This window comes from Diospyros lotus, chromosome 2, assembly GCF_014633365.1.
Source record: "Diospyros lotus cultivar Yz01 chromosome 2, ASM1463336v1, whole genome shotgun sequence".
NCBI lineage: Eukaryota > Viridiplantae > Streptophyta > Magnoliopsida > Ericales > Ebenaceae > Diospyros > Diospyros lotus.
This window is the reverse complement of record NC_068339.1, coordinates 45,878,084-45,950,172: the sequence shown is the minus strand read 5'-3', so window position 1 is coordinate 45,950,172 and position 72,089 is coordinate 45,878,084. Positions and strand designations below refer to the sequence as shown.

The 72,089-nt window shown below is 35.2% G+C and overlaps 6 protein-coding genes and 1 pseudogene across 6 annotated transcripts; 4 read left to right on the top strand and 3 right to left on the bottom strand.

The window, feature by feature from the left end:
• Positions 1 to 405: 405 nt before the first annotated feature.
• On the top strand, positions 406 to 2,662 carry LOC127795273 (trimethyltridecatetraene synthase-like). Its single transcript, XM_052326849.1, has 2 exons — positions 406 to 1,416; positions 1,918 to 2,662. Exons 1-2 carry the CDS (start codon positions 511 to 513, stop codon positions 2,542 to 2,544), a joined length of 1,533 nt encoding a protein of 510 aa, XP_052182809.1. The 5' UTR covers positions 406 to 510; the 3' UTR covers positions 2,545 to 2,662.
• A 6,686-nt stretch (positions 2,663 to 9,348) lies between these two features.
• On the bottom strand, positions 9,349 to 11,669 carry LOC127795177 (serine/threonine-protein kinase RIPK-like). The gene is made up of 5 exons (XM_052326688.1): positions 11,071 to 11,669; positions 10,657 to 10,792; positions 10,437 to 10,573; positions 10,216 to 10,339; positions 9,349 to 10,140 (listed from the first exon to the last, which is right to left on the bottom strand). The coding sequence occupies exons 1-5, from the start codon at positions 11,461 to 11,463 to the stop codon at positions 9,641 to 9,643; spliced, it is 1,290 nt and encodes a 429-aa protein (XP_052182648.1). The 5' UTR covers positions 11,464 to 11,669; the 3' UTR covers positions 9,349 to 9,640.
• A 19,177-nt stretch (positions 11,670 to 30,846) lies between these two features.
• Positions 30,847 to 35,636, top strand: LOC127794968 (probable GTP diphosphokinase RSH2, chloroplastic). Its single transcript, XM_052326314.1, has 7 exons — positions 30,847 to 31,010; positions 31,085 to 31,902; positions 32,017 to 32,202; positions 33,264 to 33,724; positions 34,285 to 34,443; positions 34,516 to 34,867; positions 35,122 to 35,636. The coding sequence occupies exons 2-7, from the start codon at positions 31,216 to 31,218 to the stop codon at positions 35,434 to 35,436; spliced, it is 2,160 nt and encodes a 719-aa protein (XP_052182274.1). The 5' UTR covers positions 30,847 to 31,010; positions 31,085 to 31,215; the 3' UTR covers positions 35,437 to 35,636.
• Positions 35,637 to 48,996: 13,360 nt separating this feature from the next.
• Positions 48,997 to 51,457, top strand: LOC127795299 (transcription initiation factor TFIID subunit 9-like; annotated as a pseudogene).
• Positions 51,458 to 54,695: 3,238 nt separating this feature from the next.
• On the bottom strand, positions 54,696 to 56,746 carry LOC127793712 (protein NODULATION SIGNALING PATHWAY 1). The gene is made up of 2 exons (XM_052324402.1): positions 56,174 to 56,746; positions 54,696 to 56,050 (listed from the first exon to the last, which is right to left on the bottom strand). Exons 1-2 carry the CDS (start codon positions 56,548 to 56,550, stop codon positions 54,832 to 54,834), a joined length of 1,596 nt encoding a protein of 531 aa, XP_052180362.1. The 5' UTR covers positions 56,551 to 56,746; the 3' UTR covers positions 54,696 to 54,831.
• A 3,444-nt stretch (positions 56,747 to 60,190) lies between these two features.
• Positions 60,191 to 61,971, top strand: LOC127795858 (growth-regulating factor 6-like). The gene is made up of 4 exons (XM_052327788.1): positions 60,191 to 60,548; positions 60,643 to 60,937; positions 61,140 to 61,576; positions 61,663 to 61,971. The coding sequence occupies exons 1-4, from the start codon at positions 60,332 to 60,334 to the stop codon at positions 61,668 to 61,670; spliced, it is 957 nt and encodes a 318-aa protein (XP_052183748.1). The 5' UTR covers positions 60,191 to 60,331; the 3' UTR covers positions 61,671 to 61,971.
• A 2,301-nt stretch (positions 61,972 to 64,272) lies between these two features.
• Positions 64,273 to 65,665, bottom strand: LOC127795859 (sulfated surface glycoprotein 185-like). Its single transcript, XM_052327790.1, has one exon. The coding sequence runs from the start codon at positions 65,177 to 65,179 to the stop codon at positions 64,664 to 64,666; it is 516 nt and encodes a 171-aa protein (XP_052183750.1). The 5' UTR covers positions 65,180 to 65,665; the 3' UTR covers positions 64,273 to 64,663.
• Positions 65,666 to 72,089: the final 6,424 nt, after the last annotated feature.

Below are 72,089 nucleotides of genomic sequence, written 5' to 3'. Positions count from 1 at the left end.
TTTATTAAATTTATTTGACAACTTTTAAAAAAGAATCACATGATTTTTTATTTTGAACTTTATAGATAAATTTATCTCTTTCTGTTCAAATAAATTTATTTTAAACCTTATAAATAAGAAAAAATAATACATATGTGTCTCATAAAAGTCTTAGAATAATTTTCAATTTTATTTTAATCATTCATATCTTAGTTTGAAAAGTATTTCAATTTTATTTTGATACAATGAATAAACATTACCTTAAGAGCATTCATATTTATATGTAAAGAATGTGATTTATAAAATAAAAAAAAGTGTGTTTAAATAATATTATTTATGGAATATTAGTATTAATAAATTATACTATCTTTCCTATTTTTGAAAAGGGGAAACATAAGGGTCCGCAAGCACAATTGCTTGAGAAGAGAGGCCACTCGACTATATAAATAGGGATTCGCAGGCTTCAACATTCATCAACATTCCGACCTTCAGAAGTGCCCTACGGCCACCACTTCAACCTCCGCCGCAGCAATGGAAACGCTATCATGGACATCCTTTGCCGCCGCATGGCTGGCGACGGCAGCTCTCCTCCTTCTCTCAACACATCTCCGCCGCCGCCGCAAGATCAACCTGCCGCCAGGTCCCAGGCCGTGGCCCATCATCGGCAACCTCAACCTCATCGGATCACTCCCGCACCGCTCAATCCACAACCTGTCGCAGAAGTACGGCCACATCATGCATCTCCGCTTCGGCTCCTTCCCCGTTGTCGTCGGCTCCTCCGTGGAGATGGCCAAGGTCTTCCTCAAAACCATGGACGTTACCTTCGCTTGCCGCCCCAAAACGGCAGCCGGAAAATACACCACCTACAACTACTCCGACATCACGTGGTCGCCGTACGGGGCTTACTGGCGGCAAGCTCGGAGAATGTGCCTGATGGAGCTGTTTAGCGCGAAGCGGCTCGAATCGTTCGAGTACATTCGGGTGGAAGAGCTGACCTCTTTGCTGAAGGAGCTGTACAAGTGTTCCGGCAAGCCCATCTTGCTGAAGGACCAAATGTCGACGGTAAGCCTGAACGTGATCAGCCGGATGGTGCTAGGGAAGAGGTACCTGGACCAGGAGGAGGAGTCGCCGGTGACGCCTGAGGAGTTCAAGAAGATGCTGGACGAGCTGTTCTTGCTGAACGGCGTGTTCAACATCGGAGACTCGATCCCTTGGATCGATTTCCTGGACTTGCAGGGGTACGTGAAGAGGATGAAGGCTTTGGCGAAGAAGTTCGATGTGTTCTTGGAGCATGTACTGGACGAACACAACGACAGGAGACAAGCGGAGGGGGAGAACTTCGTGGCCAGGGACATGGTCGACGTTCTTCTGCAACTCGCCGATGACCCCAATAACGAGGTCAAGCTAGAAAGGCATGGAGTCAAGGCTTTTACCCAGGTATTTATCTTTAGATATATTGGTCTCAATATATCGGGAGAATGTAGAGTCGTCCAACTGTTTATCAATATATCTTTTCTTATTTATAGAATTATCAAAAGATGAAATCCTTCCCCTCAAGGTCCCCACACCCTGCACATGGTCCCCACACTCTGCACCACGCACGCACGCACGTGAGATAGAATTATCCTTATCTTTATATAAACAATCGGTGTCACTCAAATACGTTCATCTGTTGCACACGCACCACGCTTACTGGATAGTAACACCAAAGTTTGGATTTTTCTTTTAATATTATGATAGATGCATTATGCATCATAAAGTTTGTCCCCACTTTCTTATCCTTGCAATTATTAACATGATTTCACCAAAAGATGTTTCGTCTGCGGACCCAGAGGGCTGCTATCTAGCTAGCTTGCTTTATTAGGGATTGCTATATTATTATTTTGAGTCTTAAGAGTGACTTACTTACTTAGGTGATTATGATTGATTTGCCCATAGGACCTACTCGCCGGTGGAACCGAGAGCTCGGCCGTGACCACAGAATGGGCAATCTCCGAGATAATAAAGAGACCAGAGGTTTTTGACAAGGCAGTCGAAGAGTTGGACCGAGTCATCGGTAGAGATAGATGGGTCGAAGAGAAAGACATCCCGAAGCTGCCTTACATAGAGGCTATTGTCAAAGAGACGATGAGAATGCACCCTGTAGCACCGATGTTGGTCCCTCGGTTCTCTCGCGAGGATTGCCAGGTGGCCGGCTACGACATTCCCAAGGGAACTCGAGTGCTCGTCAATGTCTGGACAATCGGAAGGGACCCTTCGTTGTGGGATGAGCCGGAGGAGTTTCGACCGGAGCGGTTCATCGGAAAGGCAATCGACGTCAAGGGGCAAGATTACGAATTGCTGCCATTTGGGTCCGGGCGCAGGATGTGCCCTGGATACAGTCTCGGTTTGAAGGTGATCCAGGCCAGCTTGGCCAATCTTCTCCATGGATTTACATGGAGTTTGCCCGACAACACGAAGCTAGGTGATCTAAACATGGAGGAAACATTTGGACTCTCCACACCTAAGAAGATCCCTCTGGTTGCACTGGTCCAGCCTAGGCTTTCCCCAGAACTTTACAAGTAATCTCTGAATATGGTCTTCTGGTTTTGTATGTCTCAATAAGTATTACCATTACAAAGGAACTTGTGTGTAACAGGGTTACCAATTAAAACTAGTTTTAATCTATCTGTATTAGTCGCCATTCCTCCCTGTTCTCAAGTTATGTGTAAGCGAGTACTTCAATACTATATTATTTAGGCGAGAAGTTGCTTTGAGCTCATATTGGTGGCGAGTTGATAACGAAAATTTAACTCTATGTAAACGTGTTGTTAATGAGTTAATAAAATAGTTATAATTTTGTGAATGTCAAAATACAACAATATATCTAGCATTTATCCATTATGTGGGGTCGTGTATATAAATTCTAGATAGATTTTCATGCATTTTTATCTTTTATCATATTTTCATGTCAATGTCAAAGTGTCATCTAAAAATAGTAGTATTATAGGAGGTCAAGCTAGTGAGACTAATGAACTGGCCATTCTCACCTTTGCAAATGCGAAAAGGTCTCATTTTGGCCGTTGGGCTTATCTTTGGTTGTAGGGGGTTTTTGAACATTTAACCATTTCATTCATACAATGGTAACAAGGGGGAAGTTGCTCCAAGTTAATTATAACTTCGCTGGCAAAGGGAGTTAGGTGTGGAAAGTCTGATTGTTTCCGCCATGTCCAGATCCTCCGACTTCGTATCATCTGGTAAACTCCATCTAAATCCATGGAGAAGATTGGCCAAACTGGCCTGGAACACCTTCAATCCAAGGTTGTATCCCAGACACATTCTACGCCCAGACTCAAACGGTAACAACTGAAAAGCCTGCCCCTTGATGTCGATCGCCTTCTCAATGAACCTCTCTGGTTGAAACTCCCTTGTCTCATCCCACAAAGCAGGAGAATTGAAGATGAAGATAAGGAGAGAAGCTGGAGAAGAAATTGGAAAATTGAAGAAGTAGGGTTAAAAAGAAGTGGGCAGGACAAGAGGGGGAGTGTGCGGCGGAAAACGAGAAGAACAGAGGAGAACAGGGGCGGCGGAAGAAGACGTTCAGAACGGCAGTGAGGCAGAGAGAGATCGGCGAAAGCTCGGGCGAAGCAGGGCGGCAGGCGGGACCCACGGAGCTGAAGCAAGGACCAGATCTGGGTCTCAGATCTGAAGCAGGGGAGAATTCTTATTTAATTTAATTTAATTTCTTTATGCTCTCACTGTTGATTTGAGTTCTAATTTATTTCTCTGTAATTTTATTAAACTAAGAGCATGTTATGATCGAAATTATGACGGTTGTTAGTTTTATATTTAACGTAGTGGTCAAGTGATTAGTTATCACCACCTTTTTATTTTGGTATCTGTTAATTATTGATTTAGTCTTACTGCCACGATACAACAGTTGTAAACGTGGCCTATATTTACTCATTTCAGTTTCTTTTGTAAGGCTATTTAACAGCCAAGTTGGTTATTCAATTTAGATAGTCTTGTGCGTGTGATTTTCTCCATCTTCTCTGTTTTATATTTCCTAACAATTGGTATCAGAGCCCCATAACAGGGGTCTGGTTAAACAGAAGCAACAGTCTTCTACGAGCGATTTACAAATGGCGACAGAGAGTTCATTTGTACAGCCAGCCGTTCCGAAGTTTGATGGGTATTATGATCATTGGGCGATGCTCATGGAGAACTTCTTGCGATCAAATGAGAATTGGGGGTTGGTGGAAAATGGCGTTCATGCGGTTCCTACAGCAACAGAAGGTGTTGTTCTCACTGATGCACAGAGAAAGCATATTAATGACCAGCAGTTGAAGGATTTGAAAGCAAAGAACTATTTATTTCAGGCATTAGATCGTTCTATCCTAGAGACAATTCTTAACAAGAAGACTTCGAAGGATATATGGGATTCTATGAAGCAGAAATATCAAGGTACATCACAAGTAAGACGTGGAAATCTGCAAGCTCTTCGAAAGGAGTTTGAAGTTCTTCATATGAAGACTGGAGAAACTGTGAACGAGTATTTTTCTCGCACTCTTACCATCGCCAACAAGATGAAAGCAAATGGTGAGGATAAGGGTAATACTGCTATTGTTGAGAAAATTTTAAGATCCATGAAGCCTAAGTTTGATAATGTTGTGTGTTCCATTGAGGAATCTAAAGATATTGATACTCTAACCATTGATGAACTGCAAAGTAGCCTAATTGTGTATGAACAACGCATGAGTTCCCATGTTGAGGAAGATTAATTCTTGAAGATTACTCATGGTGATCACTCAGGTCGTGGTCGTGGCAATTATAAAGGAAGGGGAAGAGGTCGAAATAGGAGGTTTTTTGATAAGGCTATAGTGGAATGTTATAATTGTCACAAGTTAGGACATTTTGCATGGGAATGTCCAAGCAAAGAAACAGAGGCAAATTATGTAGAGAATCAAGAAGAGATGCTGTTAATGACATATATGGATCTGAACAAAGCTAGTAGAGAAGATGTATGGTTTCTAGACTCTGGATGCAGCAATCATATGTGTAGAAAGAAGGAATATTTCTCAAATCTTGATGGGAATTTTCGAGACTCTGTGAAGCTTGGCAACAACACAAGTATGGCTGTTCTAGGAAAAGGAAATGTTAGGCTGCAAATGAATGGCATAACTCAAATCATTACAAGTGTATTCTATGTACCCGAGCTGAAAAGTAATCTGCTAAGTATTGGACAGTTGCAAGAAAAAGGTCTTACTATTTTATTTCAACATGGCAAATGTAAGGTGTTCCATTCACAGAAAGGTTTGATTATGGAATCGAAAATGTCCTCAAATCGGATGTTTGTCTTGCGTGCTTTATCTCAGCCTATAGTATCCACTTGTTTCAACACAATCACAGAAGATATTGTGCAGCTTTGGCATTGTCGGTATGGACATTTGAGTTTTAAAGGTTTAAAGACTCTTCAGCAAAAGCAAATGGTAAATGGATTACCACAACTTCAACCTCCCTCCAAGTTATGCAAGGATTGCTTGGTAGGGAAACAACACAGGGATTCATTTCCAAAGAGAAGTACCTAGCGAGCTGCAGAGATTCTTCAGTTAGTACATGCGGATATTTGTGGACCCATTACTCCCATGTCTAACTGCAACAAAAGGTACCTGCTTACTTTCACTGATGATTTTAGTAGAAAAACATGGGTTTATTTTTTGGTAGAAAAATCAGAAGCCTTTACTGTTTTCAAGAATTTTAAGACTCGTGTTGAGAAGGAAACCAGTTCTTTTCTGAAAAGCCTGCGAACTGATCGTGGAGGTGAGTTCACATCCCAGGAATTTGTAACCTTCTGTGATGTAAATGGCATACAACGATAGCTAACAGCTGCATATACACCCCAACAGAATGGTGTTGCGGAACGCAAGAATAGAACTATCATGAATATGGTTCGAAGTATGCTGGCAGCGAAGAAACTTCCCAAGACTTTTTGGCCTGAAGCAGTAAATTGGACAATGCATGTTCTAAATAGAAGTCCAACTTTCGCAGTTCAAAACAAGACCCCAGAAGAAGCTTGGAGTAAAGTTCAGCCTTTAGTTGATTATTTTAGAGTTTTTGGATGCATTTCTCATGTTCATATTCCTAACAATAAGAGAACTAAGTTAGATGACAAGAGTTTCAGTTGTGTTTTGTTGGGAGTTAGTGAAGAATCAAAGACTTACAGACTTTATGATCCAGTTTCACAAAAGATTATTATCAGTAGAGATGTTATATTCAAAGAAGACAAGCACTGGGATTGGGAGAAGAAGTATGAACCAGGTATTATATGTGATTTGGAATGGGGTGATTCTGAAGAAGCAGTCATTGTAAATGAAGAAGAAAATGAATCAAATGTTGATGCTGATGTAGAAGAAAATGCAGCAGTAAATGCAGATGATGATGCTATTGAAACAGATTCTCAACTTACCACAAGAAGTCGCAGACCACCTGTCTGGATGAGTAATTATGAAATTGGAGAAGGTTTTTCCGAGGAAGAAAATGAAGTTCACCTTGCCATGTTTGCAGTTGTTGATCCTATTTATTTTGACGAAGCAATTAAAAGTGACAAATGGAGGACAGCTATGGATGTGGAAATGGAAGCAATAAAGAAAAATGGTACTTGGGAATTAACAGAATTACCTAAGGGAGGAAAGACAATTGGAGTAAAGTGGGTTTATAAGACCAAGCTAAATGAAAATGGAGAAATAGAAAAGCACAAAGCTCAGCTTGTAGCAAAAGGTTATACACAGCAATATGGGGTGGACTATACTGAAGTTTTTGCACCTGTGGCACGTATGGAGACAATCCGTTTGGTGATTGCACTTGCAGCTCAAAGATGGTGGTCCATTTATCAATTGGATGTAAAATCTGCATTCTTACATGGTGAGTTGAATGAAGAGGTCTTTGTGGAGCAGCCTTATGGTTATGTGCAAAAAGGAAATGAGCACAAAGTTTATAAGCTAAAGAAGGCACTTTATGGGCTTAAGCAAGCACCCTGTGCTTGGTACAGTTGCATAGAAGCATATTTTATGAAGGAAATGTTTGAAAAGTGTGACTATGAGCATACTCTATTCATCAAGACTAACAAGGAAGGTAAAATTTTGATCGTAAGTTTATATGTTGATGATCTAATCTTTATTGGAAATGATGAATCAATGTTTACAGAATTTAAACATTCAATGAAGCATGAGTTTGATATGACTGATCTTGGTAAGATGAGGTACTTCCTTGGTCTTGAAGTCTTGCAAAAGTCTGATGGAATTTTTGTTAACCAGAAGAAATATGCCTCTGAGGTACTGTACAGGTTTGGAATGGATAAAAGTAATTCTGTTTTTAATCCCATTGTTCTTGGTTGCAAGCTTGTGAAGGATGAAGGAGGAGTTAAAGTAGACAAGACTTACTATAAGCAAATTGTAGGAAGCCTCATGTACCTCACAGCCACTCGACCAGATTTAATGTTTGTAGTAAGCATCATTAGTAGGTATATGGAGAATCCTACTGAACTACATCTACAGATAACAAAAAAGGTGTTGCGTTATCTAAAAGGAACAACTGATTTTGGGATTTTTTTACAGAAAGAGAGGAGATGATGAACTAGTTGCTTACACTGATAGTGACTATGCTGGAAATTTAGAAGATAGAAAGAGTACATCAGGCTATGTTTTTCTATTGAGTTCAGGGGCAATCTCTTGGTCATCAAAAAAAACAACCAGTGGTGAGTCTATCTACCACAGAGGCAAAGTTCATTGCTGCAACTTCATGTGCATGTCGAGCAATATGGCTAAAAAGAGTTCTGGGAAAACTGGATCAAAATCAAAGCAAGTCATGTGTAATTCAATGTGATAGTAGCTCTGCAATCAAGCTTTCCAAGAATCCTGTAATGCATGGTCGAAGCAAGCACATAGATGTTCGTTTTCATTTTCTTTGAAATATTACAAAGGATGGTATTGTTGAGTTGGTGCACTGTGATACACAAGATCAATTGGCTGATATAATGACTAAGCCACTCAAGTTGAACACCTTTGTCAAGCTGCGAGAACAATTGGGAGTCTGTTCTGGGAATGATATAAACTGAAGTTCATAGCATTCAGTTTAAGGGAGGAAATGTTAGTTTTATATTTAACGTAGTGGTCAAGTGATTAGTTATCACCACCCTTTTATTTTGGTATCTGTTAATTGTTGATTTAGTCTTACTGCCACGATCCAACAGTTGTAAACGTGGCCTATATTTACTTATTTCAGTTTCTTTTGTAAGGCTATTTAACAGCCAAGTTGGTTATTCAATTTAGATAGTCTTGTGCGTGTGATTTCCTCCATCTTCTATGTTCTATATTTCCTAACAACGGTATAATTTTTATAATTTCATGTGATTGAATGATTTAAATTATGTTAAGTTGTGTGGTATTAATTGTAATATTTGTAAATATTTGATCACTATTTACATGATTTGATGCCTAACTTTGAGATCGAGAGGAGATAGATTAAAGAATAGATCGTATGTACCATGCATCATAAAGTAAAATTGAGTGAAAACAAAATTTAATTTTTTTGTATAGCTTTAAGCGATAAAGTGGCTCACAAGTCATACCATAATCTAGGAATTTTACAAATTCTAATATATTTTTATTTAATTAAATTTTTATAGAGATATAAGGAGTTATTAAATAAGAGTAAAATCATCGTAAACTACAGATAAGATAACGAATACATTAAGAGATTTCGCCGTGACATACTTAATTCACTAATTTATTCACATAAAATCTATAAATTGCATTGCATAACTAGGTTGATATATGTGTCTTAATTATCAAAATTAATTGATTTTTCTTGTTTGGGTCACCATTTGAATCATTTTATTTTTTAGATTAATTAATTTAATTAAGTTCTTAAGATTTAATAGGTTTAACTTAAGATAGATAATTCTATAATTTCGATACTTAAATAAGTTAGTTCTTGAGGAATTAATACTTAGATTCATATCCATTATCTTAGTCAGTACAAACTAATATACGATTATTAGAGCCCTTCCCTCTCGTTCATATGTTGACAAAAACTCTAGTTCCCTTGAGAATTAATGTCATAGCCAGCCACCTCGAGTTCCCTAATGTCATAGACAATAGGGCTCGTGTGATGACCATATGATGTTGGAGTAGTTGCTGGTAAGGGAGGGCAAAACTCTCTCATGTCACACACATGCCCTCCCCCAAATTCGCCCATGTGTGATTTATATATAGAGAGAGAGAACAAAACATGAGAGAATAAGTAAAACTCTCACGTCTACCGCTGTCATTCATATACCGTTTCTGGTATTACCATTTTGAGTTTTGGACAGAAAAATGGTGGACAGAAAAAATAAAACTTTTATAGTTTTCTTCGTGAAGGGTTGTTAGATAGATCGTGAATCGACTTTTATAGTTTTTTTCACGAAGAGTTGTTAGACAAATCGTGAATCGATTCTTCCACTCTGATTTGGTTTAAGTAGATATATATACATATCCTGAATGCTACGATCAAGAGTTTTATAGGTACAGAGCTTCACAGGATCCAAGCACCAAACTTTACAAAATGTAATCAACTGTTGTATATGAAAGCTGTGATTTCAAAATTTTTCATGCTAGCTAGTTCATGATGAAGCAGCCATTAATTATTCCTTGAGAGTTTTGTACAGAGCGGTGTCTGAGTGGACGGCTCGCAATTTCGTCGACCTTAGCCTGTCCCTGTGCCTGTGCCTGTGGCCTTTGCGATTCTCAGTCTTTTTCAACCCTTCTTTCCCCAAAACGCTTGTTTTATCAGTTGCATTGGGAGCAATGTACAGAAAGGATTCCAATGGAAGGTCGTCCAAGTCCATGAGAGGCTCCAAGATCTGCACCACATTACTCATTGTGGGTCTACACTTGGCATGGTGGCTCAAGCACTGGTGAGCCAGGGCTGCCGCCTTCTTGGCCCCTTGTGTCGAGTACTGCCCTTCGAGGCTCGGGTCCATCAGCCGATCAACCTTCTGGGGATCCTTGAGAAGAGGCTTTGCCCATTCCACCAGGCACTGCTCTCTGCTCGGCCGGCTCTTTTCCATGGCTCTTCTCCCTGTTAGCAGTTCCAGCAATACGACGCCGAAGCTGTACACGTCGCTCATGGTCGTCAAATGACCTACAAAGAAATTAAGGGACACTTAGGATCGCCTTCAGGCTTCATTAATAAGATAGCGAGGATTCGTGATGTTACCTGTCATGATGTATTCAGGAGCAGCATACCCCTCTGTGCCCATCACCCGCGTCGTGACATGGGTTTGGTCGCCTTGAGGGCCATCCTTTGCCAACCCAAAATCAGAGAGCTTGGCCGTGTAATCCTGGAAGAATAACAGTGGATTGCTTTAGAATTCCTCTTTAACACTCTAAATGCTTAACGTGAAACCAACATCAAGAGAGAGATTAATTAATTCATACCGAGCTTAACAATATGTTGGACGCCTTAAAATCCCTATAAATCACCGGTTTCTCTTCGCCGTGGAGGAAAGCAAGACATTTTGCGGCGCCAACTGCTATTTTTAACCTCGTCTTCCACGGCAACGAAATGGAAAACCCTGGATTAATAATTTGTTCATTAGAATTAATGAACGAATTATGCATCAATGGCGAAACGTGCATTGGTTACAGAGACATTTACTTCTGAACAGTTGGTTCTCGAGGTTGCCTCGAGCCATATATTCGTAAACAAGAAGCCTTTGCTCATCCTCGCAGCAGTAGCCGAGTAGCTTCACCAGATGGGGATGCCTCAGTTGCCCCAGAAAGATCACTTCCGCCTGATCAAAAACCAAAATGAATTCAAATGGTAAGTATATATATGTATTCAAAATCAAAATCAACTCAAGGGTAGACCAACATTAAGGCCGAGTGGGCCGGATTGATTGTTCCCCTCAAAGACTTTTCTATTATAATGCCATGAATTGGGAATTTGCTCAACAAATGGTGCAAACAAGCATAATTTATCTTTTAGAGTTTTTGCATGTAAAGTTGACAATATTAATGTGATTGATCGGTAGCCAAAAAAAAGGGAAAAAACGGAGTTTTTGATGCTCACCAGCCATTCCCGGTGGCCTTGACGGCCGTCCAAGTCCAGGAGCTTCACAGCGACGGGCTGAGCCTCCAAGCCGGGCCTCATCTTGTCATCGACGAATCCCTTGTGAACCGGACCGAACCCACCCTCGCCGAGGTAATTGCTCGACGAGAAGTTGTTGGTGATCGTTTTCAGTTCTGCGTGTGTGAAAACATGAAGGTTTGATCCGGCGAGGGAATTGGATAGGTCGCTGATGAGAGACAGCGGCGAGCCGGGGCTGCTCAAATCCACAAGCGAAAGCCTGTGAAACAAGTCCTGCTTCGAGACTCCATTGTTTCCTGCCGGCTCCAGCGCTGCTCCTTTGGGCTTGAAGCAACCCGGAAAGATGCTCCTGAGCAATTTTTTCTTCAGAACCATAGCTTATAATTATTCAGGAAGACGATGGATTTGGAGCAAATTAAGAGAAGATACATACATATATATACATATATGATGATGATGATGATGATGAAAAAAACCGGTTATCTTTGCAGGAAGATAACGCGTTGACGCCGTTACTCATAATAAATCCAAGATTTGAAAGTTGGGGTTGCATTCACTTCAGCTTGATGAAGAGATTATGGTAATAGGTGAAGCATTCAGCACTCTTAAAGGGTTCCCATTACTCCAACATTTCAGGCAGGCTGGTCCGGGACGATGACTTCTTAGTAATCTTAGAAACTGTTCATTCGAAGGTTACAGTCTACCTAGCTAGCACTGTGGGTAAGATTGGAATATTTTTTGAATTATGAAATGTTTAAAATAAGATTGAAATATATTTTAAGATTTTTATTAAATTTTTTAAAATGTATTGGATGAATCAAAATAAATAAAAACTCATATAAAAACTATTTGTTATCAATCAATTTGTTAGGTGCTATATATATCATTTTTTCTTATCTATAAAAACTAAAATAAATTTATCTTTTATCTAGGTAGAAAAAGATAAATTTATTTAAAAAAATTCAGATAAAAAGTCACATGATTTTTTTTCAAAAATTATCAGAAAAATTTAATAAATACAATAAAAATTATTTTTATATAAAATATTTTTCATATCTTATTTTTTTCAAGGATAATGCTATTTGTACATAAGGTAGTTTAAAGAACGCTTTATAGAATGATGAAATGACCAATTTGCCCCTCTGATAAATGACCCAAACCCCATTCTCTCTCTATCCCTTTGTCTCTCTCTTGCTCTCGTCCTCATCACTCGCCGACCACCGCCATCCGCTGCATCCTCGCCTGGCCGCCTACCACCCACTGCATCTTCTCCCTTGCCACTACCCAACGGCCTCGCCCTCACCCTCGTCGCCACTGCTTGATGCATCCTGGCCGGGCCGACCACCGCACACCTCGCCTTCGCCCTCACCGCTCGCTGCCCGCTACATCGTCACCTTGCCAACCGCCGCCCACCTAGCCCTCACCACGCACTGCATCCTCAGTTGATTTGGGTGGCCGCCATTGTCTCCCTCTTTTCATTTAGATCCAATTTATCGGCAATATGTCACGATAAATTGTTTCAATTTATATTCTAAATATCATAAATTTCTTGCGATATATCACCCTGTAAATCAATCTGTAAAAGTGATTATGTACGAATAACACAACTTTTTTTTTCAATCAATATTTTAGGTGGGAGAGGTCATCAAATTTGGGTCCATGTCTTTGTAGTTTTCTTGGATATAGTACATATTTATACAATTTTAATTTTAAAAGTGCTCAAGACTTTAATTGAGTTTGAGTATGAACGCAATGCAACGGCTACTTAAAATCACCACTGAGTGGGTACCAATTAATTAATTTTACTTAGATTAATGATTTTAATGCTATTTTTGTATAAACATAACCCCAAAAAAATATTATTTTCTTTCTGAGGTGACGACTTGTCTTTTCTACAAGCCAAAGTGACTGCAGCTCAGCCAGTGGGAAACGGCGTTAACACGTTCACTTTTCCAGGAAAATATTTCCAAATTTTCCTGCTTGCCAACCACATCAAGATCCATTCCCATCCATTGCACTTGCGGCAATCAACCCTAAGTCCTCTATTGTACGAGAAAAAAAGCGATTGAATACTTGCTTTCTTCAACCCATTATCAGAACATGTGGGGTAGCACCGACAGTCTATTCGTACATTTTTTAAAATTTAGAATATTGTAATCATGATTTTAAATTTCTTCCAGTAGAAATGTATAATTTTCTACATCCATTATGTATAATTTTCTACATCCATTCAAGAGTTCAGGCCATTAGACTTCTATTCATTACGAACTTATCTGTTTATCTAAGATTGTGGGATAAAAAAGAATGAAATAGGTTCAGATCAAAGACTCTCTGTGATCGATCGAGAAATTTCTCAAACTTTTCATGTTATAAAAAAGAAAAATAGTTATTAGAAATTTTGTTTCAAAGTTCAATTAATTTGATGAGGTTAATTGTATAAATTTTAGATCTTCATTATCATCTATATGCATAGTCAAATTTTTTGTAAAATCTTTTATGGGGTTTACACAAAATTTCACTTCATGAGTAAGTAAATTTATTCAAATAATTTTAATTATATTTTCTCTTTTTATACATGATAAATATCACTTCGTTTAAAGTTGGGCTGAACCAACTGGTCCAATCGTGAACCGGAGAAAAAACCAGCTCAATTTAGCCAAAAGTTAATTTCCAAAAATTGGTCGAGCCAATAGTCGACTGAACCGGCATGGTTCGATCAGTTCGGATTAAAGATTTGCAAATAATGATATTCCATGCAATATGGAAGGATTAGAGGAGAACGATTTTTAGAATAAATTATAATTTGGATGTTATTAGTTAATGTATGTTCTATATAGAGTTTGAATTATGAACTTTTTATTTAGGCCAAACTTATATTTTGTCTATGTATTTTCACATTAGTTTGGTGTGATCACTTAATTTTTTTTGTATTTTGATTATATTTTTAAATTTATATTTTTGAGTTAATTTAATTCATGTACTTTGATATTTTTTTTCGTGTGACAATTTAAATATTTTATTATTTTGATTACACTTTTAAACTTATATTTTTGAGTTAATTCAATTCATGTACTTTGATATGAACGAGTATGATATGTATTTTGTCATTTCATTTTTTTTTTTTTTTTTTTTTTACGTATGAAAGTATAGAAATTGACTTGACTCGAAAAAATAAGTCTAATAATATAATCAAAATAACAAAAAGTTTGGCTTATCACATGAAAAAAAAAATCAAAATACAGTAATTAAATTAACTTAAAAATTAAGTTTAAAAATATAATCAAAATAATAAAAATTATAAAAAAAAATATATAAAAGTATTGGGACAAAAATATGGGACCGGATTCATTGGAAGTGTGGCATCTTCGACTAAATGGGGGGTGTTTGGATCAAAGTGGGAACATTCTAAATAGCGTGTCAACCGGGGGAAGAGACCCAAGAAAGAACATTAATCTTCAATAATTGATTCATTTGGGATATGGGAAAATGGTAGCCAAAGGGGGGCTTCAAGGAAGTAATGATGAAAGAGATCTTTAAGAATGGGCTAAGGATATTGGTTGGTGAGGAAAGTGGCAGTGGCCATGAAGACTAGACCACTTTTAGGCCCTACCCTCTAATTTCTTTGTTCTTGGTTACGACCAAATACCCACCCACGATCACAAAGGGCAGGCCTTGTGTTCCTAAAGTGTTAATATTTTAAGTGTTGTGCATCACGTGGAATTATTTGTCATATTTAAGTGATATTTACAAATATAAAAGACTGATAAGATTGTAGTTAATAACTTAGAGAGTTATCTATGATAATTTGGATAGGTCTTACGTGCATTTTGGTAAATTATTTTACGGCTTTGATATTTGATTTTTTCCAAAAAAAAAAAAAATAGATGGGTGTTTTTGTTGATGTATTTTGTTGAGTTAACATTAATAAAATTATTTTTTATTTATTAAAAACAATCCAACCCAACAAAACTATACATACCCCTAGCCCTCGTGACACTTAATCTCACCTTGTAGGATTGAGCGATACTCATTTTATATAAAAAAAATTAATTTAACTCTTTGCAAAAAAAAAAAAAAAATCTTACCATATTACAATTACATTGTGTAACTCTATAAGATTGAGCATTTAACTGGTTTGGTGTTGAAACCAAAGTAATTGAATATATATTAAAAATTAAACTGAACCAACTATACAAATACAAAAAAATTGAACCTATTGAAAAAAATCGACAAAACTAAATAAAAATAATCAAAATGTTGATAAAAAAACAATGTCGTTTGGCAATTTCAGGTGGTTTAGTTATTTCAGTTCTTTTCAATACGAAAATCGAATTCAACCAAAATAATTGAAATTGTCAAATTTAAAAATCAAACCAGATCAATTAAACAAATACGAAAAAATCGAATCGACAAAAAAAATTAATAAAAAATAATTGAAATATTGGTAAAAAAAATGACGTTATTTGACAATTTTAGTCGGTTCAGTTATTTTAGTTCTTTTTAATTCTAAAATCGAACAGAATCAAAATAATTAAAATTGTCAAATTTAAAAATTAAATTAAACCAATCTTTAGTTTAAATCAAATTGAACCGATAGTTAATTAGATTTGATTAAATCAAAACTTTCCTCACCCCTATAACTCTAAATTGATTTTTCATTTAATAAAATAAATCTTTATATATATAAAAGTATGATAGTTTGTAAAAAAAAAATTTCTTCCAAAACTTGCATTAATTACTAAAAGTAGCAGTAATTAAATGCTTATATTTTTCAATAAATTAAAGATAGTAATTAAATTAAAAAATTAAGCATGAGTTTCGAATACTATTTATAATATTTATTTATAACTTAATTTTAAACTCAATTAATCTTCTCATCAATTAATTCCTCAATTAATTAAAAATTAGTATTATTTTTTATCAATATTATTAATTAAAAATATTTATAATATTATTTTTTTATTAATTCATCAATTAATCTCTAAATAAATATTATTTCTGAAAAATATGAATAGACAACTTAAACTATTAATTAAGTCATAGAAAATTATTTATTTATATAAAATAAAAATAATTTATATTTAATACTTATTATTCCAAAATAATTGAAGATCTCCTATATCTTAAAACTTTTCATTATCAATTAAATAAATATTATTAATAGAAAATTTGAATAGATAGTTTAAATTATTAATTAAGTTAGGCATAGATATATAATTTCTCAATGAATTAAAAATAAATATTTTTTATAAATATTATTAATCATAAATATTTATAATATTATTTTTGATTAATTCTTCAATTATTAAAAAATAAATAAAAATGTATGAATTTTTTAATGTTAATTAAGATTTAACATGTTACATTTGCAAGACTATACAAGAAAATTAATACATAGTGAAAGAAATATAAGTCAAAATTTATATTTTTAAAGTTTTGTTATTACTGCAAAAATTAAATTTCAAAATTAGAAATTAAAATTTTCAAATGAATTTTTAATTAGCATTGAAAAATCCATGTTTCCTCACATTTAAAAATTTTAATTTATATTTATAATTTATAAATAAATATATAATATAATAAATAATTTTATTTTAATAATTAATCAATCTTTACCTTTAATTTAATACAAGACCTGAGTTTTTCAATATTAATTAAGATTTAAGATATTGCATTTTCAAGATTAATATATAAATTTTTTAATATTAATTAAAATTTAATTTTAAAATTTATTGTGATTACACATTCTCGTAAACACTAATTTGGATAAACATAAAAACAAAAGCTCAAATTATCTACAAATATTTTGTTGCTATTTATTATTTATTATATGTTTTATTACCAGCTGCATGCCACATTTGGCTGCCTATGGTGGCCAACTACCCATCGAGTGTATAATTTAGAGCATAAAAAAGCATGTCAATTACAAAATAATATATTTACATGACTAGAAACAGGAATAAAAACAATAATGATATTCAATTGATTCAATTCGAATCAAATCGAGTCTCCATCAAATCCAATCGAATTGAATCAAAATTAACATTAATAAAAAATTAGAATCAAACAAAGGCATGGTCAGATCAAATTGAATTGATCCAATTTACATATATTCTGTGTCGTACCTAAGTTTTTGGGGCCCCGAGAATAAATGTAAAAATGGGCCCCAAATTGTAGAGTACATTCAAATGCGACGGTAGCACAACCCACAAGGGCGAGCGATCGAGCAGCGAGCCACCAGCCACGAGGGTAGGGCGAGGCAAATCGATGAGGACAAGCGATTGTCGACCGAGCAACGAGAGGCGAGACAGTGAGGGCGACGGAGCAACAAGAGGAGAAAGAGGCAGCAAGCGACCAGCAACGGAGCAGCGGTGAGAGGCGAGGTGCGACAGAGCGAGAAAGGTAAGGCTAGGGCAGCAAGCGAAAAAGAGGGAGGGAAAAGGGTCGCCAACTTTGTAGACGAGAAGGGGGTGGGTGGCTGGGACTGGGCAATGGGCCTAAGGATGTTTTCAATTTATGGGTCCCTAAGTAGTGAAATTTTCATGTGTCCTGGGACAGCTGCCTCATGGAAGGTCCGGCCCTGCATATATTATATATATTATTATAACAGATGTAGACATAGTGTACGTGTGGGTGTTATAAATTAACAATATTCAATTTGTTCGAATTGAATCAGATTAACCCTAGATCAAATCAAATCAAATCAAATCGAAATTAAAACTAACAAAAAAAAATTGGTTCGAATAAGGGCGGGATCAGATTAGATCGATTTGGTCTAACTTACATACACTGCATGTATAAAGTTGCAACAGCTGTAGGTAATAGTGTGGATGCAGGTGTTGTATGTAAATGAACGATATTCAATTGGTTCAGATCAAATCAAATCGACCCTAAATCAGATTGAATCAAAATTAACAAAAAGTTAGGATCCAATAAGGGTTTAGGGTAAATACACTGCATGTGCACTATTTGCAACATACATACTGTTGTATTTACTATTTATTTGGTTTCGATCTAAAATTGGGATAAGACCAGACCCAAAATTAATTCAAAACATTAATTTAGTTTAGTCTAAATAAAATTGGGTTCTCTTTATTTTTAATTCTAATTCTAATGTTTTATAACATTTTTTTTTTTACAACTAAAAATTGAAGAATTCCCTCCACATAATTAATCTTTGGGTCAGAGCGTCCCACCCTATTTATAAACCAGAACTCGAACCACCGTGACTTCGTGAACGTTACGACGAAAGACAGGGAGTTGTGGCCGGTCAAATAAAAATAGTCGATGCACAGTCTCGCAAAAAAAGCATAAATGAACCCATAACATTGTAGTATTCCAAATTCTTAAACCGGGCCAACCTACCATATTTTCATTTTAGGGGTCTGAATAAAATTATTTTTGCTGAATTTGTACTCACCCAGAGACTAAAGCTATGAATAAACAATACTTTTTCTATTTTTTATTGTTTTGTGGGTAAAAGGTTTGAAGCTGGGTTTTGATTCAATAGTTTAGAAGGATTGAAAGACACTGAAGTGATTAGCCTTATTGACAGTGTACAACAACTCAAGCCAGAGTGAGATTTTTCTTTTTAGGGCCCGCAAGGATTGGATTTGGGCCTCGAAATTGGGCCCCTGTCATTTACCACCATGAAATTGGGTTAAGAACTAAAGGAATTAACTTATACTATAAATAAATAATAATAATAATAATAATAATGATGGTACAATAAAAATAAAATAAATAGCATTGAGTCTTTACGTATTAGATGTTCTTGCCTATCAACATCTTATATCTTATATAAGTCAAAACCTATAATCCTCAGTGAGATCTTCAATAGAATAATTGACTAAGATTTTTGAATTTTAAAAGTATTATTGTTGAGATATAATAATAAATTTATTTAATTAAAAAATTCATTGTCAAGTTATTTAAGTTTACAAGAAAGCAAACAATCAGAGGGCATGGAGAGATTCCGATACAAATATTCTAATATTTAAATCAGATACTAAAGATGATAAAAATTGTATTAAAATTAGTATAAATATGATATTTTTTCATGAATGAGTGATTATTTATTTATAAAAATAATGTAATTATCTTAATTAATTTAAAATTAAGATTTTCACAAATAATATCTATTTTGATATTTATTAATTTTATTAAGATTATAATTCTTATATTTTTTAATTTGTTAGAATTATGATTTTTATAGATAATATTTATTTTAATATTTTTAAATTCGTTTAGAATTAAAAAATATTAGATATTTGAATATTTGAAGAAATTTTAAAATTTTGAAGTTATTTAGTATGGGAGACTTTTTGAATATAAAAAAATTATATTTTTTAATTTAAAATATTATTTTGAATTTTTTATTTTTTTTCTCTTTTAATATGATGTGACACAACAAGACGAGATTTGTGAATGCAAATCTCTTCCCCAATTAATGGAGGATTTGACAAGACATGTGTCGAGTTTTACTAAGGAGACACGTGACATTTATTGATGGGTGCTATTTAAAAGAAATTTTAAAAATAAATATAATTTCATAATACTCATTATTTTATATTATATAGAATTATGAGTATGAGTATTCACGTCTTGGGTACCTTAATATTTTTCGATGCACTCAGGGCATAGTTAAATGGTAAAGGGAAATTTTGAAAAGTTTGTCTCAAAATTTTTAACGTGAGTTTAATTTTTAGGGAAAACAGAATGCTTCTTTCTATGGGAGAATTTTAAGGATGATATTAGTGGTGTTTAGACTTATCACCTTGATTATTTGGACATATCTCTCGATTTATCTCCTCAGTATAGTTCTAGGGACGGAGTAATTGAGGACGTTGATGGAACGTAACTTAAAAAAATATATAAATAAATAAAAAGATGTAATGAGTGATGGTACAGAGCTTGCCCCGGTTGTACTCTTAACGTCTTTGAGATTTTTCTTGATTCACACGATAAGCTAATGCAAGATCTCGCGCTAGCTTGTCATTAATTCATATATACTAACTTTGACATTTGGGAATGCTTTTTTTTAAATAATCTTAAGAATTATGATTAATTAGTTACGTAGAATATTTTCATTAAAAGAGATTAAAAAAATTATATATCATTATTTTTTTTTATCTATCACGTTATTTAATAAGGATTTAACCATTGTTGTTAAAATCCTAATTTTACTCGTACGATTTTATGATTCGAAAACCCTCAAACTATTCAAATTCCATGTAAAATTCAATTTGGGATAAAATCTTATAAAATCTCGATTTTACACTTCAGAGACCCCAAACGATTTTATAAGTCAAAGACCTCCATTAATTTAAGTTGCAATTTAGAGGATGCTTCCAATGTCTCAATATCACATAGCATCTAACATTATAACTTATACAATGAATTGTTATACTTTTGCGTCTAAATTGAAACTTGATTTAGCATTGATTACATATGTTCTAATGTCACATAACATCTAACATTAATTGCATAAGTTTCAATTTACTTGATTTAAATTGTAATTTTTATTAGATTTAACATTGATTGGATAAGTAAATCAAGACAAACAAGTAATTAATTAATGGACCACCCAACCCCAAATCGGGATTTTATTTGATTTAATCAATGTTAAATCAAGAAAATATTACAACCTAAATCTAATGGAAGAGGTTGGAAGCATCCTCTAAAGAATTTTAAGCTATATTTTACCTATAAATTACCTATATTTTCCCTCTAAATTGTTTATACCAACCTACTAGTTTTTGAGCTATATTTTGGAAGTATCATCTTTTGAACTATAATAAGGAATAATCAAATCATTAAATGATATTATACTAACTTTGACATTTGGGAATGCTTTTTTTTTTTTTGTTAAAATAATCTTAAGAGTTATGATTAATTAGTTAAGTAGAGTATTCTTATTAGAGGAGATTAAAAAAATCACATGCCATTATTTTCTCTATCCATCACATCATTTAATAAGGATGCGACCATTGTTGTTAAAATTTTGATTTTACTCGTATAATTTTACGATTTCAAAACCCTCAAATAATTCAAATCTTATGTAAAATCTAATTTGGGATAAAATCTTATAAAATCTCGATTTTACACATACAATTTTACACTTCAGAGACCCCAAACAAATTTACGATTCATGATGTAAGTTGCAATTTAGAGGATGCTTCCAATGTTTCAATGTCACATAGCATCTGACATTAGAACTTATACAATGAATGGTTATATTTTTGTGTCTAAATTGAAACTTGATTTAACATTGATTGCATAAGTTCCAATGTCACATGGCATCTAACATTAATTGCATAAGTTTCCAATTTATTTGATTTAAATTATAATTTTTACTTGATTTAACATTGATTGGATAAGTAAATCCAGACAAACAAGTAATTAATTAATGGGCCACCCAACCTCAAATCAGGATTTTATTTGATTTAATCAATGTTAAATCAAAAAAATATTACAACATAAATCTAATGGAAGAGGTTGGAAGCATTTTCTAAAGAATTTTAAGCTATATTTTACCTCTAAATTATTTATATTTTTCATCTAAATTATCTATACCAACCTACTAGTTTTTGAGCTATATTTTGGAAGTATCATCTTTTGAACTATATTAAAGAATAATTAGGCTATTAAATGATATTAATTTATTTTCTACAAAATTATATTATTATAAACATATATTTACAAAAATTAAAGAGTATTTTTAATTATCTCTAAAATCTTACGATTTTACGATCCGATTTTATGGACTATTTTTTTATCTCACTTAAAATCCCAATTTTAACTACCTTGGATGCAACATATGACTAATGATACCATCATCAATTATAACTCTTAATATTACTCTTTTTGTTTTTTTGTGTGATATTTCGATAAAGATTCAAGTTATAAAATTTTTCAATTTTGACACAAAATACTTATTAGATAGAATAAGTATATTTAATTTAATAGAATGATTTTTCCATATTTAGTCTAATACCAATCTGAGCCTCCGATGTCTCGATAATTTGAAAGGAAAATAAATCTTCATAAATAAGTTTGATAATTAATCTTGATAAAATTTATAATAATTCTACTTAAATAACATTTGTGTTATGCTTTATTATTAACTTTAAATAAACTATTATGAATAACAAATTTGGGTCTTTGAAAATGATCAACCTCACTTAAGAATTAAGATGTTTAAACTTACAAAAACTATTTTGATCTTTATTTAGAGAAAACTTTCAAATATTTAAGTCAAAACGTCAATACAAATTAAAAGTGTAAGATATGTACCCCGTAGTTATCATAGTTGAGTTTTTTTAGAAGAAAAAAAAAATGATAAGAGAGAACACAAAGTGACACCTAAATAAATCCGATAATGATACGTCCTTTGTTCACATGATACCTTACATTTGACTCATTATTTTTGCCCGTATCAACCAATTCTAAATGTTTTTAAAATAAATTTTGTAAAATAATGACTTTTTCAAAAATAGTTTACTTTTTTCCTTTAAAAAAATCAAAAGATAACAATCATGAGAGAGATAATTTACTCCAAGAATGATTCTCGCACTATACAAATACCTAAACAAATAAACACATTTTTAGGTAAAAATTTAAACAATATGATTCGTAGTATAATGGTAAAGTTGTTTGAAAAATTAGTTGTTATTTAGAGGTTATGAGTTTAAATCTTATTAAATAATTAAATTTATTTTTAAAAAAATATAAAAAATATTTTAAAAAAATACTTTATTAACATAGTTTCGTAATATAAAAACATGGCGTTTGCAACTCATTTTTTATATATTGAAGAAAAAGAATTTGATTTTAGAAATTCATTTGTTGGCATAAAAAAATTGGGTTAGAAATTCAATCAATTCAAAATGTGTCGTCATTGATAAAGATGGTGTTTTATTTCAGTGTTTAATTAGAGATAAAGAGTTTTCACTCTTTCAATTTATCTAATAATTGGTTTTCATGTTCGTTATAAAAACTATAAAATATTAATTAAATATTTAAAAATAAAAATTTGTCCATCTCCAAAAATTTAAACTTTGTATTTAGAGCTGATTTTTTTTTTTTATCTCTAATAACTACTTTAAAAATAAAAATAATTCCATCTCTAAAGGCCGAAATGGCCTTGGCAGACAAAATCTTTCTATTTTCCAATTTTAGAGGCGGAATTATATAACCCTCTAATTGAAATGCAAAAGAAAATAGACGTGTCGGGAGAAAAAAAAAATCTAAAAATTCAATTTTCCATTCCTTTTCCGAACTTTCTTGGCAAACAAAGAGAGAAAATATGTAGGCAATTTTGTTCTAAGGCTTTTCTCAATCAACAGAGGTTATGGCTAAAAATCATTTGTTAATCTAAATAATTAAGAACTCAAAATAAACACAAATGAAAAACATGAGATGATAGAATTGATAGACCAAAGTTTAGCATGAAAATAGATAGAATTGAAAATAAAATATACATGCAAAAAAGAAAAGGAGACGACAACTGCAATGCTAATGGTTATAAATGGCAGAGTGACAAAGGCGACAATAACAACATAGAAAGATGTTGAAGGCAATCGAGGATGATAGTGAAGAAGAAAGACAATAAAGAATAATGAAAGAGGCGTTGGAAGAACTCGGCGACTTTGAGAGCCAGAGAGATAGACGACGACAACAACAATGAAGGTAAGAGAGAGAGAGAGAGACAACGAGGAAAACGATTAAGATTCGAGAAAAATAGAGAAAAAATGAAGTGATTCCTAATTTCGTGTAGAAATGAATGTAAAATAGTTAAATCATAGATTACATTTTAAATGGTAAAAATTATTACATTATTATCAATGTTGCAATCAAACTATTCCATGAAGCTAGAAATTGCCAGGCAAAAACTTGATCTATCTTTGAAATTATGGGTATGCATTCAATTTGGACCAAGATCAATCCTGAATATTCTTTTTTGTTTGTTTATATAATTTTTAAAAAATATGTATATATTTATGCATATTTAAGCTTTTAAACATGTATTATATATATGATTAATAAATAATAATATTATATTAACTATAATCAGTTTTTTATATTAAATCGATCTTGAATTGGATCGAATTGAAAATCGACTAAGGCCTATAAATGAATTGAGGTCTAATCAATTCGAAACGAGACCGGTCACATTGTAACTTCATAGACTCGTGGTCAGATGTAACTTCTTACGCTAATTCAATTAATTCATTTGCAAAAATAATGAATAAAAAGGGACTAATGAAAAAGAAAAAAAACATTAAAAAATAATTATAAACAATATTATATGTTTATTTATTTAATAAAATATATCTTGATTTACTCTTAATTTGACCATTTATCTTAACCCTATTTTTTAATTTGATATTTTGATCCCATTTTTTTTTGGTATGTGTATTAATATTCAAAAAAAATTGGCAAGCCAATAAGGATGTGCAATCGATTTAGATCCGGACCTAAAATCTTTTCATTTGAAAATCGAAGATTGGTTCGATTACTTAAGGGGACTAGACTGACAAGTTCTAATCTAGTTCAAATTAATATGTAGTGTTATAGGTAAAAACTTATTAAAAGATTAAAAAAGTTTAAAACATCAAAATAACTTTTGGCGCTAAAAGTGTGTAATTATCTCCCAATCAAGTGTTTCATACAATGCCCAAATTAAATAATTTTGACATTTGAAAATCTTTCTGATAGACATGTAAAAATGATAGAAATTTTCTATAAAGAAATTTAATTCTAATAAGAATTTAAAATATCAAGACAAATATTATTCATAAAAACTCTCCTCGTAAATTCTAGAATGTCAAGATAGACATTATTTGTAAGAATCATAATTCTAGATGATTTAAGAAAATTTCATATTTATTTATAAATAAATGAGTCTCCATTCGAAAAGAAGTACGTTTCTGTTACTGATGTTAATACGATTTTTAAATATTTAATATATAATTTAAATAGTGGAGTGTTTGCAAGAGAACTTCGCCATGTCCTGATCATTCTCTTTCTTGCAGATTTCAAATAATTTGATAATAATGTTTTCAATCAATAAATTAATTATTGTGTTCAAATGACAACACAACTCAATAACTTAATTTTATCGTTATTTAACATGAATTTAAAATATTTATATATATGTACAGATTAACATATATAGATAAAAAAAATTAATAATAATTTAACATTTAATTTTTTACTTAACTTCAAATATATATATAATTAGTTTTTGAGCTGATTAAATAAAAAATTACTATTTTTAAAATGAAAATCAAACCAAAATAATTCAATTTTGAATCAAATGAATATGTTTTTTGGACCCAAATTTGGGCACCACTAGAAGGGAAGACAAAGAAACAGTCTTCCAATTCAGAAATCAAAATCCATCCAGTTGGAGTTGGAGTGGAGTTCTGTCGTTAGGCGAATAAAAGTTTGCATCTTTGACCACTGCGAGGCATGCTTCTTCCAGCAGCCATAATAGGCTTCCCACGCCCGCATCCAGCGGCGGACAATCTACGCCGACAGTCTGATGTCAGACGCCGACACCTTAAAATCCTGTGGGCGGCCGCACTAGACGACAATCCTTGCGCACAGTTCAATGGCCATTCCAGCTACCACCTCATCTCAACGATTGGGTGCTGTGAAGTGTGAACTGTATTCACATCTACTTTTACGTTCTACTTTATTTAATTTTTTTATTATTTTAATTACGTTCTTAAATTTATATAATTATTTTATTTTAATATTTTTTATATAACAAATCAAAATTTTCATTATTTCTATTACAATTTTATGTTTATATTTTTTTATTCAATTTAATCCTTATATTTTAATTTATAAAAAAATTAAATTGACTCATCTTATTTTATTTTTTTTATATATCAAAATACAAAAAATTAAATTTATTCAAAGATATAAATATAAATGTGTAATTATAATAATAAAGTAATAAAATACAAGAATTAAATTGATTTAAAAATACAAATTTAGTTATGTAATTAAAATAATAAAAAAATTAAGTGATTATACGAAAAATATGAAAATACAAAGACAAAAATATAATTTTGACTAATTTTTTTATAATTTAATTTTTTTTTTATTTTTTAAGTATTTGTTATTATTTAAAATTTAGAAAATTTTTGAAATTTGAATTTTTTTTATGAACAATCTATCTCTACTTTTGCGATTTAATTACTAATTTATATTAATTTATTCAAGTTTAAAGCTGAGATGACTAATAATGTTGTTTTTGAAATTTAAAGATATTATTAATATTATTGAGACTTAGACTTTGTGCGGTTTAGTCCAATAGTTGTATATACTTCCATTGCATCACACAAAGCGACATATCTTTGATTTTTAAACTTAATTAGGAGATTGATAGATATATTTATTAGACTTAAAAAGTTGATAGCGATTGGCCATTAAGTTGGCTTGTGGTTTTAATAACCAAAACTGATCATCGGATTTCCGGTCTATATATTCAACTTTGAGTTTGATTTAATTATTGACTTTTTATAAATTTAAATTATTTTTTTATCAAAATTTGCAATTTTAGAAAAATATTGCAACCACCATCCACGACATATTCTAACTATCTAAATTGACCATTAAATTAGTGATAGTTCTGGAATTCATATACTTAAAATTAAAAGGATTTAATGGTCATATTTTAAGGAAACAAAGAAGATTGTCAGAAACATAAATGAAAGGACTGAAATCCAAATGTCTTAAATTGCTTAAGGAAACAAAGATAGTGTTTGAGACGATGGTAAATGTTGAGGTGGTGTTGATAGCACGAGCATAGTGGTGTGATAAAGTTGGTGACTTATGGTAAGAGAAAACAATCAAAAGAAAAAAGAGATAATGGTAGCAATGGGGACAAGGTTAGCTATTGTTGATGTCGAAAAGAGCGAAAAAAGTTAGGATTGGTTGAAGACAGCAACAAAAGACTCGGATTAGGGATTACAAGCTTACAATTATAGAGGAATGGCTAAAAGCAAAGAAAAATGTGAAAATATTAGTTTGGTTCTTTTGTTTCTCCGTTTTTTTTATTTTTAATTTGATAAAAAGTGTCGTTATTTAGTAATATCTTTCAATTTAGTAATTTTGATTTTTTAACATAAAAATTAAATTGAATTAAAATAATTAAAATGATCAAATTTTAAAACTAAACTGAACTGAACCAACACTAACCAACAATTTCGATTAATTTAATTTAATTAGTTTAATTAAATTAAAATTTTACACACCTCTCATGGAAACATTAATTTTGGTTTTTTTCATAATGAGCAGCTATAAATGGATTAATTGTGCTAAATTATATTTGACCACGTGGTCGAACCAAAGCACGCATATGGAGGAGGGGTGGTCGTAGTAGACCACGTGGCGGCGGTGGGTGGCATTGGGCGGCATTGGGCGGCCACGTGGTCGTCGCAACCATCAAGCGAAATTGGCACGTCCTTGTCACGTGTTATAGAGAGTTTACGCGGGAGGGTCCAGAAGGTGGCGGACTAGCGGGTGGCGGGGACTCGCAGCAAAAGACAGTGAAAGAGATTCATTGAATCACTCCTCTTCTCACTCAATTTCCATCTTTACCCCTGTCGCTGCTTTACGTTAATTTTTTCCCTTTTATAAATTTCATCCAAATTCAAGTATTTAAGAGCTTTATTTTAATTTATTTTTACTATTTAAAATCTCTATCATTTAATATTTTTTAAGAATTGTTCATAAAATATTATTTACATAAATTTTCACCAGCTTTTTTCAAGTCTCTATGACAAGCCCCGTAATCTTCGTAAAATAAGAGTAAAAATTGAATATAATTCTCAAGATTACGTCTACTCTTTTATATTTACAAGAAAAATATCAAAGATAGAAAATTTATAGAGACGTAAAGACTTGAAATATAATGTTTGATGTAGAATCTAATGTCGAGCTAAAAAATTTAGATCATATTTTTTTTATTATTTTAAGTCTATTTTTAATTTTTAATTTTTTTAAATAGTTAAAATATATTTACTTTTATATTTTTAAAAATAAAAAAAATTATAAACAAAATCTAAAATAATAAAAAATTATTTTAATTGTTTTCATCACAAATAAACTCAAAATTTTTAAAACACAAAAAATATTATAGACAAAAAGAATATGTTTTCAATAATTTTAAAACAGACACTCAAAATATAAAATTAAAAATAAATTAAAAATTAAAAATTAAAATACGCTCCTTTTAGTTTTTGAGAAGCTACAATATGGACCAGGACACTAAATGTGTGTTTGATTGAAAAAAATAGAAAATAAAATTATTTTTTAATTTTATGAAAAATAATTTCCATCTCCCCATTAATTGTAATTTTTCATGAAAAATGAGACCAAATATATTTCAATAGGTTATATTATAAAAAATATTAAGTAACCAAACATACAAATATGATTTTTTTTATTAATATAATATTTTTTTATAAAAAAATAATTCCAATCAAACACGTTCGGCTGTATATGTAAAGACAACAAAAGGAGGAGACCAACTAAGACATTGAGACTGAGATAACGTGCACACAATAATATAAGTAATTATTTATAATTTGTATATGAGTAATTTGGAAGAGTAAAAGTTTGATTTTCTCCAATTAATTGAATCGAATTAAGTGAATTTGTTGGATTAGTTTGATTTTTTTCTTGCATCGGTTCACTTCAATTATTTTTTTCTAAAAAAATTAATTTTTGATTTTCAGCTGAAAGAACTGAATTAATTGAATTGATCGAATTTTAAAATGATATTATTTTGATATTTATAAAACGATAATATTTTTTTTTAATTTTGTGTGTTTTCTATCGAGTATTTTAGTTTCCTTATGTTTCTTCAATTTAATCGATTCGGTTTGATTTATAAGGTTTGAGTTTGATTTTTTGATTAATAAGTCAATTCAGTTTAATTTTATTTTTTAATTTAATTTAATTAATTGATGAATTTCCATCGATTCTATAATCGAATTGTCTGTTGATAAATTTTTATTTATAATCAATTGAAAAATAGGGGATGGGGGTTAGGAATGATCGGACGGCCAGAGTTGTCGGATCAACATCTGACGGTGAGGAGGAATTGGCACGATGGGTGTGGTAGCGTGGAATTACCGCCCCGGATGAGGAATATGTGTGAGATTCTAAGTTTTTTATTTTTATTTTTTTTTTAGTATTTTGGTAAGTGATTAGATATTCCAATCCGGAAAGTAACAAACGGATGAGGCTCAAATATGAAGGGAGTGGGCCCATCTTCCCGTCCACACGTCAAGAATAAAAAGTTGATTTGATTCCATTAACATGGATATGGCCTAGGTAGGGTGGACGGCATGATATAGTAATATTGTGAGTTTAATAATTTTATTATATATAAAATTATATATTTATTTGTATTTATTTTAAGAGTTAAGGTTTTCAGTTTTAATTTGTAATAAATTTATTCATACACTTAGGTTGGGGATGATTACCTTTGCGCCCTCCTGTACTTGTGTTTTTAATTATTTAAGAAAAAATAAATCATAGATTTTGTCTTTAACTCTTGTTTAGGTGAGAAATCGAACTCATGATCTATCATATTATATCGACATATTGCTCACCCTTTTGCCCTCCAACTTATGCCTTAGAGACTATTCATACACTTAGACTTAATCAATATAAATTGTGAGTTTTAAAAATTATGAAATAGTTTAAATATGGTTAGTAAGAATTCAGATAAATCGAATTGAATTGACTAAACTTCTCGATTCGATTTGATTTTTCACTAGTAACGGTTCAGTTCGATTATTTTCCTCAAAATTTTTGATTATTCAGTCCGGTTCGATTATTAAATTTAGTTTACTTTAATTATTTCTCTCAATAATTTTAGTTATTCGGTTCAATTTTTTTTGATATTATTAATCAAAATATCAAATCAAGCCGACAACCCAAAGATGACTTCGGTGGTTCGATTAATGATTTTTAATTACTTTGATTTGGTTATAACTGATTACACACTCCTAAATCCAAAATAAAATATTATTTATGATCAATACGTTTTGAGTTTTTTACATTATAAAAAATATATATTCTAAAATAATACTGTAACTCAATTACCAAAATGTTAAATTATCATTGATGATATTTTCAATTATATTTGTACATTTATATATATTATAGTAATTTGATATAAAATATAATAATAGATTAATATACAAACATGCAAGCGTAACGTTTATAATTCAATTAATATTTTCATTTTTTAAATTGATATATATTGTTAATGGCTATTTGACTTCTATTCAAATTATTATATGTTTTAAATCGTTTAAACTATAAACTACTCAAACTATAACTTAACGGATTTGAGTGATTTCGAGAATATAAGTATCGAAGTTTAAGAATTAATTAATAGATTTAGATCAATCTCAGGATTGATCTCGATCTTGTATCTTGACATTTGTCAAGATTCCATCCATTAGTAACTAGTTTTAAGCTAATAAATTGTATAATTTGAATTCACAATCTCAACCATTTTAAGGGCCAGATTGAATCCGCAGCAACTTAATACCATGCATCTGTCCCACACCAAAACAAAACCTAAACATTCTTATCCATTAACACCGGGATTAGTTTAATCCCTTTTTTTATTCCGGGACAGCCAAACGCTGTCCGCTGGCAGCCACAGAAGAAGGAACAGGCCTTCGGAGGGTATTTCGGTAACTTCACTGTTGCTCAAAGCTTCCGGCCATCCCCAGCCCCACCTTAAGGTTAAGGAGAAGCGTATCGACCTCTCCCCCTTTCCCTATCGGAGAAACGTCGAAGAAGAAGAAGAAGCAGCAGCAGAAGAAAGCCTCTCTGTAAAATTCAAAGCGTCTTGGACTTTCCTTCTTCCCCAAATTAGGGTTAGGCTTGTAAATTTCGTAGGCAGGTATATATTTCGCTTTCGCAGAAATTTAGGCTTTTTTATTTGACTCAGATCTGTACAGAATTTGGGCGTTTTGTGCCGATTTCTGCTTCTCGCGCCTCCTTGTGCTTTTAAGTCTGGATCTGGGGTTTCCTGGAAAATTCGGGTGTGAAATTAAAGTCAAGGAGGTGCGATAAGGGGAAATGGTGGTTCCTACTATTGCACTGTACGCGAGTCCGCCGAGTAGTGTGTGCTCGACGCCGCATCCTTGCCAGATCAACTCTCACGCGTCGTATGATTTCGATTTGAACGGCCGATCGTCGTCTTCGTCGTCGTCGACCGCATCGTCGTCGCAGAAGCCGGTGGTCGGCGGCCTCTCATGCCTGTTCTCGGTAAAGCACGCCTCGTCGGCGAGCTATTCGAATGGGAGCGAGGAATTGGGCTCGTTGTGGCACGACAGAGGAGACGAATTAAGCTGTTCGTTTCGCTGCACGCCGTATTCTTCGTTGGGTTCGTCTATGAGGAGAGATCAGAGCCCCGTATCAGTGCTTCAAGGCCCGGTTTCGTGCAGTAGAAGTCCGCCGATGCGAATTGCTAGGGAGAATAGTGTTGGAGATCTGAATCTTCAGGTTTCGGTTCGGTCGGGGACTAGTGGACTGTTTAACGGGTTTGTTCGGCATGCGTTGGGGTCTTGTGTGGATTATAATTCGCTTGATGTCCATGCCTCATTAGAAGAACTTCCGTTTAATATGGAGGACACTTTTATGGAGTCCAAACCTGAACCATACGCTAAAGATTTGCTTTTGGGGGCACAACTGAGACACAAGATATTCCATGATGATTTGGTTGTCAAGGTATTTTATGCAGCTGAGAAAGCTCATAGGGGGCAGGTATTACGAATTTTTTTTTATCTTGCTCTTCTGTTTTGGTTTGAATTTTTATACTGAAATTGTAAAATTATGGTTTAGGTATTGGAATTTAGATGTTTGGAGTCAATTTTGTAGGTGCGAGCAAGTGGGGATCCCTATTTAAAACATTGTGTGGAGACGGCGATCTTGCTCGCAATGATTGGTGCGAACTCCACAGTGGTTGCTGCCGGTCTTTTACATGACACGCTTGATGATTCTTCTATGAGTTATGACAGCATTTTACAGACATTTGGAGCTGGTGTTGCTGATTTGGTGAAAGGGGTATGAGACCGTGGTGTGATGGATGATTGTTATTAACTTCTGATTTCTGTTAATGAAACTGGACCAGTTAAATAAGGCTGCTAATTATCAGTCACCGTGATCACTTACTCTGAGAAATATATTACATTGAGCTTTAGCATTCCTAAACTATGCTGCTTTCAGCCATGCAAGACATTCTATAAATGTGATTTCCTTTTCAGCCAATATCATGATTTGCTGTCAAACATTTTACATTCACTATACTTTTAACATTAATTTTTTTAAACGTGCTGCTAGAGCCTAGATGTGTAAGTTATCTTAGAAATGAACTGTGCCTGCATTGATAAGGGGCATGTATAGAGTAATTATTTCTAACCCAAGACATGGGAGTGTTATTTTACTTGTGTTTTTTCCAATTTTCTGCTAGGACCTAGTTGTAGCTTTCACTAGATTTGACTTGTTTAAACCATTTTGCTGAATGCTACTGTGCACCAAGATTGGGGATAAATAAAGCAGTCCTTCAAGGACTTACGTTTCTGATTCTCATCTTGTAAATTATTCCACATATCTTTTTTGTGTTTTTCCAGCTAATCAAGTCAGAAATTCCGCCAGTTCTTTTACTATTCTTGTTTATCTTGTGCAGTTGTCAAACGTGTATGCATGTTCTCCAAAACGTGAAAGTGAATAATTTCTTCTTTCTTTTTTTGGTGTTTTGTTAAGATCAGGGAATTTTGTGTAGGACCACAGCACATCAAGCTTTGTGAAGTCTTTATGTTATGAAATCGTATGAGACTTTTGTTTGTGCAAGTGAATAAATTCTGTCATATTAAAGCTTTTTTCCTCCCCTGGTCATCTTGTATTGCTTCAAGGAATTAGAAGCTCCCTTAAATGTTACCCTGTTCCCATTTTAACTTACCCTGTTCCCATTTCTAGAGATCAGATTAAATATGACCTTTAATCTTCTATGTATTATTTAAGGATGCTTCATTAAATTCGATGTGAAAGAATTAATTTTCAGCAACCTTTCTAGTGTATTTCTTTCATCCTTCAAGCTTCTAATATTGTTTATGGCATCCTTGCAGGTATCTAAACTAAGTCATCTGAGCAAGCTTGCACGTGAGAACAATACCGCAAATAAAACTGCTGAGGCAGATCGCTTGCACACCATGTTCCTTGCAATGGCTGATGCCAGGGCTGTCCTCATAAAGCTGGCTGATCGATTGGATAATATGATGACACTAGATGCAATACCTCCGGTCAAGCAACAAAGGTTTGCCAAGGAAACGTTGGAAATTTTTGCACCTTTGGCCAATCGGTTAGGTATTTCTAGTTGGAAAGAGCAACTTGAAAACCTGTGTTTTAAACATCTATATCCAGCACAGCACAAAGAACTCTCTTCCAGACTTATGGAGTCCTTTGATGAGGCAGTGGTTACTTCAGCAGTAGGGAAGTTAGAGCAAGCGCTTGATGGTGCAGGCATTTCTTACCATGTGCTATCGGGGAGGCATAAAAGCCTGTACAGCATATATGCCAAAATGTTAAAGTATTCTCACTCTCTCTCTCTCTCTCCCCCCCCTGCGCCCACTCCCCCCCGCCCCCCCCCCCCCCCAAAAAAAAAAAAAAAAAAAAAAAAAAAAAAAAAGAGAACAGAACGCATGCACGGACAATTGCATACCCGTATGTTTTAATTTCCTCAAGAAGGGAATATCAACTTCATAAAGTGACTTAAGCAGTTGCTTTTATTTGCTTGCCCGCCCAATAATTCCATCAAATAATAGTACTTTCTCCATCAAGCTGTTGATGAGTTCCTATCTTGGATGGTTAGAAGCTGTTCTCAATTGATTTTCTTTGTTCTGTATGTTGTTTTGTAGAAACCATATTTTATTAATTATTTAGCATTTGTTATAATACGCTTTTTCTTTTAGTTTTTGTAAATCATTGCTAGCTATACAAGGATGTTAATAAGTGTTACTATCACCTCATTGTGATTCTGCCAATTTTTTGATCAATGTTGAAAATTCTTTGGCATCTTGTAGGGCTTGAGTGAAGGCATTATTTGAGTCAGTTAAAATTATTAAGGTAATATTTCTTAATACTTTGCAGGAAGAAGCTGACCATGGATGAAATACATGATATTCATGGATTACGATTGATAGTTGAAAAAGAGGAGGATTGTTACAAGGCATTGGGAGTTGTTCATCAAGTGTGGTCTGAAGTACCTGGAAAGTTGAAGGACTACATAAATCATCCCAAGTTTAATGGGTATGCTATATCTCTCATAGAGCTTAAATCCATGTAATGATTATTCTTCTAAAGCGTGATCCTAATTTTCAGGTATCAATCTCTACACACAGTCGTGATGGGTGAGGGGATGGTTCCACTTGAAGTGCAGATTCGAACCAAAGAGATGCATTTACAAGCTGAGTTTGGATTTGCAGCTCATTGGAGATACAAGGAAGGTGATTGTAAACACTCATCCTTCGTGCTTCAAATGGTTGAGTGGGCTCGTTGGGTAGTCTCCTGGCAATGTGAGAAAATGAGCAGGGATCAATCGGCCCTAATTTGTGGGGACTCCTTCAAACTACCCTGCAAATTCCCTTCTCATTCTGAAGACTGCCCATATTCATACAAACTTAATTGTGGCCCTGATGGACCCGTCTTTGTCATCATAATGGAAAATGAAAAGGTTTGTTCTTGATTTTGCTTCTCATTAATAATGCTAATTCCAATGTTGCAGACTTCATATTTCTGAGAACCTGATCGGTCTTTATTTGGATTCATCCTATTGTCAAATTTACTCAGGTTTTGATAAGCATCACTGTTTTGATGCCACAAATGCAATCCAAATGTTTTAATGCCTTGTTTATTTCTTCATAATCTTGTTTCCCCTTTCTTGCCGAGTATAAACATCCCATTCGGTGTTTGCTTGCTGTGTCTCAGATGTCTGTTGAGGAGTTGCCGGCAAACTCGACAGTCTTGGATCTGATGGAAAGAGCAGGTCAAGGAAGCTCTAGGTGGAGTCCATATAGATTCCCGGTGAAGGAAGAACTGAGGCCACGGTTGAATCACGAGCCGGTGAGCGATCCCTCGTGCAAACTAGAAATGGGGGATGTCGTGGAGCTCACTCCGGCCTTACCCGACAAATCGCTGGTGGAGTACAGGGAAGAGATCCAGCGCATGTACGATCGAGGCCTTACGGTATCAACCTCCAAACATGCTGCCGCCGCGGCCGCCGCTGCAGCTGGCTGCAAGTAACATGGTTTCTTCCTGGAGAAGCTGACAGCCTGCTTGACACCTTGAGGTTCTTCCCCCTCTAGTATTCTATTACACCATTTAGTGGCCACCAGTTCTTTTTTTTTTTTTGGATCAGAAAATGTAAATTGAATAGATCAAAAAATGAACAAGCAGAAAGTTAAGAATTTCATCGATATGGAAGCCAGAAATCATTTGTTGCACTTGTATTGAATTTCGTGTCTCCATTGGAAGCTCTGCTTAATGACATGACAGCATGGAGAGTTTCCCCCAATTGCCATGCCAAACCATGCACAGATAAGAGCTTCAAGATGAAGAGAAAAAGTGGCCGCTTCATTCCCATCTCTCATTACTGAAACCTTCATCAGAACCCATTTGTCCATTGAACCTCCAAATCGAACAAACTAATGCAGTAGTGATGTGTTTGTAACTAAAACTACAATAATGAGTTCTTCCATTTCTAATATAGGAACATTTAATTGTAGAATATCTGTAACATTTGATTGAAAATTCCCCATTCTAACACAGTTGATTGAAAATTCCCCTTGATACAGAACTATAAGCCACTGGAACAGAAGAAACAATCTGAATCTACTGAATCTATAGTGTCATAGAGTTCTCTTATTCATTCCCTAGATAACAGTTTGTCAAACTAAACCATGATAAGAGAGCAAATGGCCTTATCTTGTGCGTTTAACTCCCAGAGGAAACGATACTCTTTGAGGAGTATTTTGTGGCAGCTGCGTCTTCTGTTCATGTGAAGGGTTGGAATTAGGATCAGCAATCTCTTCATCCTCGACTGCCTGTTCATGTTGCCTTTTTTTTCACATTCCCAAACTATCTTAATTGTGATTGTTGTATATTATTAAAAGATGCCACTCCAACATCATTTCAATAATTTTGTTTTTTCTTGTAAGATTGGCAACACCATAACATTCTCATTTCATCTATACTCACAGTTTGCACATATTGATATTGACATTTAACTTCTTAACATTTTGAACTATACAACAAAAATAATTTTATAATCATTTAATAAAACTTCCCTTTTAGCATTAAAGGGATTATCCGATTGTATAAAATACTACATACCATTCTTCATTTTAACCATCTTACCTTACTGTTATGAATAACATCATCCTCCGTAATTTCTCAGTAACGGTTACAAGTCTTAATCCAATTAGGTGGGGTGACTAAATGAATGAATTCTACGCCTTCAATCATCTCTATTCACGACGATATCCAATTACAGACGAAAAGAAGCAAATATTTGTCATAACAGGAAAAATTGGAAGTCTGGAAGCAGAACCAGTTAACTGAATTCTCTCTGAAAAAACTCTTTGCATAGAGGCTGGAAGTTCAACTCCAGGAGCAGCAGCAGCTCCTGTTCCAATTCAAACTAAAAAATCCACTAATATTGCAAACAAGAAACGGTAATGCAAATTATCCAATATATGAAGAAAAGTGTGGCCTAGGAAATCACAGAAAGAATAGTTAAATATAACATCTCGAGGTGGGGGGTTGAGAGAAGCTGAAATTGACTTTTGACTGAATAACCAGTTTGATATCATCACACTCAATTGCAGTGCACCCTTTCCCTGCATGCTCAGAATAAACCTGTGCATCTCTCAATACATCAACAACGTATCTATACCACAATTCCATAAACTGGTTCACTACGCGAGGTTCATGCTCGTCCACTCCCATTGATTTCAGCAGAGTTTTTACAATCTTCCCCTTGGAAGGTCCTCATCTCCATCTGCCATATCTTTTCTTGTCCCTAGACCTTAAGAATGCTAGCTTTTTGTTCGGAAATAAAAAATAAAATTAACTCTCTCTTTTAACAGTTTAAACTTTTAAATGAAATGATGATTAACCAAATTTAAATCTTACCATTAATCCAATATTCATATAGCTGTATGTGTTTGGATCAATTATGCAATAAAGTCTAACTATATGTGAGGGGAAGATAAAATTAACCCTCTATTTAATAACTTAAAATTTTAAATGAGATGGTAATTAACAATTTAATACTTATTAATTCTCCAAATATCCAAACATCTTTGACGTGTTGAACGGGTAACATGAACTAAAGAGCTTGAGTTAAGGATTTCTTGCTCACACAAAGCTCTCAACTCTCTGCTTCCCTTGGTCTCAACGTTCCTACCTATTCAATAGATGAACAAAAACAAAAATGAAAAGTGTTTACTTCGAGGATAAACAATCCTCCAAAAACCAATGCTCAATTCAAAATTTCCTATCCAATTACATGGAGTCAATACAAATAAATAGCCCACCTGTAACTAATTTTCCAAAGATCCTCCACTAGCTCTGAACGTGATCCCTAACTATGTTGCACAGAAACATCTCATAGTAATCGTTTTCTCGTTTGTGAAACGTTTCTTATTTTCATTTCGGATCTTATTTATATCTATTTTTTTTAAAAAATGTTCATTTTTATATTTTCATTTTCTATTAAAAACGTTTCTATATCCGTTTCCATGCAATATAGATCCCTAACACCAAGGAACACATCTTCATTATTTGACTCAAAACAATATACTAAGTAAGGACTAACTAAACAAAAGCTTCAACTAACTCCTACATCCACGCAGGACTAACTAAACAAAAACTTCAACTAACTCCTACATCCACGCACTGTCTGCTACCACTACTCCTAGACTCTGCATGCAGGTTTATTCAACAGACTAAGAAAATAAAAATACATGACATTCCTTCCCCCTAAATTTCACCCTTGTCCTAAAAGGTGGCTTCTGGAAATAGCATTTTGAGATTCTCTAAGTCTTCCCATGCAGCTTCAGCTGGAGAGAGTCCCTTCCAGTACAGGGGCGGATCCAGCCCACGGGCAGCCCACCCAATTTTTTTTTTTAAAAAAAATGATTTTTTTTTTGCACAAGCCCAAACCCAAATCCATTGCCGGACCAAACCTAAACCTAAACTCAAATCCTGTGTCTTTGGCCCGGCGGCGATGGCAATGTGGCTTCTTCTTCTTGTTTCAATTCTCTTCAGTCTGCACCTCTTCCTCAGCAAATGTACACAGTAAGCCATTTCTTCTCTCTACCTCTTCCATTTATCACGTTCAAAATCTTTTCAAAGTGTGTGTTTGGATCGCAAGAAAGAAGGAGAGAAAAAGAGAGAGTGAGAGAGAGAAAAAGTTGAGGCGGCAAGAGAAAATGGCTGGAGGGGGTTTTGCAGGGAGCTTCACCGGCCGGTTGACTGCATCCGTTGTGATCACCTGCACATCGTTGCTGCTTCCGGCACCGGCGGCCTGATATTCGGCTACGATCCGCCCCTGGATCCAGCCCATGGGCAGAGTGGGCTGGAGCTCGATGTGGCTTACTGAAATTGCTGTAAATAATGCGTTGTATTGTGGTTCTCATGATTTTGCTCCGGGAAAATCATCAGGATTTGGATTGCCATCAATTTAAGCATGCTTCAGTACCCAACTCATCTTCTTGTCTGCAGCTGAAAAATTCTATTTTTTGAATATTTGATGGTACAGAGAAATCCAATGGGTAATTATATGTAAAATTGGAAAGAAAAACGCCCATAAAATAGTTTATAATCATAATAAAATGTTAATTACAGGGGGCGTATCCAGCCCACCTGCATCGTTATTGTGAGGCCCAACTTCTGGGCCTTATTTTTGAGAAGGCCCAAGGGGAGCCAAGAACTAGGGCTCCCAGATTTCACTCCCTCTTCTTACACTTCACCCATGTGCTTTCTCTCACACTCTCTCTCCAAAGAGCACTTCTGTAAATCATTGATTTTGAAAAATCTAATTGTCTAATATTGGATTTGACTGTATTTTCATCGTGAAGCCAGTCCGATCTACAAGGAGGTGAGTCTTTTAGTTCTATTAGCTTTATTTTCAGCATAGATGTATACGTATATACGTGCGGTTAGATTTGGTCGAAAGTTTAAGCTTAGATCCATGGAGATTTAACTGTTGGATCTCGTTGGTTTTTGCGTATGTTGGTAGAAGGGAATAAGGGTGTCGGGTGGTTGCCTCTGATCGTTGGAAACCACCGGTCACGGTGGCCGATGGCGACTACCAGTGTGTTTTTCAGTTCTGGCCAAAAATAAAAAATCACATCTATGAAAATCCAGCTGTTAAATTTGGCACATTGTTGTGTATGTTAACCCCCTTAGCTTGGCGTTTCTAATGGTAGGCTCTGATAGTGGGAATCTCTGACCGGCAGTGGTTGCCGGTGGCCGCGATTGTGGTTGGTTTAGGCTGTTTCTGGGGTTGGCCAAGTTGGTAAGGCCTAACTGGTTCATGGGACAGTCCAATGTATTTAGGGCTGGGTCTGACCCAGTTGTGGCAACCCTTAGGTTGGTCCAAAACCCAATCTGTTGACCCGTTTGACCCTAATCGTCGACTTTTCTGTTAGCCAGTTGGGATAGACATTTTGATCTTGTATTTATTCAATTCTCATGTAATTTAACAATCTTGTTACGTGACTTTAGCAAACCCCAGCCAAGAGGCACATGGGGGAATCCCAAAGCTTGTATTATGGTGGTAATGGTTGCATTTATATCTTCATTCATCCTGGTATTCTATATATACTATTTACGATTTCATTCTTTAACTGCATCTTGGAAATTAGAATCCATATTGGTCTGCGCATATTGACACTTATGATTGATTGCATTTCTTTTAATTTGCATTTGGGAAAAATATGATTCATGTTGTCGTGGATTGTGAATGTTGATACTTACATGTGATACATTGCATGTGGCACTTGTTAATACTGAATGGTAGTATAAAATGTGTTTTAAAGGGGAGTAACCAGTTAGAATCCTGTATTGCTAACTATAGTAAATGTAACCGTTAGTGCACAACGTATACTTTGAGGCGTGAGATAGACTGCCATTATGTTTAGTTCGGGCGTGAGATATTTTGCCATCATGTTTAGTTCGGGCATGAGATAGTCTGCCATCATGTTTAGTTTCGACGTGAGATAGTCCATTGTTATGGAAATGTGAACTATGGTTCTAACTTGTTTGTCCTAAATGTGCATGTTTATTTGTCATCTCTTATAATATTATAATTAGTAATTGGCTTGACATGGCATGATTGTTTATCTTGGATGCATTGATTCTATATTTCCCCTATTATAGTTCTCTTTACCTCTTACTAAGCCAGTAATAGGCTTACCACTTAATATTTCAGTTTTGTAAGTTGGCATCATTTCTGACAATAAGAATTGTGATAAGCAATTCTACTACACATATACCTTACTCGCGCTCCGGGCTATAGCACTAACACCTTACTTCACGAGAATTGTGCATAGAGAGGTTTAAATTTCTTGATTCTGTAAATCAATAAATTTTGGATATTGTAATGAGATAATGAAGTCATGGAAATTTTGTGGGCAATTTAATTCCGAAATGAAGTCATGGAAATTTTCTGATAGACTTGAAATGTTGAAGTAATAGATGGTATATGGTTCATTGCAGGCTTGCCATTCTTTATTGGAGTCTTCAGTTTCTTAAGGGGTAGTGCCTATCACGACCTCTGAAATTGGGGTGTGACAAAATTGGTATTAGAGCTTAGGCTTAAGATCTTTGGGGCATAAAATGAAAATGATATTGCACGTAGGTGCATGAATAAGGGGTTAACTACTTTCACATGCATTGTATTGCATACACTGTACTCCCGAAACAAGTTTTTTGTAGGTATGAATGTGAATTGTGACATATTCACGACCTTGCCCTGCCAAGAACTTTAGGTCCTTATGCATATCATGATTATGTATGTGGAGCTCTATGTTATTTGGTATATTATTTTGTTTCGTATGTTAAGATAGTTTAAATGTTGTATTCTGGAAAATCATGCCTCTTAAGACTCGAGATGGTGCTAGCCAGACGCATAGACGTGGCAATTGCCGTGATGGTGGTTGTGGTCGTGGAAGAGGGCAAGCTATTTCTGCCTTGCCTGTACTTGCCTGGAGTGCCCATGGCAGGCGACCACGTAGGGATAGTGATGAACAATACCAAGGGGATGGGAATGCACTTGTTAACCTAGACACCGGAGAAGCAAGTAGATCCTCTAGCTTACCACAGTCCCTAGATGATAGAATTCAATTGGGAGTAAAGGCAGCAGTAAGTGAGATACTAAAGAGCTGGGAGAAGCTAGGGGATGGATCGGGGTCGCAGGGTGGAGGTCAGACCATACCAAATGTGTGGGATCATGGGGTGGACGTCCACTTGTCAGAATTCATGCGATGTGACCCGCCTTAGTTTGATGAGATTAGCAGTAAGGTGGAGCCAGAGCAGTTCTTGAATAAGTGCAAGAAGATCGGCGATGCATTAGGGTGAAGCCATCAAAGGATGGTGGAGTGCACTACCTTTCGATTGGAAGGCCTAACATATACATGGTATGAACATCTGAAGGTAGCTAGACAATTAGGTGCACTACCACTAAGGTGGGAGGAATTTAGCAGCAAGTTTAGGGAGTAGTTCATCCCTGAAGCTATGAGGAAGGCGAGGCCTCGAGAGTTTGAAGAATTGAAGTAGACTCCCGACATGACAGTGGAGCAGTACAGCCGCAGGTTCACTTACCTGACACTTACCTAGTGGAATTCGCTCCTAAGTTGATAGCCACCGAGCAAGAAATAGTGGACTATTTTGTGAAAGGATTGGTGGAGTCCCTCTATAAGGTTGTGGTTCTTTCTAACCTTCCCACATATGCCAGCGTAGTGAGTTGAGCAATGATGATACATAAAATGTCTATGGACGAGCGGGCCCAAAGAGAACAACTTAAGAGGGCCAGGAGTGATGCCACTGGATATGGAGGTGGCGATTAACAACACCACTAGAAGAGACCTCAACAACAGTCGTGATAACAACATAGGGTTGGAGGGCCTAGTGGATAGAGACATCAACCATTCCAAATTAGGGGTGACAAGCAACAAGGGGGATTCAGAGGGGGTAGCCAAGGTGGCAGGGGAATACCATCATTCCCTATGTGCATGCAATCTCACCTTGGACTATGTTGATGGCAAACCAGAGCTTGTTACGGGTATGGTCAATTGGGCCACCTTAGGAGAGATTGCCTCTATGCCCAACAAAAGATAGGGCATGGAGCAACTCAAATTGCGTTACTTCAAACACGAGCTTCGATTCCTCATTTACCACCACCTTCAGGTGGTGAAGGCCAGGGTGGCCAAGTTAGAGACAGTAATGGGGGGTACGTGAGGGTCTTCCCCATGACGCCACAAGATGTTGAGTCCAACAATGTCTTTGTTACAGGTATGATTTCCATTTCCCACATTGATGCCTTGATCTTGTTTGACCCATGATCCATATACTCATATGTATTGCGAGAATTCGCCTAATAACTAGGTAGAGGATCTTCCCATCTAGAATGACCTATGATGGTAGCCACCCTATAGGGAAACCCTTGGTAGTGGACACAACGTATCGATATTGTGTGATCACTGTGGCTAGGCGAGACACGATAGTTGATTTAATCCTATTAGGAGAGATGGGGTTTGATAATATATTGGGGATGGATTGGTTAGCCTTTAGCCATGCCAGCTTAGATTGTAGGCAAAAGAAGGTGTGGTTTGACCCTCTTAATGGAGATCGATTTTGGTTTTAGTGGGATCAACCCCCAATAACTAAGAGCATTACATTTGTTTTAAAGGTAAGACAACCAATGAATGAGGGGTGTCAGGCATTCCTAACCTTGGTATGAGAGACCTATGAGACAAAATGTGAGTTAGTGTATGTGCCTGTAATAAAGGAGTATCCAAATGTATTTTTTGAAGATTTGCTAGGACTACATTTGGAACATGATATAGAATTCTATATAGATTTAGCTTTGGAGATTCAACCAATTTCGATACCTTTGTACCGTATGGCTCTAGCTTGGCTAAATGAACTCATGGTACAAATCCAAGACTTTTTAAACAAAGGCTTCATACTCTTAAGTACTTCACCATGGGGAGCACCTGTGCTCTTTGTAAAAAAAAAAAAAAAAGATGAATCTATGAAGTTCTGTATTGATTATAGGTAGTTGAACAAGGCCACTATACGAAACCAATACCCATTACCTTGCATAGATGACATGTTCGACCAGTTGCAAGGGGCTCAATGTTTTTCAAAGATTGACCTGATATTGGGTTATCACCAGCTTCGTATTAGGGAAGATGACGTTTCTAAGATTGCCTTTAGGACTCGTTATGGGCATTAAGGTATTGATAGATTCCAATCTTATTTGTGGTCTCCCAAAGTTTGCCTCAATTTTTGTTCCTAGGCTTAAGGCGATTTGATGATAATACCATTGGCAATTTGCATTTTATGGAGCTACTATATGAAAAGCTTCTCTTAACTCTTGCATATTATTGTATATAATTTATTTTTGTTTTGTTCAGGGAAAGTTTTTTATTTTGCTAGTTTTATCTCTATGGAGTTTGTTTTTGTCATAATGCTTGGCATATGCCTTAGCAAATAGGTGTAGACGCTTTTTCGATTTTTCATTTAATAAAATTCTTATTTACAAAAAAACAAGTAATAAAATAAAAATATTATTGAACATTCAATTATAATATTTTTATAATATTTGTATATTAATGTGTTAAAATATTTTAAATAATACTCACATATTAATTTGTTATATATTTGTATTTATATAACATAATATATGATATATTAATATACGGGTATCACAACTAACTGTCTCATGATAAAAAAAAAAAAAAAAAAAGGCGAGCAAACTGTTGTATGGGTCAAAGAGCAAATTCTTGATGTTCATGGGGAGGGAAGTGTAATATACATAATTAAAGTGAAAAAGTCGGAATCCACGGAACAAGAAGTTTCGGCGCAATTTGTCGAAGAATTGATCTCTATTACATCATGTCAACGACTTCGACCGGTGATTACAACGGCGATCTACGGCGAGGAAAGGTGATGGTGTTGAGATCTTCTTTCCACTAGTTGCTCTTCTTTTCCCTTAATTTTTCCTCAATCTTTCAATTTCTTAACCGTACTGTTGATTTTTCTTTCTTTCTTTCTTGTTTATTTCCAAATGCAAATAGTTGCGCTCTGATGCTACCCTTTTGTGCTGCCTTTTAGTGATTTTGTTTGTCCCGTTCTTTTCCCCTAATTTTGTTGGAATCTGTTGCTGCCTCCAGTATAGAACTATATGAACTTCCCTGAAAAATCAAAGGAATTAGGTTTCAAGAGGTTTTCTTGATATAAATGGTTTATAGAAGCTAAATGAGTTGGAATGAGTGTAGGGTTTATGGAAATTATGCAGTTTAAGAATTGGGAAATTGGATTTATGGTAATTGTAGGGTTCAATGACTGTTGTTTATCAAATATTAGCTCAGAATAAAAGCACTCAAGAGAGCAAATGTGCAAGTTATTTAAGGATAAAATTTTTGCAAAAAATTGTGAAACAAGCTTCAAAACTAACAGTTTGCCTTCTGCTTTCTCCCTTTGTATGCTAGTCTTGATGTGTTTTACTTTTGCCATATCCTCACCATGCACATTTCCTTGATTTGTCAGTCCAATTTCCCTTATCATCCGTATCCTTGTTGTGTATCTGTGCTTGTCCTAACAAGCCTCTCTGAATCTTATCTTTCATTAGAATTTCTTTTTATTTTTCATTTTTTTTTTTTTTGGGGGGGGGGGGGGGGGGGGGGGAGGTGATTTGGAATTAAATTGTTATTTTCTTCCATATTCATCATTTCAGTTGTCTCTGTAACATGTCTGATGTTGAACTTCTGTAAGGAAATATTTTGTGTAGATTGGCAAGAGCCAACACAACCTAATAGGACCAAAGTTTGTGTTACGTATTTTTATTTCCTTAGTCTGTTGAGTGAAACCCACATGCAGAGTCTAGGAGTAGTGGTAGCAGATGGTGCATGGAAGTAGGTATTAGTTGAAGTCTTTGTTTACTTAGTTCTTGCTTAGTATATTGTTTGAGTCACATAATGAAATGTGTTCCTTGGTGTTAGGGATCACATTCAGATCTAGTGGAGGGTCTTTGGGAAATCAGTTACAGCTGGACTATTTATTTGACTGACTCCATGTAATTGGAAAGGAAATTATGAATTAAGCTTTGGTTTTTGGAGGACTGTTTACCCTCGAAGTAAACACTAGTCATTTCCTTTTTCTATTCATCTATTGACAAAATAGGTAGGAAGGGTAAGACCAAGGGAAGCAGAGAGTTGAGAGCTTTGTGTGAGCACAATATCCTTAACTCAAGCTCTTGAATTTCTATTACTCGTCCAACACGTCAACACATAACAGTTTGGTATCAAAAACAGGCATGGCTGACCCACAGTTTAAGTGTCTCTCGTCTGAGGTGGGGATCTTGAAGGAGGAGCAAGCACAGCAATTTAGAGAGCTGCAGGACTCCCTGGCAGTGCTTTTGGCTGCTATAAATGCTGGTCGTGTTTGGACTGAAGCATCAAACAGTCAGCCATGACGATGGGGTAGAAGATTGAATGGTGGGCAGAATACAACTACTATGGCAGGATCAACGGGAGCTTACCTTCCGAAAATGGTTGGTTTTCCTCGTGGGTTATGACTTTGAAATTGAGTACAAGACTGGGAAGGAAAATGTGGTAGCAGACGCCTTGTCTAGAAGAGAAGAACAAGGAGAGCTATTGGCCTTGTCAACACCACATCCATGGTGGTTAGTTACCATCCAAGAAGAAATTGCTGCCAACTCTACATTGCAAAAGACGGTGCAGAATGTTCAACAAGGTGAAGCCGTGGGACCATGGGACTATAAGGAAGGTGTGATCTTCTTCAAAAACAGAATTTTCTTGTTGAAGGACTCTCCATTGATTCCTATTATTGTGGAGGAGTTCCACTTCAGCATGCATGAGGGGTATCATAAGACTCTCCATCAAATCAAGTCAGTCAAGAGACTGAAGCACAATGAGTGTAGATGTCAAGGCCCAAATTCATCAATGTGAGACATGCCAGCGACAAAAATGGGAGAACACTTTGCCGTTGGGTCTGCTACAGCCACTCCCAGTTCCATCTCAAACTTGGACAGATATATCCACGGACTTCATTGATGGACTATATATCTAACTCGAGGTAAGTCTGCACTTTTTGTGGTGGTGGACCGTTTGTCTAAGTTCACTCATTTCATTCCTATCTTGCATCCATATACGGCAACTTCGGTGGCTCAAATATTCTTGATATCTTCAAGATGTATGGAATGCCAAAGTCCATTATTTGCGATCAGGATCCAGTTTCTCATCAGAGTCAAATTCAATTTCTCATCAGCTTATCATTCCCAACTGGATGGGCAAACTCTGGTGGTGAATCAAACCATCAAAATGTGTCTTCATTGCTTCGCTAGTGAGGAGTGGGTTTCTTGGGCAGCCTACTGTTACAATACAAGTGTTCACAGTGCTACGAAAATATCACCAAAGCTGTCTGCGGCCATGCTCCACCAACTCGCTTATCATATGTGCCGGGAACAACCCAAGTTGATTCTGTAGAGCAAGAATTGGAATGTCGGGACCAGATTTTCAAGAAGCTAAGATAGCATTTGCAAGCTGCTCAAGTATGGATGAAGAAATACCACAATGCCCACCACACTGAAAGAATTTTTGAAGTGGGATTATGTTTATGTACACCTCCAGCCATATCAATTTTCGGTATCACTTCAAAGAAATCTCAAGTTAGCTCCACGATTTTATGGCCCGTTTGAAATAGTGGAGAGGATTGGAAATGTGGCTTACAAGCTGAAACTTCCTGCGGAATCTTGAATTCACCCTGTTTTTCATGCATCGCACCTCAAGAAGAAGATAAGAGAGAAGGTTGACGTCCAAGAAGCACTGCCGGCTATTTTAGAGGTTGAAGATGAGCTCGCAGCAGCTCCTCAAGCAGTGCTTGATCACTGGGTTCAAAGGCAGAAAAAGGAGGTTCCAGTACACTCTTGGAAGGGACTCTCTCCAGCTGAAGCTACATGGGAAGGCTTAGAGAATCTCAAAATACAATTTCCAGAAGCCACCCTTGAGGACGAGGGTGAAATTTAGGGGGAAGGAATGTTATGTATTTTTATTTTCTTAGTCTGTTTAATGAAACCCGCATACAGAGTCTAGGAGTAGTGGTAGCAGATAGTGCGTGGATGTAGGAGTTAGTTGAAGTCTTTGTTTATTTAGTCCTTGCTTAGTATATTGTTTGAGTCAGATAATGAAGATGTGTTCCTCAATGTTAGGGATCACATTCAGAGCTAGTGGAGGATCTTTGGGAAATTAGTTACAGGTGGGCTATTTGTATTGACTCCATGTAATTGGATAGGAAATTATGAATTAAGCCTTGGTTTTTGGAGGATTGTTTATCCTCAAAGTAAACACTTTTCATTTTATTTTTTTTGTTTTTTCATCTATTGAACAGGTAGGAAGGGTAAGACCAAGGGAAGCACAGAGTTGAGAGCTTTGTGTGAGCAAGATATCCTTAACGCTCTTCAGTTCCTGTTACTCGTTCAACACGTCAAAGGTGTTTAGATGCTTGGAGAATTAATAAGTGTTAAATTGTTAAACAACCATCTCATAGAGAAGCTTAATTTATTAGGTAGAGGGTTAATTTTATCTTTCCTCTCATGTGTGGTTAGGCTTCACCACATAATTGATCCAAACACATGCAACTATATGAATATTGGGTTAGTGGTGAGATTTGAACTTGATTAACCACCATATCATATAAAAGCATAAATTATTAAAGAAAGGGTTAACTTTATTTTTTATAATATTATTTTTACTCTCAACAAAAAACGGGTAAAATTAATAAATAGTCACTGAAATTTAAAATTGTAATTATTTGCTCACTCAACTTTAAATTGTAACCATTTACTCACTCAACTTTATTTATCGTTAACCATCCATCACTCGTTATAACTCTGTTAAATATTATAAACGGAAAATACGGAATCTAACGTGACTAACAGAATCTGACGTGGCAAAAGTAAATTTAACAAACACTCACTAAACTTTAAAAATGTAACTAATTACTCACTGAATTTTGCTCAACGTTAACCATCTATCACCTGTTACATCACCGTTTGCTCTTGAAAAACACCCGTTACATTACCGTTTTATCTTGAAACATATTAAAAATTTTTTATATACATTTAAGATCACTTACTTTTCAAACCAAAAGTCAAAAACTAAACTAATAATTTAAATTAAAAAAATTATTGATGCAAATCAAAAGTAAAAAAAAAATCTATTTAAATTTTTTTACCTAATAATGAAATTCACAAAAAAAAGTATTCAATAATGAGACCAAAAGTCAAAAACTAATTACAAAAATCGTATTTCTTCTATACAAAAAAATGCATATGATATCATTTTCTTAGAAATACGATTTTTGTAATTAGTTTTTGGCTATTAGTCTCATTATTGAATATTTTTTTTTGTGAATTTCGTTGTTCGTAATGGAGATAAAAAAAATTTAAATAGATTTTTTGTTTACTTTTGATTTGCATCAGTAATTTTTTTAATTTAAATTATTAATTTAATTTTTAACTTTTGGTTTGAAAAGTAAGTGATCTTAAAAACATATAAAAAGTTTTTAATATGTTTCAAGATAAAATGATGATGTAACGGGTGTTTTTCAATATCAAACGGTGATGTAACGTGGTAATTGATGGTTAACGTTGAGCAAAGTTCAGTGAGTAATTAGTTACATTTTTAAAGTTCAGTGAGTGTTTGTTAAATTTATTTTTGCTACGTTAGATTCCGTTAGCCACGTCAGATTCTATTAGTATTTTTCGTTTATAATATTTAACGGAGTTATAACGAGTAATGGATGGTTAACAATGAGTAAAGTTGAGTGAGTAAATGGTTACAATTTAAAGTTGAGTGAGCAAATAATTACAACTTTAAAGTTTAGTGACTATTTATTAATTTTACCCAACAAAAAACTAGTATTCTTCGGGTCTAGGGGACAAGAAAAGATATGGCAGATGGAGATGAGGACCTTCCAAGGGATGCCAAGATTGTAAAAACTCTGCTAAAATCAATGGGAGTGGATGAGTATGAACCTCGCGTAGTGAACCAGTTTCTGGAACTGTGGTATCGATAGGCTGTTGATGTATTGACAGATGCACAGGTTTATTCTGAGCATGCAGGGAAGGGTGCAATTGACTGTGATGATATCAAACTGGCTATTCAGTCAAAAGTCAATTTCAGCTTCTCTCAACCCCACCTCGAGAGGTAATTTAACTATTCTTTCTGTGATTTCCTAGGCCTCACTTCCACACTTTTCTTCATATGTTGGATAATTTGCATACCGTTTCTTGTTTGCAATATTAGTGGATTTTTTAGTTTGAATTGGAACAGGAGCTGCTGCTCCTGGAGTTTAACTTCCAGCCTCTATTGAAATAGTTTTTCCAGAGAGAATTCAGTTCACTGGTTCTGCTCCCAGATTTCCAATTTTTCCTGTTATGACAAATATTTACATCTTCTTGTTGTAATTGGATATGGCCTTGAATAGAGATGGTTGGAGGTCTAGAATTCATTTAGCCACCCCACCTAGTTGGATCGAGACTTGTAATTGTTGACATTCTCTCCAATACCTGAGAATATGTGAGGCCAATACCCGAGATACTATTTTTTATAAACTGTTCAAAAAGAAAAGGAAATTATGGAGGATTATGTTATTCATAACAGCAAGGTAGGATGGTTAAAGTGGGGAATGGCATGCAGTATTTTATATAATCGGATAATCCCTTTAATGCTAAAAGGGAAGTTTTATTGAATGATTTTAAGATCATTTTTATTGTATGGTTCAAAATGTTGAGCAATTAAATGTCAATATGTGCAAAATATGAGTATAGATAAAATGAGAATGTTACGGTGTTGTGCAGTCTAACAAGAAAAAGCAAAATTATTGGAATGATGTTGGAGTGGCATCTTTTGATAAGACACAACAATCACAATTAAGATAGTTTGGCCATGTGAAAAAAGATCAATAAAAGTACTTGTTGGGACTAGTGTATGAAATCAAGGAAAACATTGGAGGGGAAGACCAGAGAGAACTTGGTGTGAATCCCACAGATATAACATAGGATGCAATGTCCTTATAGAGGATATGGCCAAAGATAGAGATGCATAGAGGTCTAGAATTCATGTATAATCCCACTTAGTGAAACTAAAGGTAATAAGTGTTGTTGAACTCTCCAATCCCTGAGAATATGCGAGTCAAATCAAGTGTTCTTTTCTTTTTTTCCAACAAAAGAAGGAATACCCTGCTTGATTCTGTTTGCACTATAATTTTGGCACTTGATTCTTGTGTCTGATATCATCAAATGGAATTTATTAACATCCCTTGTTCTGCTAGGTTCCAAACATGAATAATTTTGGATTCTGCAAACCAAAAGTAAATCTGCATTATTCTTTCATTCATTCTGTTCCTACCAGCCAAGAATCGAGTTATTTATTGTTTTCTTGAAGACTTGGATGTTATGGACTTTCATGTTTGTGTTATGTGGCAGACTATGGGTTGTGTTGATATGAAATGGTCAATCACATGTTGCTGAACTTGCATTAGGTTCTACTGGAGTTGGCACATAACAGAAACAAAATCCCGCTACCAAAATCATTGGCTCCTGGAATTCCTCTACCACCCGAGCAGGACACTTTAATCAACCCCAACTACCAGCTTGGAATACAAAAAAGGCAACCCGAACAGGCAGTCGAGGATGAAGAGATTGCTGATCCTAATTCCAACCCTTCACAGGAACAGAAGACGCAGCTGCCACAAAATACTCTCAAGAGTATCGTTTCCTCTGGGAGTTAAACGCACAAGATAAGGCCGTTTGCTCTCTTATCATGGTTTAGTTTGAAGACCTGTTGTCTAGGGAATGAATAAGAGAACTCTATGGCGCTATAGATTCAGTAGATTCAGATTGTTTCTTCTGTTCCAGTGGCTTATAGTTTTCTGTATCAAGGTGAATTTTCAATTAAGTGCGTTAGAATGGGTTATTGATGATGATATGTACTACTACAGATATTCTATACTTAAATATTCCTATATTAGAAATGGAAGAACTGATTATTGTAGTTTTAGTTACAAACATATCACTACTGCATTAGTTTGTTCGATTTGGAGGTTCAATGGACAAATGGGTTCTGATGAAGGTTTCAGTAACGAGAGATGGGAATGAAGAGGCCACTTTTACTCTTGATCTTGAAGCTCTTATCTGTGCACGGTTTGGCATGGCAACTGGGGGAAACTTCTCCGTGCTGTCATGTCATTAAGCAGAGCTTCCAATGGAGACAATTCAAGAATGCTAAAAGTTCGATGATCAAATTAAAATAAAAGATTAAAATTAGATAAAATTCAGTCGATTCGGCCTTAAAAAAATGAAAGAAAACAACTATAAATACAAGCGATTAATAAGAATAACTGTAAAGAATCTAAGTTTATTTGTTTGCTACTCTGATCTGATGAGATGATCTGCATTTTGTTGCTATTAACTTGTTAGATCTCTCTTCCCTAACATGACACAAACCATTACCAACATCAGAGCTTAGAGATGAAGTGTTGAACAGAGACTTCTATCTCCAGAAGAAGTGCTGAACGGAATCCTGCCATGAAAGCACAAGGAGCAGCATGGCCAAAACCCCAGCAAGCCCCCACGAAGAACTCCCAATTCTCAGTACCCATGAAGAGGAAGAAGGAGAAGATTCAGAGGAAGACGAAGAAGAGGTGGTTTTGATGGCAAGTATAAGGCCAGCAAGCACCACAGGCAGAACAAACCCAGAGTTCCACCTTATTATCTGATCATGAAGAAGATGAGAGCCCTCAGCAGAGCCACTCCTTCGCGTTCGCTCCACATACAATGGCGAGAGCGCTATTGCCGACACCATCGCCATCGCCATCGCCACTCCTCTTCGCGAGGAAGAGAAGTTCCTCTTTGATGAGGAGAACGCCCACGGTCCCATAATTACGCCAAGACGAATACCTAACAGCGGTCAAAAGATACACAGCAGACAAGTATCGCCACGTCAATCAGATAAGCACTCAATAGAGAAACCCCCGAGACCTCAGGAACAGGCTAACCCATCGAAGATCACGGAGGCAACAGTTATCCCGAACTCCTCGGAGACGGAGGCTATCGCGAAACCCTTATCGGGAAAGTCCCGAAGAAGGCGGGAGGAAGATTCCGAAGATCCCTCATGATCCCTATCCCGAGAAAAGGTAAGAGAAGAAGGTGGGGGATTTTCCTTATTTTCATCAATTAACATAGTTTAAAAGGGACAAGAAACCCTAGATCAAAGAACTAACTTAATCATCGGAGATCGACCGGGGGAGCGAGCCCTATCTCCATTGCAGGTGCATTCAGAGAGGCAAGAAGGGATCGTGCGGCTACCACTTTCAAAAATCCTTCATCACTCCTGTTGCTTTCGCACGAGTAGTCGCTTGTGGTCGCCATGGAAAATCACAATACTCAGAATTCACGGGCCGAAAGGGTGGGTTTTATAAGGAGAAGAAGATTGATGGATACAACACTACGCGAAAGCAACAACGCCAAACAGGCCAACGCCGACAGCCGTCCAAAAAGCGAAAGACAGAAAGATTGCAGATTTGTTGAAAAAGGCGTCAATTAGTGTGCCAAAAAGTAGCCGATGGATGGATGGGAGAGAAACAGCTGGAAAGAAACCGTGCCCATACTTTGGACTCAAGCAAGCAAGCAAGGTATTTTAGAAGATAGACAACTCCAAGCACAGTGCCATTTTAGAATGTTAAATCACTTATTTATAATTTTAAACAGTATTATAATATTTTTAAATTATAAATCTGTTCTAAGGTCTCAAAGAAGTGTCATTTTAATATTTTTTTTTAAATTAAACTAAAAAATTTAAATTAAATTACAAAAATTGAAATAAAAATATTTAAATTCTAATAATTAACTAAAATAAAAATATTTATTTTAAATTAAAATCAATTATATATATATATATATATACCCTTGTCTCCTTTTCCTTTCTTTATTATGCCTTTTTCTCTGCGTGTATTTTCATTTCTTTCGATAGCTCGCCCCTCTTCGCCCTCGGTCGCTTGCCTCACTCTCACTTGTTATCTCTCTCGACTTTTTCGCTTTGTCGCTCGTTGGCATCGCCGCCTTAGCCTCAGCCTCGTCAACTCGCCCCTCCAACCCTTCGTCGCTCGCTAATTGATCATTGCCTTTCTGAGTCCCTTTCGCTTTGTCACCCACCTCACCTAAAAACCCCTGTTTTAAGTAATATAGTTGTTAGATTTTACTGTTGAAAATGACACATCTCCCTTTTCTCTTTCTAGAAGTTAAAAAAATAACATCGCAAGAAGATTGTTGTCATTTTGCAACTCCATTTGCCATTCCCATTAGAGTGGAGAATTTTTAATCCGGAGTGTCATTTTGATAGTTATGGAGTTAACACCTCGAATGACACTCTCCTTGAAGTTGCTCTTAGTAGCATCATAGACCAAACTTCGTTAAATATTAGTGCTTATTTATATACAACATCAATGAAATTAGGATTGGATCTCCTAGTTGAATGTCAAATTGGGGTCTTGTTCGAATTATTTAACAAAAACATATATTCCAATGATTTAGAGACTCTTTGGCTTACCGTTTTATTTTGTAGTTTTTAATTTATTTAACTTATAAGTTGTGTGAAGATTACAAGTTAGGCAACATTTAAATTGATAACTTGTTTGGATAAATGTATTTTTAAATTATCAATTATATAGTTATGTATTTAGTTTTAAAAAATTAATAAACTATTACAAAATAAAAAGACAAAAATAGACATGTCATCAGTGTTGCTCCTTGGCGATGGAGGCAAGAAGATGCAATAATAGAGGCAATGAAAGAGAAGATGGAGGCGACAATAATAAAAGTAGATGAAGGATATATGGACGACGATAATAATGATAGTGACAGCAACAGCGATGAATATGGATGAGGTAGACATAGTGATGGACATGAAAGAAGTAGACGATGGTAATGGATATGGAAGATGCAACAATATAGGTTGGAGGCAACTAAAGATGACTAATGTCGGCTATGGAGGAGAAGGCAAAGAGACGAAGAAAAGTAGAGTTAAAAATATATATTTTGTTTAAAGGTATATCAATAATTTACTAGAACAGAGCAAAAAAAAAACTCTTTTAAGAGTTTATTTGAAAAAGGTTGGGCCAACTTATCTCAAATACTTTTAAAATAACTTATAATTTTAATAGTATTTAAACTGTTTACGTGTAGTAAACACTTGAAAAAATAAGTGGGCGAATCGGTAAAGCCAAACACCCTCTTATTCAACAAATATGCGCACAGATGTTAAATAGTATCCAGTAAGCCAGGGAACAGCCTGTGGGCAGATACGACGGAGAAGAAGAAGAAGAATGCTACAACCGCGATTTGTTCTCACAATCCAACCTCCACAGTGAGCAAAAGGAAACTGCTTGCCCTTTCCACCACAACCCCACGAACCCATCCTTGTCCTCCACTCTCATCTCCCAGTTCCCATCGTACTTCCTTAGCAGAGCTCGAGCTTCGTCAATGGCGTCCTCTCCAAATCCCTTCCCCACAAACCCGACCCTCCTCATTCTCTCGCACCACATCTCCTTCCCTTCGTTCCACTCATTCAAGCTCGTCAACGCCTTCGCCGCTTCCAACTCCATCATCCTCCTCTCCTCGGTTTCTCGCCCCTTGAATGCCGCGCTCGTCGAGTCCAGGAACTTCCACAAGTAATCCACTCGCCGCGGAAATCCAACGCTGAAATCCCCGCAGTTTCCGCAGCTGCAATCCATGTTGTTTTCGCTCAGAATCACGCCTTTCGGCTCCAGATTCCGGAGAAATCTCAAGAATTCGGTTCGGTTGTCGGGGCTATGGTGGCTCAAACAATGGAGTCTGAACTGCGCGCAGACAATCAGAGTTTCGTCGGGAGAGGAATTGATGACTTGGGTGGTCAGATTAGTTAATGGGTGATCCTCGAGAAGATTGACCTGTAAATTGATGTTCATCTTTTTAGCAAAGCCAAGAAGCTGGGAGGAGTAACTGTGGCCAGGCGGAGAAACCGCGAAGGGGATGTCGGTGGCAGAGGCACCGACGACCGTGAGGCGGACGAGTCGCGGAGGACCGCCAGGAAGGCGGGTCAGGGCTTCTAAAAGCGTCGGCCATTGGACGCCGTGGGAGACTCCGATGTCGACGATGTGAAGTTCATTACTATTCGAGCAGGCTTCTTCGGTGAGTACTTGAAGGATCGAATTGTTGGCGATTTTGTTAGGAAACATGAACCAAGGGCTGACCTCGTCGAATCTCATCAACGATTTTAGAGAGAATTGATGTTTTGTTGAGGAAATCGGGCTTGAGAGGTAGCGGGTCAGCGCCCGGAGGCCATGGGCAGCCAGCCGGTGGTTGGCATCGCTGGTCGGAGAAGCCAGCTCGTGGAGAACGTAGAGCAGGTGCTGGACGCGGGAGGAGTTTCCGGCGACGATGGCTGCCGCACAAGGGTTGAGCAGCTGCTCCGCCCACCGCTCTTCTCTGGAATTTCCGTTATGGCAGTTGTTTCCCGCCGCCTTGCTCGATCCCTTCTTGCCGCCGGCCGACCTCTTCGGTAACACCCTGTTTACAGAAATCGATTACAATGAGATAAATTGCACTTAAACCAAATCAATTGTTCATTTAAACTTTTAAAATAATAACAATTTAAGATAAATTCTAATTAACAGACTACGATCAACAAACCTCTGTTCCACAACGGCGTCGCCGTCGTCCGTCCCGTCAACCGGCCGGCTCTGGACCTTTCTCTGATTTTGAGACGGCTGCGGGATTGGGTCATCAGGGACCTTCCTTTTCTTGGATGAATCACACGGCTGTGGACTAACTGGAACTGCGGGTTCTACTTGGACTGCTCTGTTGGAAGCGTCAACGGCGGAGAAACTGTCGAAAGGAGAAGCGGAGCTAAGAAAATCTTGGTCGACGAGATCATGAGTTTGATTCCACCATTGGTCGCAGGCGGCGTAGGGATCTTCGAAGAGGGAAGATAAGATGGGTATGGAGCCCTCCAGCCAGCACAGGACGTGATCGGAGCCGGAATTGGGATCTGAATCTTCGAGCGACATCGGTGCCGAGGTGCGACGGACCCGGTCGAGCCAAAGAGGGGAAGAAGAAGATGAGAGAGCGGAGCGTTTGGACGAGTTTAGAATATATACATAACAATGGAGTTTGAGCTGTGGGAAGGGACGGTGAAGGGCATATTCAAAGGCTTGATGGCGCCGTATTCCTTTGGAGTATTTGGTGTCGTGTTGATGCTGTAAAACTGTCTCTTTGTTTTAGTCAATGACTTGTTCCCTTGGAGTTTTATGGTTGGTGAGATCCACAACATAGGGGTTGGGGATTTGGTCCCACAAACCCAAACCATTTAGACTGACTGTCAAACTAAAATTTTATTTAAAACACACACACACACAAAATAAAGACTCAAATGAGAGAAAAGAGAGAAACAGATACTCAAACTTGGATAGTATATATATATTTTTTATTTTGTTTAACATAACATTAGTGTATTCTATGTGCAAGATTGAGATCGTTTCATCTAAAGCCAAAGCTTAGTTGTCGATTCTCATTATACTTGTATCCATTCTTATCAGATAACTCGTAGTTGTAATTTGATTTAGACTACTTGAATTTGAACTCAAATTTTGTATTAAGATATAAAAAATATAATTTTATAATTATCATCAATTATCGTTAAAAAAAATTAAAGAAATATTGATATTTTTGTATTTTAGTGTAAAATTCAGTGATATTTTTTTACTTTAGTGTAAAATTTAGTGATTTTTTTATATTTTTATGTAAAATTTAATAATTATTTATACTATTTAATCATTTATGTTAGTATTATTCACGAGCCTCTATTAACGATAATTATGAAATAGAATTCATAACTATTTAGGGATGGGAAGAGTGGTTGAAAGGGATGGGTTGAAGTTATTAAATGTCACAGGACGGCAACGTCCATAGGATTTGATTAAAAATAAGAGTTGAGGGGGTGGTTTTGTTTGAAGCTGCCTGCAAAGGGTTGCAATTGGCTAATCTAAATTGACTTGCAAACAACCATTTGTCCTGTCTAATGCAATGCATAGGTTTGATGCCACAATATATAGTTTTCTTTTCTTAAACCCAATTTGATGTTGTCTTTGCCTTTGTTTTGTTTGTTGGCCACTTTGAAAGTGACATCCCCCCCCCCCCCCCCCCCCCCCTCTCTCTCTCTCCCAATGGAATAGAAATAGTAGAATCCTATGGTAATGGCATTGACTTGCCGTTTGGTTTGTCTTCAATTGGTACAAAAAGTGAGAGATCATTATCAACTCAATTCATCATCAATCTAGGCCAAGATTTGGGTGAATTCCTCTAATCCAATCTAATTTAGAAGAGAATTAAGGATCTTTATGCTCTGAACTTACCTTTCACGGAACTGAAAACGAGAAATGAATATGATACGAAATGAAAATGAGAAAATATATTTTTTTTAAAAAAATAATAAATAAAAATGAGAAAAAATACATAAATAAATAAAATATAAGAGTCTTTTTATAAATATAATGTATATTATAATATATAATGTAAAAAATTCTCTTATAATTTTATATTATATAATATAGGAGAATTTTTTTCACCCTTAACCTCGTCGTGGACAAAAACGTTTTTTTAAATAGAAATGCGTTTTTAATATTTTTATAATATTACAAAATAACCCCAAATATTTTGAAAATTATAAAAATAGTCCAAAAATATTTTTTGGTGTTTCTTTACATTTCAGTACAAAAAACGTCTCAAAAACATTGAAACAATGTCTTAAAACATTTTCGTGTATCATAACTACTATTAACTCAAAGTAAAAAAGAATTAAATTAGGAATTTTGTATAACATCTATATATCTCCCCTGCGACACACTATCGATGGATGGAATAAATAGTGAGGACTACCTTACACGCTCGAACCTTACAAAAGGATGGATTGAAACCCTACAAAAGGATGGATAGAATAGAAAGCAAGGACTATCTTACGAATCTAAATACTTTTAGGTGACCAATAGTAAAATAGTACGGTGAAAGAAAGATAAAAATAACTTTCAATAAAAATGAAATAGAGCATAATCGTTAATACTGTTTTAAAGATAAGATAGACTCTTATTATCTTTAGGACAAATTTAAATGCTTAAAAATATTAAGATGGATAAAATATTTTCATAAGTCACTCTTAAAAAAATATTATTTAAATACTCAATTATAATATTTTTACTATATTCATATAATAATATAATATATATTTATATTAATATGATAAAAGTATAACATATAAATGTACTAATGTCATTAGTATTTAAAAGATAGATTACCATCTAATATTAATGTAGTTGCTAATTACTATCATTTGGGTGAATATAGCATTTGTGATTTTAAAATAGAGTAAAGACAAGTTTGCTTAAAAATAATTTTATTTTTTTAATTTTATAATTTTGGTCAATGATTATAAAAAGAATGTAAATATTCAATTTTCAGGATCCCCCCCCCCCCCTTGTATGGATAAATTTGATTTTAAATGAAATATTATATTTTGTAAAAAATACATAAAAATACTTTTATTTAATTAAAAATACACTTTTTTCACAGTACATTCAAAATTTAGATTAGGATCGTTTAACTAAAAAAATAATTTTTATTTAGGTCGTATAGAAACGGAAATAAAAAATATAAAGATTTTTTTAAATATAATTTTTAATATAAAGATAATTATTCAATTTAAAAATAAATATAAATTTCATAATAATCAAACATAAACTGGTTAGATAGAATTTTTTTCAATGAATTTTTTTTTATCTCTAACCTTATGGTGAAAACGTATTTTAATATTTTTAAATATTATGAAACTATTTTAAAATATTTTTAAAATTATAGAAACAACATTGAAAGTTTTTTTTACAACTTCTTGACGTTACATTTTGATATAAAAAATATTTTAAAAATATTAAAATAATATCACTAAAATATTTTCATACATCATAATCTTAAATATTGCTATCAAAACTTATCAAATTTATGAAAATACATAATCTATGTAAATGTAAATTTATGAGAAACAGAGTGATTAAAATAGTTCATAGCTCTTAGGGTAGATCTCAAGTAATTAAGTTATGATAAATTAAAATTTATATCAATAAAATTTTCATTTACAATTTATTTTTTTCAACTCAAATCCAACGCATAAACAGTAGGAGGCTGCGACGGTAATTCCAATAGTGATTAAAATAATGTGATATTAGTACTTGTATAGGTTTTCTTTTTCTCCTTGGTTCAAAGCAAGCAGCATTAGCTTACAGGGATGGCAGACGCAGCAGCAGCAGCAGCAGCAGCAGCAGCAGAGACAGTACAAAGCAGAAGCAGAAAGGGACAGAGTTGCAGTCATAATCTGAGCAGACTCAGATTCAGACCAGGGGGTGTGGATGCTCTGTCTCACAACTCTCAGCCAACTCATATATACTGCCAAAATATTATTTTGATACAAAGTTTTAATATGTTATGTAACATTGGCTCTTAACAATAAAAAGTTATTAATTGCTATAAATTAATGGATAATCCATGAATGTTATAATCATTAATATTGAGTACCATGTCAATATATATATATACATATGCATATATATATATATATCCCATGCACAGAAGAAGATTCTGCAACCAATGGATTCTGCAGTGAATCCCCCTTAAAACTATCAGCTCAAGGCCACCAAAACCCAACTCAACTCTCTCGTTCTCTCTGTCTCTGAACTCATTCTTCTTCTTCTTCTTCTGTCTCTGGTCTCTGGTCTCTGAAGGCCGGTTCTTTGTTTCAAGTTAGGAATGTCAAGCATGGTGGGTGCAAGAAACAGGTGCCCCTTCACAGGAATGCAGAGGCAAGAGCTGGAGCAACAATTCATCATCTTCAAACACATCATCTCAGGGCTTCCAATCCCTCCAGACCTCATCTCAACAGTGAAGAAGACAAGCCGCCTCCTGCAGCAGCAGGACTCTTCTTCAACGCTCTTTCCTCCTCACCATCAACATTCACATCAACCCAGTATATACATACATACATATATATATACATATATAGCTTCATCTCTCTTCAATGGATCTTGAGCTGATTAATTTGCCCTCTTTTGTTTTTGCAGTTGGGTGGGGGTGTTTTCAGATGGGTTTTGGCAGGAAAGCAGATGCAGAACCAGGCAGATGCAGAAGAACAGATGGGAAGAAATGGAGGTGCTCCAAGGAAGCCCACCCGGATTCCAAGTACTGTGAGAGGCACATGCACAGAGGCAGGAACCGTAGCTCAACAAAGCCTGTCGATCCCTCTCCTTCTCCTTCTTCATTGCCCAAAACCCTAAAGCCCACCATCTCTGACGTTGATAACATGAGCCGCCACCACCATCTCTTTCTGGGCTCTTGCGCAGATAAAACTACTTACAGGTAGGCGAGTCTCTCATGGATTTAATCATTTAAAGCTGTGCAATACTTTGGCCTTCTTCCGACGGTAGGTTGAGCCGGCATGAGAGGTTGTTCACAAGTTCTACCGTTAGGGCTTAATTCATTTGACCATGAAAGGATATCGCAAGATTGGCTTATCAGCCCTTTCCTCTGGTTTTTGATGTTTTCTCCATGCATGAAACAGTTGTTTTGAAGGAGTGAGAGATGAGGCAATGGAGGGGGGAGCTTTTGGGGCTGAAGGCAGCATAAGCCACCAGCCATCGACAAGGGCCAGAAGCTCTGCCAGTGGCTACTCTCAGTTAGAGCCAAAGGAGGAGGAGAAGGGGAAGCATTGCTTTGTTCTGGGCACTGATTTTAAATCAGTAAAAATAGACAGAGTAGAGGAGGAGGAGGAGGAAGAAGAAGAAGAAGAAGAAAAGCATAAACCTTTCCATCACTTCTTTGGGGAGTGGCCACCAAAGAGCACGGACTACTACTCTTGGCTTGACGTTGAAGAAAACCACCAGTCCTCCACCCAATGCTACGATGGAATTGGAAGCTTCACCACCCACCTCTCCATCTCCATGCCTCCATCCACACAAGACCTGCTTTTTGGATCCAAATCCCCTAATTTCTACAATGGTAAATCAATTTCCTTCCTTCTAGATCTTCCCTCAATCTCAAGCATATTTAATTTGAATTGAAATTCTTCACTTTTGTGGGTACAGAGGGATGATGATGAATAGTCTCAGACAACAATGGCAACTTACATATCCTTTTGGTTTTGACTAATTCTGGGTCATGATTAAGTGCGCCTTTGACTGGAAAGAGGGATCTCTTTTTGTTTGGAGAATACGTATCCATCTGTAGTTGGCATTAAGTACTTTCTGTTTTAGCTTCTGCTACAGCTCTCAGGTTTCATTTATAGGACTGGGCAAATAAGTTTGCCATTACTATGGTCAGCTTCTGCCATCTTTCAGCAATGTAACCCTCTATTTTATATAAGATATATGAAATTATTGTCCCAGCTTTCTTCTGCTCCAAAAGGACAAAATATTAAATGTGACTACAGTCATGGTATAGTTCAATCATATTGTGCTATATATATTTAAATCGTGAGTCCCTGGTAGTTGGTAGTGTAATTCAAATTTTAAAATTAATTTTGAGTTTATCTTTATTATAACAATCATGTCTTAAAATTTAAATAATAATTATAATGATCATATGGATCATTTTCTCCCACAATCATTGAATAACTGTGTCTTGTCAATGTTCTGCGGATATGATTCTTGTAAAATTAATTAAATGAAAAGAGAAAAACATAGAATCTTTCAGTAAACAGCAATGTCCAGTCCCTCAAAAAGCCTAATGCAGCAATAGTAACACTTGTAATTCTCTCTTGCTTCAGTGTTTTCTGGCTTTGAGTAGGCTCTTAGCAAAGCTAAAACAGTAAGGTTGAGACTGAGAACCCCCCTAACAGTTGGGATTGGTTAAGAAGTTTCTCAGACATGGTCATTCTGGTCTTAAGAAGAGGATTTTGCTGGATTATAAATCTTAAAAATGTCAAAGACCATGAATGTTGGCTGTAGCCAGAATTGGGATAAAAAAATAGAATCAAAGCAAAGACAATCAACAGTGGAACCAAAGCAGATATAAAACCAATTTGGACCTAATACTAGAAAATGCAGAATATGCACATATACAACATTATAACCTTCGGCAGAAAAGAACATCTACTTTATAGTGTCAAACTGAACTTGTATATATGTTCACCACATCCATCATTTGCCTAAGAACATATGCACAGTAACTATATAAACAGGAAGGGGAAAATGTAGTCTTTTATGAATCAGTTTTCCAGACTTCAGAGTTCACTCCAGCTAAAGCCGAAGGGGATCCCTGCAAAAATCTACGCTTTTTGTGTAGATCCACTCGAGCCTCAAGACTTAGTTACCTCTCTATCGCCATCATTTCTATGCGAGTGTAGATAAACACGGTCTAACATTTTTGCATACTGTGCAGCCTTATGTGACATGTCCGATTCACGTTTGCATGTGTTCAATAAATCTAACAAAAAGACAAGATGAAACAAGGATCGCAGTGTACAACATTTGAATAACAACACTGGTCATTACTCAAAATTCAACATTCATATGCACGGGGCATACAAACAGAAGGAATTGGCTCAGCCACACTTTCCAATCTACTAAGTATTGTTTTTGGGATTGCATCCATAACGAAATACCAACCTCCTCTGCAATCTCTTGGTATTGTTAATCTGTGTGTTATATATGTCTCACTCTTTCCTACTTTTCCTTCTCTTACTAGCACTGAGTTGGTTAGACCATCTCACTTGTCACATATCTATAAGAACCTCTCATAATGACAATAAGATGACTACTTCGCCTCTCATCCAGCAGCTACACGACATCAACAAGCTCATCTTCAGATTCAAAACAAGTAAACTGTAGAAACCGTAGATTATAAATGGCAAATGGAATCATGAAAACGCTGATATATGCATGTGGTTGCCCCACTTACCAATGCAATCATAACGTAAAGGAACTCACAAAAAAATCTAGCAAGACCTCTCTGCCCTTACTTACATGTATAGTCCATTTACAGAAAAAAAAAATATATATATATATATGTGTGTGTGTATAGTCCAACATATTACAGAACCAAGGAAAATATGGGAAGTCTTCCATCAGGTAAAATAAAGATATAAGTCCTTCATGCACTTCTCTACATCCCACAAAAATAAGGAATATCGCTGGATTGAAAATGCTGAAGCTATAATAGGTGGAGAAATACATAATAGATATTAACAACCAAACACAGAGGAACTGATAGATGGAATCTCATGAACCAAGCTCTTCCAGTACCATTAATTAATCCACTAAGAGTGCAACTATATATGCATGTGGTTGTAAACCGCATCAATGAACAAGCATATTATGGTATCTACAGAGGAAAAGAAACATAGTGACAAGCATAATCCTCTAACACACTTTTGATGATGCAAGAAGTCAAAAGTGCACTAATTTCCTTTCTTTTTATGCTCATTAACTTTTGCGACCCATCCATCTCCGTGAAAACATAATCCTCTCAATTACAAGAGTTTTATTTGTTTTATTCATTTCTCACCCCCATTTCCCAACTTTAGCAGCTCTGAAAACTCATTTAAGTTAAGCAATTCAAACCCTCAGCTCATTGCTCAAGCTCACGGGTTAAATTCACGAGAGGAAGAAAATGGAACAGAAACTTATCATAATTATAGTACCATGGCTCTGGAGATCTTTCCATGAACATTCAGCACTGTTATAGAGTTTCACAGGTTAGCCAAAAGAAGAGCAAAGTAGTCAATAGCACCACAGTGCAGTTTTCAATCAAGAGTCTCTTCTGCTTTCGACTTATAAGCCCGATGGACAAAGCAAGACAAGTAAAGTTAATAGAACAATAAACAAATTGAATAGTTGAAGGAAAAGGGAGAAAAAAAATGCCAATCAAGAATTACCCATTTACACAGATACAACCCCCCAATAGAGACAATCCTCAGTATATTCCATCAATTCCGCATTTGGATTCATAATCTGTATCTCTGGAAGAAGAATCTCTATTGAATGGAACCCTACCTCAAGTCCTCATCTCAATGCAATATCCTTTGAGAAAGCAAGATAAGCAATGTGAATGGAAGATCATCAGCATTCAAATCTATTGTGGTTTCTTTCAATATCCATGAACATCCTTCATCAATTGCCGTTTCTTGATTACGAGGAACGCCGCCACGCCAATCTGCATTATCACCACAATGCCCAAAAACAACAGTCCGATTTTCTTCCCCAAATTGAGCTTCTGTTTAGAGGACGGGCTTCCATTTCCACGGTTGCGATTTAACGGAGGGGGTGGTATCGTTGCCGCCGGATGATGGCGTTTCCTCGGTGACGGTGGCGCTTCGAGGGGAGAAGGCGGCGGAGGTGAAGGCGGTGGCGGAGGAGGCGATGGCGGGGGTGGAGATGGAGATGGAGATGGAGGTGGAGGTGGAGGAGGAGGCGGAGGCGACCATGGAGGAGGAGGCGGCGACGAAGAGGGCGGAGGAGGTGGCGATCCGGAGGGAGGAGGCGGCAGAGAGGCGGGCGGCGGAGGCGGAGATTGATTTTGCTTCTCAGATTGGACTACCGGCGCGACAGGGCTGAAGAAGACTCCCAAACTCACGAAAACGAAGATCAAAGATGGCGATCCCATTGAACAACAACAGTTGCGAGCGAATTGACAAACATTCGCATCTGTATGTGCTTCGTCCCAGATCCCTCGAATCGGCGAAACTAGGGTTAGGGAATTAACGAGGTTTTGCGATACGAGTTTTTCTTCTTCTTCTTCTGGTCTCGCGAAGAACCAACGAAATGGGTCCAAGGGAATGGGCCCCAAAGTGTCGAATTCTTCGTCAAACGAGGGAATGTCGATCCCCTTGGAAGATTGCGGACGCCATCATCATTAATCACTTTGGGAATCGAATCAGAGCCATGGAGAGGGAGGGAAGAACCATGCAATAGGGCTCCCAAAGAGAGAGGAAGGATTGGATCGTTGAAGGGGAAAGGGGCTTTCTCTTCTTCTTCTTCGTCGTCGTGATCCTCCACTTCTCTCAGAGATGGGAGAAGAGAGGAACAACGAGAGAGAAGACGGGCCTACGCAAGGGCTTCAACGGTTGGCCTGATTTGGGCGATTCTTTGGCACTGCTGTACAATGAATGAGGTGTAAAGATCAATCAATTTTATTTAGGGTTAATTATCAAAATAATCATTTCTTTTAGGTAAATTTATAATTTTATCTATTTTTTTTAATTTTAATATTTAAGTCTAAATTCACTCAAATTAGTGTAATTTTATTAATATGTAAAATCAATTTAGAAACAAAATGTTAATGTTGACTTGACATAGCATCTTTTATATAATAATAATATTTATAAAATTTACGTGTATACATAAATAAAGAAAAATATAACTTGTAAAATAAAAAATAAATAAATAAATTATAGTAATAAGTTACATTTTTTCTTTTTTTATTTACTCATCCATTCATGTTATTCCTACAAATATTATTATTATATGACTTATGACATATCAAGTCAGCACGAACACACTCCCCTCTAAATCGATAAATAAAATTTCACTCAATTGAATCAATTTGAACAAAACGCCAAATCCTAATATATTGAATTTGCTTTTTAATATTTGTTTATAATAATCTTAAGAATAAAACTATTTTTTAGTCTTAACTATACTTATTTGTTGTAATTCAAGTTACGAAATGTTTTAATTGCCTCATAATAAAGTATATAAGAACAAAGAGTACTTAGCGATGTTTAAAACATTTCATAGTTTCAACTACAAAAAAAAAATAAGTATAGTCCAATTTAAAAATAGTCAACTTCTAATATTAAATATATTTTTATTACAATATTTTATGGAACAAGTTTTACGATAGTCCTAACCTATGTTGCACGGAAACACCTTATAGGTGTCATTTTCTCGTTTTCGAAACGTTTTCTATTCCCGTTTCGGACCCTATTTATGTTTATTTTTTTAGAAGAATGTCCGTTTCCGTTTGCTATCATAAACATTTCTCGTTTTCGTTTTCGTGCAACATAGATCCTAACTAACCAATTACTAATATAATCATCTTCTTAATTAAGATTTAGCAAATAAGATGAATATTTAAAAATATAAGTGCCAAGATAATTACTCAAATTTATGAGATGGTTCTAGAAATTATAGGTTAAATATTTATAATTTTTTCCCCTTTTTAGTTTTGATTGCTTTTTTCACGTGAAAAAAATAGTTAAGATAGCTAATAATAAAGGTCGAACGATGCAAAAATTACGGAGTTATAAAAGTAACTAGAGTAAGAAACGAGTTGAGTCTAATAAAAATTGTAAAAGTTTAACTTATGAAAATTGACTTCAACTCATTTAGGTAGTGTTTGTTAACTAAGATATAAATTAAAAAATATAAAAGATATGGAAAGCATTTTAGAATTTTATTATTTTTAATATGTTTATTAAACTTATTTGGTGATCATTAAAAAATAAGTCACGTGATTTATTATTTAACTTTTTTTAGTTATACTTATCTCTTTTTCCTTCAAATAAACATATCTTAGACTTTATAGAAAAGAAAAAATGACGTATATGTCATATAATACATTTTAAAAAATTTAACAAACAGTTTAATAAAAAATTTGAAATGCTTCCCAGTGTTATCTTGACCATTCTATATTTTTGGTTCAGAAAACATTCCAACATTATCTTAATACAATCATATTTTACTTATTTTAACAAACACTACGCTAATATAAAATAAATACTTTCACAAACTTTAAAATAAGCCTTTCTAAGAGTTATAAATTTAAAATTTATTTAAATTTGATTTTAGAATTTTTTTTGTCTAATATAAAATTCAATATATTTTTTATATATTTAAAATTTAAATAATATGAACGAAATAATTTGTTCAATTATAAATAATTACATTATTCTAAAAAAACAAGTCTTAATTGAGTACTTTAATGAGCTCGTATAAATTAATTGAGCATCTCCAAATTCAAGCTTAACTTGTTTAGGGGACGTTTGTTAATTAAGATATGAGGTGGAAAAATCAAGATATGAGATATATACTGCATTTCTATTCTTTCTAATATATTTGTTAAGCTTATATAACCATTATTGAAAAAATTATTAATGACCTTTTATCTTGAATCAAAATATCCATATCTCTACTCCCCTCAAAATAAACATATATTGGTTTTTACATATAAGAAAAAAATGACTTATGTGTCTTCTAATACATCCCAAAAAAATTAATAAAAATCTTAAAATATTTCTCAATTTTATCTTAACTATTCTATATCTTGATCCGAAAATCATTTTAGACTTATCTTAATACTTCTTTATCTTACTCATTTTAACAAATGTTACCATAATAAGGAGAAGTGGCAATGAGGTAGGTTGAGGGAGTGAAATGTCAATCATTCCTAAACTCAAACTCGAGCTCTATTAATAAAGAAAAACAATGAATTTAGGGCATTCCCACAATAAAATACATTTTCCAAAATATTAATGAATTATGACTGATGAAATGCAAGCGAGATTAATCTTACTAAAAAAATGTCAAGAATGATTGAAAATAGGCACCAAATCGATCGGATTGTTCAAACCAAATAAATTAAAAATAAATAAATTGAATCGATCAAAAAAAATAAAAATTAAAAAATTGAAACTTCGGTTAAAAAGGATATTGTTTTTAATATTTTTGTCAATTTGGTTGTTTCAATTTTTTTAATATAAAAATTGAACCGAACCAACATAAACAAAACAGTCAAATTTAAAAATCGAACCGAACAAAAATACATATTAAACTAAATTGAGCTGACATAAACAAAACACTCAAATTTGGAAAATGAATCGAACAGAAATACAGATTAAACTGAATTGAACTACCAATTTCAACACATTCAATTCTGCTATTTCAGTTTAACAAAAATATCACTCACCCCTAATTAAAAATGTGATGTTAGGCTGCTAATTTGAATTATTGAAAATTAATGGGCCAGACTTTGGGCTTCATTCAACCCAATAAAAATGAGGAATTATGGGCTTCTTTCGACTAAATGTGAAGCATTAGCAATGCTATTTAGTTCTGCACAATGTTATATAAATGGAGTTTTATTTAAAATAATTTATATCATTTTAAAATTTAAAAATATTATTTTGATATTTATAATGACACTTTATATTAAATTAATATAAATATATAATATTAAAATTAAGTATTTAAATATATTTTTAATTAAAAATACCCACTTTGATGACCAGTTGAGGTGTCCTGTCCAGTTTTGATGAAAGCAATGCCAACTTGCCCAAGAGGGAAAGACATGAGTACTATTAAGGGGAAATGAATTTTACGCACTTAGATTGTCATAAAGACATAATAATTACCTAAAATAGAGAGGTGGAGAAAATAAATAAAAGGCACCATCATTGTTGATAGCGGATGGGGGGTTGTTTGTATAGGATAATTCTTATATTGCTCGACGTGAATAACATTATAGAATCGATAAATAAAGATATTCTTTGGTCTCTTGTATTTTAATATTTTTTTGGTGTTATAATTAATATTTTTTATTATTTTGATTGCACTTATATATTTATATTTTTGAGTTAATTTATTTTATATATTTTGACGTATAAAAAAATAGTTAAATTAATTTATTTTATTTTATATTTTCTTTACACACTAAAATATAGGAGTTAAATTAATTTAACTATATAAATAAAGAAATATAATCAAAACAACAAAAAGTTCAAATTATTATATAAAAAATGTTAAAATACAAGAATTAAATTAATTCAAACATATAGATTCATGACTATAATTGAAATAATAATTTTTTTAATAATTATAAAAATAAATAAAAATATAAATTTGACCATCCTAAAGGGACTTTGTGTAACGGCCCGCCTCCCGGAGCCCCTACCGCGGATAGAGGATCCGTGAGAGGGTCATTATAAAAATGATATCGAACAATGACGCACCTACAACACACACATAACCCTTTTTGAATTCATAATTTTTCTTTATTATAACATCTCATCATAATCTTTACAACCATTCATCACTTGGGCCCCACTTGGGCTTACATAACATACGACAAACTCTGAAAACATAAACATTAACCTTATTAAGACACGATGACACCCAGGATCTAGTTTTGGGAGAGCTCTGCACTGGCTACCATGACTTGACGGTTTGGACCCAAACCCCGATGAACACACCTGCGATCTCAGGATATGCTGACCTGGAATGATGTAAAACAAACATGAGTCGCGAGACTCAGCAAGCTCTAAAAAGAAAGGTTACGGGTTTAGGATATGACTCTTCCCATGACACCCCATGCAATTCATGTCAATGAAATCACGCCATGTCATGAGCTATACGTACCTTACTTCTACATGCATAACATAAAATAAACTGCACATAAGGAACCAGGGGCCCACATAAGTCAAACATTGGCACCCGGGTCCCACATACAAACCTGTTGTAGCCTAACATAGGCTACCATATCATCATTCTCTTAGACCAGCCTTTTCCTGACATGGTCGGCTTTTCCTGACATTCAACATTTGTCTTTTCCTGACACTTGTTACATACTTTTCCTGGTCCCATCATATTCTCATGTGTTCATCATATCATACATCACATAATCATATACTTCCGCGATCTTGGTCTTCCCTCGGGCCAACCCCGAGCTAATATCTAAGCCGAGCCGAAGCTCACATGAGTCGGTACTCCCGACACCTGGCACGGTACTCCCGTCCAGAATAACAGTAACATTAAAACCATGCAATGCAACACATAAGAAATGCAAGGGCTTCTGTAGCATAAACGTGATGACAAGGCCCCCATAAACCAAGCATCAGGCCCTGCTACGCCCACACATAAGAATTCACACATGCGACATGCTCTAAATGCATATGCTCATCTAGGGTACCCAAATTGGCTCTTGGACCAACCGGGTCATGCAAATGCTCATACATCCCATCACTCACAAAGCATGTCCCCACGTGAATGCAACCCAGCCCTTTGTAGCACACGCATCATGAAATGCACAAACCAAGGCGGGAATCTGGAGTACCAGCTCTTCTGGCCGTCTAGCGCTTATCGTAACAACCGATGACTGGCGCCCATACATCCAGCCATCAACTGCCACGACCCACGGTCAACAGTCAGTGGCTTTGTACCCATACCCTTAGACACACTTACTGACATTATTGACTTTATATCTTCCCAGCTTAACTTTACATAACATTTTTCCATAACTCATAACTCCTCATGTACATAACCACATAACATCGTAATACCATTCTTATTACTTTTCATTCACATAAAGTCATCTCAACATACATAATAAACTCTTTAACACATTTTCTTAATTCTAACCATAACCAATTTCTCTAAGAACCTAACCCCAACGGGTTCGGCATCATTCCCAAGGAAAGCGGAGCGATACGAAGCTCCGTGACGGTTGAAATAAAAGACGCCATGACATCATTACTTAGCTTATCCCATTAACAATAAACTTATTAATAAAATAAAAGTCGTAAAATGATTACTACGCGGATTATTATTATTTATGCGTAGAACCGAGTCAAGGTGAGGGAGGGTTTAGAGTATAAGAAACCTCAAAGACTTTTACGGGAAATAAATAACGTGAGAAGAGGGTTAAGAGCTTGCCTTTATGCGGCTATTTCTTGCCTTTCCTGACCTCCCACTGCGAAATAGCGTTTCCTGATAATTAATGAAATCATAAATTCCAATTATGTATTATCAACAAACATATACTCCACTTATATTTATTATTAAAACCATTCTCTTATATTCACGACCACACACAATTCACTGCTATCTCAACCATAACATATTTATCTACATATATATTCCTTTGCTTATCACCACATCAAGCCCAACTCAAGTACTGCTCACTTTCCACGATTAAATGGTCACCAAAATTCACCCTCCACATATATACATATACTTACACCCATGCTCATAGACAAAATATTATACACTCTCACGCCAGTGAATTTATATACCTACACACCAAACTTAATCACCCAAACTTAATAAAATTAAACTTATAATTAAATTCTAATCATACAAATTAATAATACATAATCATCTACTTACCAGAGTAATCAAATCACAATTAAACTTGACTAAATTTCCAACTTCTCCCAATTTTTCTCGCCCTTTCCAGCCTCAACGCGCCATTTTCTTCTTCCAGATGCTTCCTGCTCGCTCACTGATTTCCTCCCAACTTAATCTCAATTTTACCTTTAATTGAGGCAATTTAAAGTAGCTAAGTCGGCAGAAAAACATGGCCAATTTGGCCTTAAAAAGCGTGCAAAATAAGTGGGGCGGGGGAGCAGCCGCTTGGACGCGCCAGCGCGCGCCACGTGGTTGCGCAAGGGGCCTGTACTGGCGCCCCAAAACGGCGCCGTTTCAGCGCTCCCTTGCTGCCCAAAAATATTAACTCCTTCCCCAGCGCGCGCGCCAGCCCCTTGGCTCGATCCCGCGCCTCACGCCAGCACCAGCGCGCA

Bases quoted from the DNA above. Each gene is read 5' to 3' on its own strand.
- LOC127795273 (XM_052326849.1), top strand. From the start codon at position 511: ATGGAAACGCTATCATGGACATCCTTTGCCGCCGCATGGCTGGCGACG. The intron at 1,417-1,917 runs GTATTTATCTTT...ATTTGCCCATAG, and splicing joins GAGTCAAGGCTTTTACCCAG to GACCTACTCGCCGGTGGAAC.
- LOC127795177 (XM_052326688.1), bottom strand. From the start codon at position 11,463: ATGGTTCTGAAGAAAAAATTGCTCAGGAGCATCTTTCCGGGTTGCTTC. The intron at 10,793-11,070 runs GTGAGCATCAAA...GTTTTTGATCAG, and splicing joins AAGGCCACCGGGAATGGCTG to GCGGAAGTGATCTTTCTGGG. The intron at 10,340-10,436 runs GTATGAATTAAT...TTATTCTTCCAG, and splicing joins CCAACATATTGTTAAGCTCG to GATTACACGGCCAAGCTCTC.
- LOC127794968 (XM_052326314.1), top strand. From the start codon at position 31,216: ATGGTGGTTCCTACTATTGCACTGTACGCGAGTCCGCCGAGTAGTGTG. The intron at 31,903-32,016 runs GTATTACGAATT...TCAATTTTGTAG, and splicing joins AGAAAGCTCATAGGGGGCAG to GTGCGAGCAAGTGGGGATCC. The intron at 34,444-34,515 runs GTATGCTATATC...CCTAATTTTCAG, and splicing joins AATCATCCCAAGTTTAATGG to GTATCAATCTCTACACACAG.
- LOC127793712 (XM_052324402.1), bottom strand. From the start codon at position 56,550: ATGTCGCTCGAAGATTCAGATCCCAATTCCGGCTCCGATCACGTCCTG. The intron at 56,051-56,173 runs GTTTGTTGATCG...TTCTGTAAACAG, and splicing joins GACGCCGTTGTGGAACAGAG to GGTGTTACCGAAGAGGTCGG.
- LOC127795858 (XM_052327788.1), top strand. From the start codon at position 60,332: ATGTCAAGCATGGTGGGTGCAAGAAACAGGTGCCCCTTCACAGGAATG. The intron at 60,549-60,642 runs GTATATACATAC...TTGTTTTTGCAG, and splicing joins TCAACATTCACATCAACCCA to TTGGGTGGGGGTGTTTTCAG. The intron at 60,938-61,139 runs GTAGGCGAGTCT...TGCATGAAACAG, and splicing joins GCAGATAAAACTACTTACAG to TTGTTTTGAAGGAGTGAGAG.
- LOC127795859 (XM_052327790.1), bottom strand. From the start codon at position 65,179: ATGGGATCGCCATCTTTGATCTTCGTTTTCGTGAGTTTGGGAGTCTTC.